This window comes from Oncorhynchus mykiss, chromosome 8 (assembly GCF_013265735.2).
Source record: "Oncorhynchus mykiss isolate Arlee chromosome 8, USDA_OmykA_1.1, whole genome shotgun sequence".
Taxonomy (NCBI): domain Eukaryota; kingdom Metazoa; phylum Chordata; class Actinopteri; order Salmoniformes; family Salmonidae; genus Oncorhynchus; species Oncorhynchus mykiss.
Window position 1 is genome coordinate 85,297,655 of NC_048572.1, and position 72,089 is coordinate 85,369,743.

A 72,089-nucleotide genomic window follows, 5' to 3' on the forward strand; every position below is an offset into this window, starting at 1 on the left:
GTGTCATAGCAAAGGGTTTGAAAACATATGTAAATAAGGTATTTCTGTTTTATTACTTTTATTAATTTGCTAAATTTTCCAAAAATCTGTTTTTAAACCGTATTTAAATTGTGTTTTTTTTGGTAAACAAAAAAACAAACAATTTAAATATTTTTCCAGCAATCATATTCCAAAAGCCTTGATAAAATGACCTTTCTCCTAGAGGTTTCATACATGTATTCAGTATCAAGGGAAATTAGAAACAGAAAAAGTGAAATTCATTCCAACATTCTATTATCAATAAACCTGGAAGAAGGCACAAGATGTTCTCATGTATGGGGAAAGCTGCATCTCCCAGGAAAACATGAGGACTTGACGTTGTGGTACCTGGCAGGACAGCCATCATCTGTTTTCTGAAGCAGTTTGGACTCAAAATAACTTTCTTGAAACACTCCACCATAGCTCTCTAGGCCATGTGCCCCTACCGCCACCATTGTGAACCTGTAGCGGGCATCTTCTCTGTCTCCTTATCTCACCTATTATACAATATGTGTTGCTAGGTACATCAAATCAAGTAGATACGTGGCAATACGCACAACTTCAATTTTCTCGCTATTTATCTCTCTGTGTACACTATTTTATTTTCCCGCGCGTGTCTTCCATGTTTGGGTGTGTCGTAATTTCCTTTGTTTGGCCGTAGATGGCTATTACCAGCTGATCACCCTCTACTGTCATGTTTCAAGCGAATGTCTTTTTTTTCTTTCGCTAGACTTTCGACTTTCGCTATTGAAGTTGTGCGTATTGCCACGTATCTACTCATGCTATATTCTGGCTGGTATTGTCGAAATTCATCATATTCAACGTGTCGATCGTCCTCTTCACGTGATGATTCAATGCTAATTTCGTTGGGTAGCTGAGATTGGCTTTGCTCTGTAGGTGTCACCGGCCCTTCTAACGTCAAGGCAGCCGCGTTAATGTCCCCAGAACAGGAAGTTATATTGTCGTCAAGGCTTTATATAGGAAGAGAGAGGAGGGCGTGTTTCATAGTTGAAAACCAATGTCTCTTCACGTGGGCGGGCCACTGAGTCGGGCCTAATTCACTCATGAAAACCCAATCCTCACATTTTTGAAGCTAAAATCACATTTCATCCCCTCAGAAATAATTTCATATCCAAACATTTAAATTACACAACAATTCCATGTGAATCTGATAACTATAATGTGTAGACTTTCCACTGTACAGTTTATGTCATCCTATCATTGATGAGAATGTCTCAGATGGCATCCAAACTGACATCATATTCATTAAGTACCAACGCATATGTTCAACTGGTTGAATTACCAAAATATGGTTCATTTCCCCCCACCTTCTGATGTTCCCAGAATCTCTATGTAAACCAAGGGATTTTCAATAGTCACATCAGTAGGGTAGAGAGAGGAAAAAAGGGGGAAATCTATTTATGACTGTCATAAGCCTACCCCCAGGCCAGCATCATGACAACAGTTAAAAACTCGAAGCCACTTCCTGGCCCGAGGCAAACCGCCTCTGGCCTGGACCCTTGTCCTTCATGCCTCGGGAAATGCCGAGGCTACCCCGTGAAGGAGAAAGTGTAGTGCATTCTGTTTCTGTTTCTCCTTGAAACAGGTCTGTAAGGACTCGATAGCCGAGCCAAACAATGTTATTTGGCGAAACTGGCTCATTCAAATACATCTGCCTGTCCCTCTCATGAATACGGGACAACGTCAACCGTTGCCCCCATATTTTTCAGCACAGCCAGGATAGTACAGCGGGACAGACCCACCACAACATCAACCGTAGCACGGACTTTATCGAGAAGCTCTTAAACTGGTTTTGTCGACTACACGGTCTCATTCAGCTACTGCAGTAAATCAAAATTATACATTTGTCGTATTGTGACCACATTCAACGACCGGTCCACCACATACTCAGCCTGGTACACTTTGTTCAGCTGATCCGCTGGGTAGTGTCACTGATTATTCGGAAGCACAGTGCTAGGAGCTCCAGAAAGAAGGTGCTTTGTCACAGAGAAGCCTTTATGCAAGATAAATTCATGTTTAACTCCTCTGTCCCACAGTCTTTCAGCAAACATGATTCAGCATGTGTGGAAACTTTACTTTTTAAGAAGAACAGTTTAAGAAGAACAAGGAATATAACCATCCTGCACCGTTTGATCCCTAGTTTTACAATGCAACAAACCCCCAATCTGAATGTTTTGCTGTGAAGTTCTTTACAAGATTAATATAGTTCAAATCCGTGACTTAGATACTGTCGGCCCAGTGTGTTGTATTTTTATTTAACTGTTATTTTACCAGCTAAGTTGACTGAGAATACATTCTCATTTACAGCAAAAAACCTGGGGAATAGTTACAGGGGACAGGAGAGGAGATGAATGAGCCAATTTTAAGTTGGGGATAATTAGGTGACTGTGATGGTATGAGGGCCAGATTGGGAATTTAGCCAGCACACCGGGGTTAACAACGCTACTCTAACAATAAGTGCCATGGGATCTTTAGTGATCACAGAGAGTCAGGACACCCGTTTAACGTCCCATCCGAAAGACGGCACCCTACACAGGGCAATGTCCCCAATCTCTGCCCCATGGACAAGTGGCGTTGAGAATTTAAATGTGAATTCCTGAACATGCGTAAGGTATAACTAGACATAAGGTGCCTGTCCAGAGTCCACTTTCATAGGTCAGTTACATACTAAAACTTGCATCGGTTGTGAGTGTCCAGGGCTGTAAGAGAAAGGTCCACTGGTCGTGGCCCAGTTGTTGGCATGCAGGGCAGAGGTTTCTGAGAGAACTCCTCACTCTGCCATTGCTTGATGAAGACTGGGAGGAGGATTAGAGACCCTAGATGACCTGCCTGTGATTGGCTGACTCCACGTGTGGTAAGGGCCCCTGGCAACAAGAAACCACTGGGTTTGGCTAGTGCCTTTACAACCCCTCTGTGTGCTAGGTACCAGCGGGGGAAGAGCACCTTCTACATGGGGTTAGAAGTCACAGAGTGTTTTGTGAGAGTGTCCCGGGGCCAGAGAGAGTGACTGTGATGGGGTTCTCCACAGTACGGCTGAGTAATGACATGTTGTTAGCAGTCGACTGATGATTCTTTACAGATACTATAAACCTCACTTATCTCTTGGCAGGTGTCTTCTTAGAAGTGTAGATTAATAAAGTGGGACATAAAGTCACCTCCATGTGATTGGCTTATTGTACAGTAGGAATGCCCTTTGGGTTTTATTCAGTCAGAAGAAAAAAAACATTATTGTGGAACAACAAGGATGATTTGGACCTCTGAATATAATCATGTTTAGTTTTAAATTGAAGTTAATGATCTGGGTAGTTGCTGAATGTAAGAAATGACATGACAAAGTTACGGGTTTATAAAAAATTTAAAAAAAGAAGAAGCTATTTCTTGTAAACAATATTGGCAACCCGACAAGTAGACAGTACGGCAATTTCATGTGACGTGTAGCAAATTTGAAAAAGTTATCTGAAACAATTTTGTTCAATAATAAATGGGTAGATTAGTGTAGTGTTTCTCAATCCTGGTCCTGGGGACCAAAAGGGGTACACATTTTGATTTGTTACCTTGGCATTACACAGCTGATTGAAATACCAACGCTTGATGATAAGATGACCAGCTCTGGGCAATCAGTGACTGGCAGACACTTCAGTGAGGCTTGAATGTGGCCTCTTGGGTCTGACGGGACTTCCCGTTTTTGGTTGGTTAAATCCTTCGTTTTGTCCCCCCTCCAATTTTTTACATTTATTTTGAATATGTTTATTTTTTTGTCACCAACCATTGTGAAAACAACTAAACTACTTGGGCTGGCCGACCAAGAAGTCAATCAGGAGCTGGCCCTGGATCCAGAGTTAGCTATCTCCTGGGGAACATGCATTCAACACCTGATCTGCAGACTTTTACTTCTCACATAAATGCACACATTCAATCAGGATATATATTATTTAGCCAGACCTATAGGACTCCTGGACACTGCGACAGTAAAGTTAGCAGTAGGCTGACTCGGTGGTTTCGTAACAATATTTACAGATTCATTGGGTAACATAGGTGATAGTCTGTTTTTGTATACAAATGTGAGTAACGGTGTATATATCATTAGATTCCTTGATACACTGCAAATGTATTTAAATTCAAATATAATAATAATATGTTAATTTAGTAGACACTTTTATCGTATGTTTCTGATCCATTTAGCTAGTGATGAGAGTTACAAAAAGAGTAAAGTAAACATTTTTTAATTCTATAAGCCAAAGTTAAAAACAGCAAGTTATGTGGCCCATCCAGGAATCAAATTCAAAACCTTGGTGTTACAACAACCATGCACCAGCCAACTGTCTTACTAACTAAGCCTTGAAAATAAATTTACCCAGAAAAAAGACTTACATAAACATGACTTTATAGTTTGGTAGATTTTTCAGAGTCGTAATCATCCACTTTGCAGCCTTTGTCTATCTTCATGGCGATAGTCACATTTCTACAGGAAAAATGAGATATCAATGACACCAAGCTTCAAAAGACAACAAAAAGTTATACATCCTTAAACAACTTCTTTGTAACTTATTTAGATTCTCCATCTGCCTCATATATGAATGAATGCCCTCTTATAGTTCCACAGCATTCCTACAAATGCAAAAACGATCAGCCAAGTCTTATGTATGTGCATCTTTCCTCACATATCCTCTGGTATCACCTACCTCTTCCCCTCGGCCTCGTCTGTAGAGTCAGGTAGTTCTGTCCTCCTGGTCTCAGGAAGCAGAAAGACCAGAGCCCCACCAACCAATGACAGGCTGCTGAACACGATCGTGGGGATAGACCAATGGTATGTGGCCAATATGTTGAGCATTGGTGACAGTATTCCAGCAATTCTGGTCGCTATTGAGCCCAAGCCTGTGGACGTTTGTCTGAATGAATGAAGGAGCAAAGGAAGTGATACATTAAGGGTTATTAAACCATGTAAAATAAGATATATTCATGGGCCTTATATGTACATGTATATATAAGATAAATATATTTATACACACAAAAACACACACACACACATACATGTGTATGCATTCGGAAAGTATTCAGACACCTTAACTTTTTCCACATGTTGTTACGTTACAGCTTTCTTCTAGAATGTATTAAACAGTTTTCCCCCTCATCAATCTACACACAATACCCCGTAATGAAAAAGGGAAAATAAGGTTTTTACAAAAAAATAAATAAATAGAAAATATCACATTTACATAAGTATTCAGACTGTTTACTCAGTACTTTGGCAGAGATTACAGCCTTGAGTCTTCTTGGCTATGATGCTAAAAGCTAGTATTTGGGGAGAGTCTGCAAATCCTCTCAAGCTCTGTCATGTAGGACGGGGAAAGTTGCTGCACACCTTTTGTCAGGTCTCTCCAGAGATGTTTGATAGGGTTCAAGTCCGGGCTCTGGCTGGGCCACTCAAGGACATTCAGAGACTTGTAACGAAGCCACTCCTGCGTTGTCTTGGCTGTGTGCTTAGGGTCATTGTCCTGGTGGAAAGTGAACCGTTGCGCCAGTATGAGGTCCTGAGTGCTCTGGAGCAGGTTTTCATCAAGGATCTCTCTGTACTTTTGTTGGTAAAATTATGATTAAATGACTGGACAAATCATTTTAAATGGAACTGTAACTAAGTAAACTTATACTCTGTTTTATTATATCTGATTAAAAATATGAGTTCATAAGATGTGATTGTGTGACACAGACAAGGAGTAATTAAAGTTAATGAACACCATTCCAACTAGGAAGAAAGAAGTGGACTGTGTAAACAGATAAGGTCGTTAACCTATGGTTGAACCGACGAAACTTAGCTCTGGGGTTTTTAGATAAGACAGTGAGTGCATTCCTAGGTTTTCTGTTAATTAGAACTGTCAGCCAAGTGGTGATCGATAATGTTGAGGGGTCAAAAGTTACCTGGGAGTGTGTTAGTAAGTTAGAATGAACTTTTCACCTCACTTTGTCCCTGTCGAGAGGAGGGGTTTCTGTTAAGCAATGAAATTACGTCATGTTTTGTATATAAACTGTTGCTCGTGGTGAAGTGGCAGCGCGCTCCAAGAATAATTTCTGCTACCTTTTATTGAAAAGACTGGTCTCCGTCTATTTTATGCAAACAAGAATCTTACAAATTCTCATAAAATAGATTAAGGGGTTTCAATTAATGAAAACACATTAGCATAATTAAATTACAGTAAATACTTTGCTCTGTTCATCTTTCCCTCAATCCTTCCTAGTCTCCCAGTACCTGCCTCTGAAAAACATCCCCACAGCATGATGCTGCCACCACCATGCTTCCCCGTAGGGATGGTATTGGCAAGATGATGAGAGGTGCCTGGTTTCCTCCAGATATGATGTTTGGCATTCAGACCAAAGAGGTCAATCTTGGTTTCAACAGATCAATGAATCTTGTTTCTCATGGTCTGATAGTCCTTTATGTTTCTTTTGGAAACCTCCAAGTGGGCTGTCATGTGCCTTTTACTGAGGAGTGTCTTCCATCTGGCCACAATACCATAAACACCTGATTGGTAGACTGCTGCAGAGATGGTTATCCTTCTGGAAGGTTCTCCCATCTCCACAGAGGAACTCTGGAGCTCTGTCAGAGTGACCAACGGGTTATTGGTAACCTCCCTGACCAAGGCCCTTCTCCCCCTATTGCTCAGTTTGGCCGGGCTGCCAACTCTAGGAAGAGTGGTGGTGCTTCCAAACTTCTTCCATTTAAGAATGATGAAAGCCACTGTGTTCATGGGGACATTCAATGTTGCATACATTTTTTTGGTACCCTTCCGCAGATCTCTGGCCCCAACACAATCCTGTCTCGGAGCTCTGCGTACAATTCTTTCAACCTCATGGCTTGATTTTTTCACTGTCGACCATATATAGACAGGTTTGTGCCTTTCCAAATCATGTCCAATCAATTGAATTTACCCCAGGTGGACTCCAGTCCAGATGTAGAAACATCTCAAGGATGATCAATGGAGACAGGATGCACCTAAGTTCAATGTTGACTCTCAAAGCAAAAGGGTCTGAATACTTATGTAAATACGGTGTATATATTAATGTTTTTGCCTTGTCATTATTGAGTATTGTGTTTAGATTGATGATTGATAAAAAAAAAAAAAAAAAGTTTAGAGTAAGGCTGACCCCTTCACAAAAAAAGTGAAGGGGTCTGTATACATGTATATGGTAATATATAGGTCTTACCTAACAGAGGTGGGAAACAGCTCCTGAACATAGACGTTACATACGGATCCAGCATTGTTCATGAAAAACCTCCCAGCAGTAGCAAGAGCAGTAATAGCAACGGCGTTGTCTAAAATAGAATTAACATACTAAACATCAACATGTTTTCTCATCTCTGTATGATCAGTCCACTGCCTCGGTAGATTTTATATCTACAGTACCAGTCAAAAGTTTGGACACACCTACTCATTCTAGGATTTTTCTTTATTTTTACTATTTTCTACTTAGTAGAATATTGTAATAGTATAATATTGTAATAGTGAAGACATAAAAACTATTAAATAACACATATGGAATCATGTAGTAAAAAGTGTTATACTAATGAAAATATATATTTTATATTTGAGAATCTTTAAAGTAGCCACCATTTGCTTTGATGACAGCTTTGCACACTCTTGGCATTCTCTCAACTAGCTTCATGAGGTAGTCAGCTGTAGTGTCACATGGAGTGTGCAAATCTGTCATCAAGGCAAAGGGTTGCTACTGTGTAGAATCTAAAATGTATTTTGATTTGTTTAACAATTTTTTGGGTTACTACTTGATTCCATATGTGTTATTTCATAGTTTTGATATCTTCACTATTATTCTACAATGTAGTGTCATGACTCTCTCCTTGATGAGGATTAAAAGTGCCAGATGGCACATGGCTGACAGATAGCCAGACTCCGGTTTAATGACTTAACAGCAGGTCATAAATAGTTAACAGAAACTTTCTCATTCTTGCCCTGCAGTATTATAAATCCCTTTGTTTACAGAAGATCTTCGCTGCCAAAAACTCTAATGGCCAAAGAATGACCTTTGGAACAATATTCATGAGGTAAGAATATTAAGAATGGTCTATGGAGATCTAAAGAATAATCCTGTCATGTGGATTATTATTTTGTGATGTCATTAGCCTATAGGGGCGCTATTTCATTAGTGGATAAAAAAACGTGCCCGTTTTAAGCGCAATATTTTGTCACGAAAAGATGCTCGACTATGCATAGAATTGACAGCTTTGGAAAGAACACAGTCTAACGTTTCCAAAACTGCAAAGATTTTATCTGTGAGTGCCACAGAACTCATTCTACAGGCGAAACCAAGATGAAACGTCTAACAGGAAATGAGCAGAATCTCTGAAGCTCTGTTTTCAAATGTCTCCTTATATGGCTGTGAACGCAGCAGGAACGACCATGTGCTTTCTGTGGTTTCTTCAAGATGTCTGCAGCATTGTGACGTATTTGTAGGCATATCATTGGAAGATTGGCCATAAGAGACTACATTTTCCAGGGGTCCGCCCGGTGGCCTTTATCTAAATTCGTGCGTAATCTCCAGTTGCGGTCATTTTGTCCTGGGATTCAGAACGAACGCACACTTCCACGAAGGATATATCATCGAAGAGATATGTGAAAAACACCTTGAGGATTGGTTCTAAACAACGTTTGCCATGTTTCAGTCGATATTATGGAGTTAATTTGGAAAAAAGTTTTTTTTGGTAGCCAAACGTGACGCACCAAACGGAGCGATTTCTCCTAAACAAATAATCTTTCAGGAAAAACTGAACAATGAGTCTCCTCATTGAAAACAGGTAAATGATTTTATTTGAATGCTTTTCTGGTTTTTGTGAAAGTGTTGCATGCTAAATGCTAACGATAATGCTAACGCTAAATGCTACGCTAGCTAGCTACTGTTACACAAATGATTGTGTTCCTATGGTTGAGAAGCATATTTTGAAAATCTGAGATGACAGTGTTGTTAACAAAAGGCTAAGCTTGAGAGCTAGCATATTTATTTCATTTCATTTGCGATTTTCATGAATAGTTAACGTTGCGTTATGCTAATGAGCTTGCCGGGATAAATACACTCCTGGATACAGGTTTTTTTGGTAGCCAAACGTGACGCACCAAACAGAGCGATTTCTCCTAAACAAATAATCTTTCAGGAAAAACTGAACATTTGCTATCTAACAGTCTCCTCATTGAAAACATCTGAAGTTCTTCAAAGGTAAATGATTTTATTTGAATGCTTTTCTGGTTTTTGTGAAAGTGTTGCATGCTAAATGCTAACGATAATGCTAACGCTAAATGCTACGCTAGCTAGCTACTGTTACACAAATGATTGTTTTCCTATGGTTGAGAAGCATATTTTGAAAATCTGAGATGACAGTGTTGTTAACAAAAGGCTAAGCTAGTTAACGTTGCGTAATGGTAATGAGCTTGAGTCTGTATTCACGATACCGGATCCGGGATGGGTAGATCAGAGAGGTTAAGAATGGTATGACAAATTAACTGTAACTCGGAAAGTGTATGCGTCCTTTGTATCAAGTTTACATCTAAATGTGGTATAAAATACATGATTAAATATGAGAATACTTTTGTGAAGGTAGCAATGTGATTTTAGCCTTCTAAATTAGATCATTGTTTTTCATATAAACTTGTGCCCAGTCAGTAGCCACGCCCAAGTGAGCTCAGAGTTCGTGTCAGCATGATGGAACGCACCCTTTGGTCAGAGTGCTTAAAAGGACTCTGTAATAAATAACACATAGACCTAAAAGATGTGAGGCCAAGGTCCACACCTTGAAATCGTTAGAAACGATGTACTGAGACCATACAGCGTGGAGTGGTTGCTACATGGCTGAAAATGGTTTTGAACTCTACAGACCAGCCTGACGTACAGCGTGAGCTGAATGTTACGAAATTATTTAAACTCTACAGACCAGAAACATGGGACGGTAGTCCAGACGTTTGAAATGGTGAAACTCACTCTAAATCTCTACAGAAGAAGATAACCTCATCTAGGAGACCAGAAATATTCAGTCTGCAGCTGTGCATGTGAAAAGTGTCCTAAAGACACGAGGTGGGAAAGAAGAATCCCTCTGACACAATCGTTGGTACTTCTGAAGAATTTACCGAACAAACACTCGAAGACTAGAGAAACTCTACAACTAAGAAGGACATTGTGATCTCTGGTGTACAACCAGAGCCTTACATCGAGCCACTACCCGTAGATGGATCGATTGGTTTCAATAGAGACGACAGAGAAAGACAGCTACGTGTAAATATATATTACATTTCTAATCCGAATGAGTGGTGATCAGGGTGCTAAGTATTATGGTTACTGTGAGCGTAGTTTCCAAATGTATGTATGATAAGTTTCTCCCTCGCTTTCTTTCCCCACCCCCTTTCCATTGTGTAACAAGCCGTCATATCGTGTCAGTCCACTAGGGACTTTTATCTCATGTATATGTATTCTGTGTTATTATTTAGTTAAATAAATAATTAAGCCAATTTGTGTATTGATGTTTCATCAATAAGGGCTAGGGTTCTTGCGACGTTCAGAACGAGACTGATATGGGGTAATAATGATTAATAAGTGACTGTTATTGATATCAGAGATATCTGTATATCTTAAGAGTTTAAGTCGAGAGATAACTCGTTAAACCTTTCCCGTGGTGCCCCAATTTCCTAATGAGTTAAAAATACAAAGAAAAATACTTATCTTTTCTGATAATTACTATATTGAGGGAATTACAACTCGCTCTGGATAAGAGCATCTACTAAATGATAAAACAATGTAAATCTATTCCAGTTGGAACTTTATTTACCTTGTGGAACAGCCAGGATTAGGAAGCATGTGAATCCGCCAGTCATAAGGGTGGCCATTAAGGATATCTTCCTCCCCAAATATTCCAGTATAAAGATGCAGAGTATATGACCTGGTATCTCTGTGAGTCCGAACAAGAGCAGTGTCAAGAAGATGTCCAGGCCAAAGTTTCCAACGTTAAAGGACAGACAGTAGTAGGAGAGGTTTAACGAGAACCTGGGATTTCAGAGAGACACACAAAAACAGACATCACATTTGTTTGTCATGATGAGATTTATTATGGGCTGAAAGTTGACCAATGTGAGATGTTAAGTTATTGAGAGTTATTAAAGAACTTACCATGCAAGAGTAATAGTTAAGAAGTATTTCCTAAGTACAGGAGATCTGATGAGAATGAGTATGCCTCCCTTCTGAACAACTTTCTCCTCAGCTATCTGGAATAGAGTTATCTTTTACAGAAATGAATAATTATAGACACTTGAATCTCTGCTTCCAAAGATTCAAGTGTCACACTTTGCCATAGAGATTATGGGATAAATTATGTACATATATGGAGGAACACAAGAGAGAGATACACTTATAGAGTGCATTTGCCATTCTGGTAAAATGCATTGTCTATTGTATAGGACAGGAAGCCAGAGTAAGGCCATGAGAGTATGGGACAGCTGGAAACACTAAAAATGGAGACACATAGTCTGCTGATATTAGACAACCACATGAAGAGAAGGCGACACATAGGCGCCAGGACAGCTGGACACACTAAAACTAGAGGAGACTGATCCGAGATAAAAGACACACATACAAAGGAACACATGGAGCTAATTACATGGTCAAAGCATATAGGATAGAGGGACGTATATTATCTTTAGGTCAAAGCAAGGGTCTTGTCACCATTATAATTTAACGGAAAGCAGATGTGGATGTTATCGAGCTGAACAAGCAGGATGCACAAATTGGGATATAATGGTGGCAGATGGACTGAGGGAAGTGACGTCATTTGCATGTGGGATGGACTCCTGTTGTATGTGTATAAATCAGAGCCAGAACTCTGAAAAAGTGTGTGTTCCGCGGACCACTCCGGCTTGCGATACTCTTGTATTAAAAGTCTATTATTGAATTCACAGGTTCTTGCAAGTGTCATATTTTGAAATGATTAGCCACGACATAACTTGGCGAGCTTTTGCCAGGAGTGACAGGGACGGAGGCGTCCTTGGCTGACGGCGGGTTCTTTGGACAATCTGGCAAACAAGGGTGGCCGCCCAACTATAACAAGGTAAGCAAGTACTTACAATAGTTGAAATGTTTGCGTAGATTGCTTCAGGACGTCAAGTAAGTCTCTCTCTCAAATTTCCTAAACTATAGAAACGAAATAACTTTTGAATTCAATGAATTGCATGCATGTGTGTAAGCTTGGGAATTGTATAGCAAATACGAATGTGCATGCATGTCTAGTGAGTAAGTAAGCGGGGGTTGTGAACTTTGCTGGTGTCGGGTGTGTGATTCGGCATGTGTGGGCGCAGGGCTACAGCTACCTGCTTATATGGTTAGAAAATAAATAAGTAGTTAGACAAATATTCATGGCTACCGCTTCAAAGAAGAGGACTGAACGGATGAGTATTTAGTAAATAAATACACATGGCTACCGCTCTGAAAGGGAGGACTGAACAGATGAATATTTAGAACGCAGGAAGAACGCTGGCCTGATTGTGCGACGTTCAACTGCAAAAAGAAATCCTGCGAATATATAACGCTCCGCCTAGCTAAACGGGGGTTTATAAATCAGTAGGTCACGCCACGATATTGCTCTAACGTAGAATAAAGATCAGTACGGGGTGGATGAATAAGATATGAAGACAAGCTGATCCGATTAGACAGTAGTCTCGTCATATCATAGAAATCCTATAATCTAGACTTATGTTGAGGAAGTGAATTAAGTCAATAAAGAAATTATAGGTCGTTTTTAGGTAAAAACGAAGGGTATTTGTGAAAAATCCTATAGGATAATACCAGCTTATGTTGAGGAAGTGTATTAAGCTCAGAGAAAGACTGTTGTTTTAGGTAAAAATAAAATGAATGAATGAAAATAAACGAATGAATGAGAAGAATGCTGTAATATAATTCTGTGTGAGGATAGAACAGTAGGAATGAGGACAGGTTGTGTGTGTTTAGACAGAAAGTCCAGAAGAGGGAGCGCGCAGCCCTCCTGTGACAGAGTATAAAGTTGAAGAAGGGTGCCTGTGACTTCTTCTGGCTGGCCAAAAGTGATCCTCTATCACAGTTTAATACATTTACAGTGATCCCTATCATAGTTTAACTACTATTAGGCAGAAGGAACGAAATTAAGGAACATCAAAGTAAAATAAGTTATAAGCAAAGATAAAAACACAGTGATATTTGAGGTGCTGTACTAGAATAAGACATTAAGGCTTTTGTAGTATTCAGTAATACAGTTGTAGACATTATAGAGTAGGTTTTAAAAGGAGGTATTAAGTGATGTGACTAATAAATTATTATTTGGGAAAGTAGGGTAGCTCTACCTTGGGAAATAGTAAATAAAGTGTAGAATGCGATGGGAGTGTTTAGGAAAAATAAATAGTGGCATGGAAACAAATGGACTGTTTCTCCCTGGAATATAGAGAGCGAAATTTAATAAAGCCATAGAGTCACTGAAAGAAACACACGTTAATTCTACCAATTCGGCTTGAATATGAAAGAGCAACCGTATAATGTAGGGCAACATTACCCGGTAAACAGGATAAATAAAATAATGAATTGGAACGATCACATAAAACCATAACAAGACGCTTAACTTACCAGCGTTTTAATGATAATTAACATTATATCATCAGAAATACATTACGATGGGGGACAGATATGATTCTGCTTGCCATCGCAGACGTGCGAATGGTTTGCAAAGCTATAGAAAATATCTAAGCGTAAGAAGTTGTAGATGTGGAGCTAACAAGTATGGGGGAAAATGAGTGTAAGATGACACTGGAACTTAGTGCGGTAGCAGAGAATGCCTCTATACAGGAGTTTGTACCCTTTTCAAAAGAGCAACAACTAATCGTTTTAAGGTTAGTACGAATGGAATTTTCACCAAGCGGTGTATAGTCTCTGATTGATCAATAAGTGGTTCATAGAGAGTACAATTTATATGTGATGAAATATGTACTAGATCACGTTTTACCTAACTTCTAGTAAGGTACCGATGTAATTTACAAATAGCCCCACTTGGAGTCGTTTTGCATTGAAACGGCGGTTTCAGTGGTGATAAAATGCGTGGAGAAGTTGTTATTAGCGTCAAAATACGGAAAATAAACGTATATGAAAAATCACAAACGTGGTAAAAATAGTTAGAAGAAAAGCAAATTGTAATATATGGGTGTTTTCAATTTCTAAGGGTAAGATACAGATAACCGAGCAGGAAGAAAATATGCGTTCTGTGCATGGCTAAAACTTTTATCGCATGCTCAGGAAAAGTAAGGGGATTTTAGTATATGTAATACTATTAGCTTGCTGATTTAAAAGGTAACATTGTGAATGTTAACGAAATGTATATTTCTTTTCCAGAAAAAAAGGGGTTACATTTTCTTTGGTCAAAATGTCATTGGAGACTGTAGTACTGAGGAAAGCAGTTAGAGATATTCGGTCACTTTAAAAGTCTTAGTATTTGGTTAAGGCTATAACTGGAGTTCCGGATAAGTGAGGCCAGCTCATGTGTGTTCTTGGCCTATATGCGATAGTGGATTTCCTTTGGAAGGGTTTTTTCAGTTCAGTTTCAGATTGGGTATGCAGAAGGATGGAAGTGTTTTTGGCCTATAGGAGATAGTGGGTTTCCTTTGGAAGGGTTTTTCAGTTCAGTTTCAGATTGGGTATGCAGAAGGATGGAAGTGTTTTTGAAAATGTATTTAAGTTGTTTCTAAAGAAAAGGGAGTGAAAACATTTTAATGGTGTCAAATGCCCTGAACCCTAAGAATTTCCCGTGAAGACTGATCAACTTCACTAGAAATTGTTGGAACAGGTGGGATTTAATTATAAAATGATTGAGAAACACCAGTCTCTATTCAAAGTGTACCAACACTTTGAAATTCTATTATGTCTTGAATTGACTAGTTATTCAAATAGGTTTATTTTTATTTAACATGGGTTCCTAGGAGAGAGTATCAGTTCCCTGGGGTTATGGTCTTTGGGTAAATACAAAATGTGCTTTGTTCATTCTACATATAACAAATAAAATGGAAATATATGTTAACAAGGGATAACAGTTACTCCAAATAGGTTATTGGAGTGGGGGTTTCTGCAAGGGTTATGTTGATAACTACATAATCTGTAACTCATCTGAGAGATCGCCAGTAGAATAAGGGAGTTGTCATGGAAATGTGATGTCAGAATGCATTAATGCTTGGGATAGATTATCACCACAACAAGTGTGTGTGAAACTCAAACCCACCCTACTGGCTGAATAGTGTGGGACAACTGTGTCTGATGACCTGTGAACTGTATCTGGAATGATATGTGCTGGGAGAAGAAAGACTAAAGGGGATTGGGATAATGACCTTTTATTAACCGGCCACTCATGACGGAAAAACAGAGGCAAAAGGGCGCATGGTAAAATAGATATTACTGGTACTAAAAGTTTTTAGTATAATGTTAATTATTAAAGGGATGAAGTATTGAATTGAGTAGGTCAAATGTGAGTTAAAGTAAACACTAAGGACTGTTATCCTGAATATTGGATTGGACAATGTATAAACAACATTTAGTTATGTTTTGAATATAGGACTGTTTAAATTTACTAGGCCTAGGGAAGCTCTGGAAACTAATCCTGAGACAGGGTGATTGACAGAACTTGCAGAATATCAGATTAAAGGTTTTTGTTTCTTTTATTTTACAATATCATAGTAATCGGAGTGATACATTGGAATGACATAAGTAATTGAATAAAAAGTATAGTCTGTTGTGTGATAACACCCAAGGATGAAGAAGAACGAAACGGATGGACGTTTTCCTCAGGTTTAATTACATTACAAATAGTGGTAATTTATGGCAAATATGCAGTTATTATAATTTACTTTACTATTTTTCTTGTTTGGTCAATTTATTTTTTGTTTTGAGGAAAATAAGTGCATATTGTTTCTGATATAAATTGACTAAAAATGATTTGAGAATGTTTAAGTATGTATCAAACTATGGAAGGAAATTAGGAGTAGTGACTTATGTGTTATGGGTTAGAAAAACTGTAACTACATTGGGGGCTCATATATGAAGGTTATGGTAGCGGAGGGGTGTTATTTCTAGAAACAATGTATATTAATAGACGAGATAATTCACAGAAAGGGAAGGACAGTTGGTCTTGTAAAAATATAGGAATATAAAATATAGGGACAATTCTAAAAGTAAATAGAACATTACACATACCTAGATTATGGTAAAAGTAATAAGTAGTGGCATTTTGTACACTAGAGCAAAAGTTTAAGAAGCTTAGGACTTAGTTTTGTTAGGATTGGATATTCTTCCAACTGGAAGACACTTGACTGATGACATGTTATTCTTACAGCAGTTGCTGTAGGGACCATCATTTGGCTATCATTATGAATATTTTTGTGGCTGGAGGCCAGGTATTTGAGACAGAATGTTTACATAGGGCTGTTATTTAAATTAAGATTTAGTGATCCTGCTATAAGAAGAAAGTCTGTTGTCAGGAAATAACCCATGTGTTAGTGTGTATGTCCCCAGGAAAAAACAGCACATAAGAGGCCAGATGGAAGGGCATGGGCTGAATTCTGGAGACTGAGGGTACATGAAGATACACCGGGCTGGGGATATACAGTGCCTTGCGAAAGTATTCGGCCCCCTTGAACTTTGCGACCTTTTGCCACATTTCAGGCTTCAAACAAAGATATAAAACTGTATTTTTTTGTGAAGAATCAACAACAAGTGGGACACAATCATGAAGTGGAACGACATGTATTGGATTTTTCAAACTTTTTTAACAAATCAAAAACTGAAAAATTGGGCGTGCAAAATTATTCAGCCCCCTTAAGTTAATACTTTGTAGCGCCACCTTTTGCTGCGATTACAGCTGTAAGTCGCTTGGGGTATGTCTCTCTCAGTTTTGCACATCGAGAGACTGACATTTTTTCCCATTCCTCCTTGCAAAACAGCTCGAGCTCAGTGAGGTTGGATGGAGAGCATTTGTGAAAAGCAGTTTTTAGTTCTTTCCACAGATTCTCGATTGGATTCAGGTCTGGACTTTGACTTGGCCATTCTAACACCTGGATATGTTTATTTTTGAACCATTCCATTGTAGATTTTGCTTTATGTTTTGGATCATTGTCTTGTTGGAAGACAAATCTCCGTCCCAGTCTCAGGTCTTTTGCAGACTCCATTAGGTTTTCTTCCAGAATGGTCCTGTATTTGGCTCCATCCATCTCCCCATCAATTTTAACCATCTTCCCTGTCCCTGCTGAAGAAAAGCAGGCCCAAACCATGATGCTGCCACCACCATGTTTGACAGTGGGGATGGTGTGTTCAGCTGTGTTGCTTTTACGCCAAACATAACGTTTTGCATTGTTGCCAAAAAGTTCAATTTTGGTTTCATCTGACCAGAGCACCTTCTTCCACATGTTTGGTGTGTCTCCCAGGTGGCTTGTGGCAAACTTTAAACAACACTTTTTATGGATATCTTTAAGAAATGGCTTTCTTCTTGCCACTCTTCCATAAAGGCCAGATTTGTGCAATATACGACTGATTGTTGTCCTATGGACAGAGTCTCCCACCTCAGCTGTAGATCTCTGCAGTTCATCCAGAGTGATCATGGGCCTCTTGGCTGCATCTCTGATCAGTCTTCTCCTTGTATGAGCTGAAAGTTTAGAGGGACGGCCAGGTCTTGGTAGATTTGCAGTGGTCTGATACTCCTTCCATTTCAATAGTATCGCTTGCACAGTGCTCCTTGGGATGTTTAAAGCTTGGGAAATCTTTTTGTATCCAAATCCGGCTTTAAACTTCTTCACAACAGTATCTCGGACCTGCCTGGTGTGTTCCTTGTTCTTCATGATGCTCTCTGCGCTTTTAACGGACCTCTGAGACTATCACAGGGCAGGTGCATTTATACGGAGACTTGATTACACACAGGTGGATTGTATTTATCATCATTAGTCATTTAGGTCAACATTGGATCATTCAGAGATCCTCACTGAACTTCTGGAGAGAGTTTGCTGCACTGAAAGTAAAGGGGCTGAATAATTTTGCACGCCCAATTTTTCAGTTTTTGATTTGTTAAAAAAGTTTGAAATATCCAATAAATGTCGTTCCACTTCATGATTGTGTCCCACTTGTTGTTGATTCTTCACAAAAAAATACAGTTTTATATCTTTATATTTGAAGCCTGAAATGTGGCAAAAGGTCGCAAAGTTCAAGGGGGCCGAATACTTTCGCAAGGCACTGTACTTCATACAGCACCTGCAGTGGTAAAGATCGTCATGTCTCTCTTTGGTGGGTGCATAAGTTTCACAAGAAGTAAGGTCCAGCTGAATAATGGGTGAGCTTGAAAACACCATGACAGAGGACGTGAAACAAAAGAGAGAGAAAGAGAGAGACTAGATTCCACTGTAGACATACTGGGTTGAGTTTGGGGGTTACTTGTTTTATTTGTTAATGTATCATGTGAAAAAGGATAGATGTTCGGGTAGTTGTACTCTAAACAACATGTTGAAGGCTCGATGTGAAAGCCCATACAGTGTTGAATTACTTCAAGAAGAAATAATGTTGACTAAGGTTATGCTTATCAGTTGAAATAGAGCAGATGGGGAACTAAGTAAAAAAATGACATGATTTGGGAACACCTCTCAGAACCTGCGGCCGAAAGGGGAAGACTGGATGAAAGCACGAGGAAGCCAATTAGGGCCTCCATTTTTGTGGAGTATCCTGGAGGCATAGAGTCAGGTGAAGAGAGAGTGGGAATTGTCATGGTCTCAGATTTCAGTATTCATGAATACAGTCATGCATAACACATAACATTGTCAATACTGTTATGTTTTGTCCTTTGTTTTCCAAGTCTTATGTATAGGAAACCAGATGGAGAAGGGTTCTCCAGCTTCAGCTGGAATGTCAGTTTGTGTGATGAGTGATGGAAGTAAGATAATGTATGGTGTAATCATAGAACAGAGGCCATAAGTCTCTAAGTATGAATGCCCCACAGAAAGAAGGCAGAAACCTGAACCAGGACGAGAGGTTCCACATCTGATGATCCTAGGGGACCAGAAGGACCTCTCCCAGTGATACCAGGAGATCTAGTCTACGTTCGAGTGTTCCGAAGGAAGTGGGATCAGCCGAGGAGAGAAGGACCCTACGAGGTGGCAATAGCCACAAACACGGCCGTCTAAGTGAAAGGAAGCAAGACGTGGTATCATCTAAACCACTGCACCCGAGTCCCGACGGAGAGAAGGACACAACCATACAGAGATGAGGACACAGAGGATGCTGATTCACCAGGCGGGACCCCGGAGGGAGCAGGAGCAGCGGAAACGATCAAAGCGCCGGGGAGGAATCAAGAAAATGGCAGACTAGATACAACGAGTGCATCAACTAAACGCACTCAGAAGAAGCACCAGGGGAAAAGAGCCTGAAAAGAAAAGAGACAAACAACCAAAGTTTCCTCCAGTATGGCCAGAAAGCCCAGAAGTGGGGGGGGGTAACATGTCTGCCACTCCTGATGATATACCTGTTGGGGCAGACCTCTTTGACAGAAGCCCTCTACAGTGGGACCCCGAGGTATCGCCTAAAGAATGGGAACATCTCTTCCCTGAAATGGACACCTTCCAGATGGAAGCCCAGTCCGGCCTGAGGAGGGAGCCGCAGGGGAAGAAAGAGGAGGAGAGGCCTCTCAAGGAACAGAAGGAGAGACCCCACAAAGAGGAGGAAATGTCCAGCAAGCTGAAGAAAATGGGGATTTCCTCAAAATTGACTTTTCAGCTCTTGAATTGTAATACTACATTCCATTGTGTAACATAGAATGCCGTTTGGCACTAGGTAACACTAAAGGCAGACGTGAATTAAATAAAAATATGTTGGGAGAACATGAATGTGCAACATTAGAACTGAATTGAATGATCCTCAGAATGATGGGTTTACTATTGTAAAAATAAAATAAAAAGGGGAATAAATGAATGTTTTTACAGCTATGGAGATAATGGGATGGATGTGGGAAACACTATAGTTAATTGGAGATAATGGGATGGATGTGGGAAACACTATAGTTAATTGGAGATAATGGGATGGATGTGGGAAACACTATAGTTAATTGGAGATAATGGGATGGATGTGGGAAACACTATAGTTAATTGGAGATAATGGGATGGATGTGGGAAACACTATAGTTAATTGGAGATAATGGGATGGATGTGGGAAACACTATAGTTAATTGGAGATACTGGGGTGGATGTGGGAAACACTATAGTTAATTGGAGATAATGGGATGGATGTGGGAAACACTATAGTTAATTGGAGATAATGGGATGGATGTGGGAAACACTATAGTTAATTGGAGATAATGGGATGGATGTGGGAAACACTATAGTTAATTGGAGATAATGGGATGGATGTGGGAAACACTATAGTTAATTGGAGATAATGGGATGGATGTGGGAAACACTATAGTTAATTGGAGATAATGGGATGGATGTGGGAAACACTATAGTTAATTGGAGATAACGGGATGGATGTGGGAAACACTATAGTTAATTGGAGATAACGGGATGGATGTGGGAAACACTATAGTTAATTGGAGATAACGGGATGGATGTGGGAAACACTATAGTTAATTGGAGATAACGGGATGGATGTGGGAAACACTATAGTTAATTGGAGATAACGGGATGGATGTGGGAAACACTATAGTTAATTGGAGATAACGGGATGGATGTGGGAAACACTATAGTTAATTGGAGATAACGGGATGGATGTGGGAAACACTATAGTTAATTGGAGATAATGGGATGGATGTGGGAAACACTATAGTTAATTGGAGATAATGGGATGGATGTGGGAAACACTATAGTTAATTGGAGATAATGGGATGGATGTGGGAAACACTATAGTTAATTGGAGATAATGGGATGGATGTGGGAAACACTATAGTTAATTGGAGATAATGGGATGGATGTGGGAAACACTATAGTTAATTGGAGATAATGGGATGGATGTGGGAAACACTATAGTTAATTGGAGATAATGGGATGGATGTGGGAAACACTATAGTTAATTGGAGATACTGGGATGGATGTGGGAAACACTATAGTTAATTGGAGATAATGGGATGGATGTGGGAAACACTATAGTTAATTGGAGATAATGGGATGGATGTGGGAAACACTATAGTTAATTGGAGATAATGGGTTGGATGTGGGAAACACTATAGTTAATTGGAGATAATGGGATGGATGTGGGAAACACTATAGTTAATTGGAGATAATGGGATGGATGTGGGAAACACTATAGTTAATTGGAGATACTGGGATGGATGTGGGAAACACTATAGTTAATTGGAGATAATGGGATGGATGTGGGAAACACTATAGTTAATTGGAGATAATGGGATGGATGTGGGAAACACTATAGTTAATTGGAGATAATGGGATGGATGTAGGAAACACTATAGTTAATTGAATAAACTATGTGGGTGTTAGAAACTGCAGGAGTTAGTCAATGTGATAAAGTAATGATTGTAAAACACAAAGGTAAAATGTGGTAATATCACACAAGTAACATTATATCTTGAAATGTTAAAGAATCAGGATTAAGGAATAGCTGATAGTTTCTGGATGTGTGGGCATACTTACATGCTCATGCTTCAACAAAATGTAATGTATTATTTTTATTGTTTCTATACCGAACTAGATATTTTACTCTTATGAAATACTAGAGATGTTTGGTATAGTTAGGGTTCTTTAAATGTTTTAATTGGATCCTATACTCCTATCTATGTTATTATTTGGAGATGTTTGGTGTAGGTGATTTGTAAGCTTTATTTTTGTTAATCAACTGTTGGAATTATGCTCCACCATATATGTCCTTTTAGTGTAATTTTTGGTGCTTAATAAAGCACCAGAGGAGGGTTATATGGGAGAAATTATGTACATATATGGACAGGACAGCTGGACACACTAAAACTAGAGGAGAGACACAGTCTGCTGATCCGAGATAAAAGACACACATACAAAGGAACACATGGAGCTAATTACAGGGTCAAAGCATATAGGATAGAGGGACGTATATTATCTTTAGGTCAAAGCAAGGGTCTTGTCACCATTATAATTTAACGGAAAGCAGATGTGGATGTTATCGAGCTGAACAAGCAGGATGCACAAATTGGGATATAATGGTGGCAGATGGACTGAGGGAAGTGACGTCATTTGCATGTGGGATGGACTCATGTTGTATGTGTATAAATCAGAGCCAGAACTCTGAAAAAGTGTGTGTGTTCCGCGGACCACTCCGGCTTGCGATACTCTTGTATTAAAAGTCTATTATTGAATTCACAGGTTCTTGCAAGTGTCATATTTTGAAATGATTAGCCACGACAAGATCCTATTAAATGACTAGAGGGCCTATGTCATAAACCTTCAAAGTTCCAGAATGGGTTGAAAACAGCATTCACAGGTCAATCAAACTCGAGCAAAACAATGGAATTGTCATCCCGAGTTGCCTCATTGACCACCAGCAAAATGTGCTTACATTTAGGCTATTGTTTATATGTACATTTCACACTATGTTGAGATAAAAATCTGAGTATAATTCTTGTACACATGTCAACCCCAACATGTTCATGTCATCCTTACCAAACAACTGCGTTACAGTTTAAAACGACTTGGACTACCACCACTGATTTCTGAATGCTAGCTATGCTAACCAGCTTATGCGAACGGGAGTTAGCATTTAGCGGTCACTTCTTCTAAACCTGAAAAGGGACAACTTCTACATGTTATGCAGCGAAAGCAGCCAAGTAAGGCATGTGATATCAAAAATTGTGTAATCTATTGTCAACCTAAAATATTGCCATATAATTGCAAATACAGTTTATACAAGTTTTATGACAATTGTCTGTATAAATAGCCTCTAAAATACATATATATAAACAGACCATGAATGTCACGTTCTGAACCTAGTTCTTGTGTTTGTTTTAGTTGGTCAGGACGTGAGTTGGGTGAGCATTCTATGTTTTGTGTTTCTATGTTGGTTTTCTGTGTTCGGCCTAGTATGGTTCTCAATCAGAGGCAGGTGTCGTTAGTTGTCTCTGATTGAGAATTATACTTAGGTAGCCTGGCTTTCAGTTGTTTTGTGGGTGATTGTTTCCGTGTCTGTGTTTGTCGCCACACGGTACTGGTTCAGTTTGATCACCTTTATTGTTGTTGTATTCATAGTGTTCAGTTTATGTTTTTTAAATAAACAACCATGGACACTTATCCACGCTGCGCATTGGTCCTCCGATCCTTCTCACTTCTCCTCCTTACCCTTACAATAAATGTCTAAATTTTAGTGTTCTTATAGTGTTCTGAGTGCTATTATCGGATCAAATATCAGTACTTGTTGCAACTGGTTTCAGCCAGTGAATGCTTGTGGATTCACTAAATTGTCTGAATGGAATAATGGCATATTGGCAGCTAAATTGAAAAATGTATGTGTTATTTCCTCTTAAACTGTCTGGCTAGCTAGCTAACTAACACATGCAGATAAATTCTTCAAATTCAGGATTTTACACTATCTTTTCACAGCACTGGCAAACAATGGCTGGCCAGCTCCCTGGCCTTTAAACAAATTCCTAAATCATGCACTTTACCTTCTCTAGAATTGTATCTGGAACTGTGCGTTTGTTGATGGCTGCTACCCTGAGTATCAACTTCTTAGCTTCCTCTGTTTTCCCCTGATCCAATAACCACCTGGCTGATTCAGGAATAAACCTGGAAACACAGAACAGGCAGACAATTTTACAATTATAATTAATATTGATAATCATTAATATTCAGTTTGGGTGCTGTAATGCTCGTAAGAATTGTGTCAATTTGTGGTGCTTCCGATTGGCTTTGTAATGCCCCTAAGGTCTTCATCAGTTTGACCGTGCTTCTACACCTGCATTGCTTGCTGTTTGGGGTTTTAGGCTGGGTTTCTGTACAGCACTTTGAGATATCAGCTGATGTACGAAGGGCTATATAAATAAATTTGATTTGATTTGATCAGTTTTAATAGTTTTAATATTGGTCCAAGATGACACGTGGACACACCATATGTACACTGCGACCACTGCTATTGGTACAGCCATGACAAACTGGGCAAGTCTCCAGTCTCGGATGAAGAAGATCATGCCAGCAAGGATGCACTGGCCAACTCCACTGAACGTCTGACTCAAACAAGACGCATAGGAACGTTTTGTCACTCCGACCCATTCAGTTGCTGTGTGGAAGGAACATGTGGTAATGTTAAACAACTTAATATGACCGGCTGACTGACAAATCATTGACTGAGTTCTGTTATCTCATGTTCTGTTTTACATTTTATTATAGAGCATAGTCTATTTGAAATGGACATCACTTTACCTAATACAATGCAGTTGATTCGAAATCCACCATATGCGATCCCTACTAAAAACTGGGATGCCATATACAAATAAAAGTTTGGAGACAAGCCTGTCGTTACAGTAAAAATGAGCATAATAACCATGGGTATTTGAGTTGCTCGTTGGCGACCAAATCTGGAAGAGAAAAGGGGAGAAAACCGTGTTGGTTAAAACTGTTTATGACCTCCTTTTGAAGGTCTGTTTAATGTTCCTCTGAAAAAACTTTTTGATGTTTGGTTGCATTTTTACAGAGTGACAGAAGACCAGAAGTAAAGGACATCATTCAAAATGTACAGTTATGAATATAACTACTGTTCCCTGAAGGAGGTATAACGTACTATATCTCTTTTTTTTTTTACAAAGAGAAAGAAAGAAACCAAGAAGTATAGGACATGTTATTCACAACTTCAAGTGTGCTTACGATTCAGCAAAAGGTCCAAACAAGAGTGAACCAAGAAGAATGCCAGCCATGAACACAGTTTGTGCAAGTCCGACAACGTAAGCTTTGCCACAGACAAGATCAAACTGCAACAAAATGAAATCAGATAACAAACAAGCTCATTAATGACATGACAATATATGTTTAGTAAAAAACACTCATCTATTCCTACTTACATCAGTGACTATGGTGGCTTCATACACTATATTGTTGTACACCCATCCATTCTGGCAGTCAGTGGTCTGATTGAGTCCATGCTCCCTGATGATGTCAATGTCCCAGTCTACAGGGGTAAACATCAGGCACCTACTGAAGGTTCCATCCTCCTGCCGGGGCACGGTCAGATTCAGCTGTTCCTCACTGCTCAGATTGGAACCAGCTCTAAGTATCCAGTCAGTGTTACAGTGGCGCTCAGGGTCTGACTGGATGAAAATCAAACTGGCCAGGTGGAAAGGCAGGACAAGATTCGGGAAGCATAGTCCCAATAGTATGAGCTTCTGGAATAATCCAAAGTCTCCAATGGATCTCAGGATCTCGCCAAAATCAGCCATGTTCAAGAAGCAAAGAATTTCTCTGCTTGAGGAGCTTCAGAAAGAAGGTGCTTTGTCAGAGAAGCCTTTATGCAAGATAAATTAATGTTTAACTCTACTATCCCACAGTCATTCAGCAAGCATGATTCAGCACGTGTAGAAACAGGATTTTTTAAAGAAGAACAGTTAGAAGGAATATAACCATTCTGCACTGTCCGTTCCCTAGTTATACAACTGTTGTTTTTAATATATCTAAACGTTGTGCCCCAAAATATTTTAGTTACACTGTAATCCCGCTTGGGAGTTTCAAAATGACGCAAGCAAATCAACATTATAAAATTTACCACAGGAGGTTGGTGGGACCTTAATTTGGGAGGACAGGCTCGTGGTAATGGCTGGAGTAGAATCAGTGGAATGGTATCAAATACATCAAACAAATTTACCACAGGAGGTTGGTGGGACCTTAATTTGGGAGGACAGGCTCGTGGTAATGGCTGGAGTGGAATCAGTGGAATGGTATCAAATACATCAAACAAATTTACCACAGGAGGTTGGTGGGACCTTAATTTGGGAGGACAGCAGGAGGTTGGTGACATTTCTTTGTTATGATGAGATGTAAAGTTTGCCAATTTAAGACATTAAGTTATTAACCTATCACCACTGAGCTCAGCGTTCAACACTATAGTGCTCTCAAAGCTCATCACTAAGCTAAGGACCCTGGGACGAAACAGCTCCCTCTGCAACTGGATCCTGGACTTCCTGACGGGCCGCTCCCAGGCAGTAAGGGTAGGGAGCAACACATCCGCCACGCTGATCCTCAACACGGGGGGCCCCTCAGGAGTGCTTGCTCAGTCCCCTCCTGTACTCCCTGTTCACTCATGACTGCACGGCCAGGCACGACTCCAACACCATCATTAAGTTTGCTGATGACACAACAATGGTAGGCCTGATCTCCGACAACGACGAGACAGCCTATAGAGAGGAGGTCAGAGTCCTGACCGTGTGGTGCAAGGACAACAACCTCTCCCTCAATGTGATCAAGACAAAGGAGATGATTGTTGACTACAGGAAAAGGAGGACCGAGCACGCCCCCATTCTCATCGACGTGGCTGTAGTGGAACAGGATGAGAGCTTCAAGATCCTTGGCGTCCTCAACACCAACAAACTAACATGGTACAAGCACACCAAGACAGTCGTGAAGAGGGCACGACAAAACCTATTCCCCATCAGGTGACTGAAGAGATGTGGCATGGGTCCTCAGATCCTCAAAATCTTCTACAGCTGCACCATCGAGAGCATCCTGACGGGTTGCATCACAGCCTGGTATGGCAACTGCTCGGCCACCGACCGCAAGGCACTACAGAGGGTAGTGTGTATTGTACATCATTGGGGTCAAGCTTCCTGCCATCCAGGACCTCTATACTAGGCGATGTCAGAGGAAGGCCCAAGAAATTGTCAAAGACTCCAGTCACCAAAGTCATTGACTGTTCTCTCTGCTACCTCACAGGAAGCGGTACCGAGCACCAGGTCTAGGTTCAAAAGGCTCCTTAATTAACAGCTTTTACATCCAAGCCATAAGACTGCTGAACAATTAATCAAACCTGGATTATTTGCATTTATAACCACACACCTTTATATTTACACTGCTGCTACACACCGTTAATTATCTATGCGGTCACTTTACCGCTACCTATATGTACAAATTATCTCGACTAACCTGTACCACTGCACATTGACTCGGTATCGATACCCCCTGTATACACCCTGTATATATCCAGACTGCATCTCATCCGGCAGTGATTGGGAGTCCCATAGGGCGGCGCACAATTGCCCCAGCATCGTCCGGTTTTGGCCGGTCATTGTAAAATAAGATTTTTTTCTTAACTGACTTGCTAGTTACATAAAGGTAAAAAAGAAAATGGTATATATATATATTGTTATTTTATTGTGTTACTTTTAAATGTTTTACTTTAGTTCATTTTAGGTTCATATTTTCTTAACTCTATTTTTTTTTTAAACTGCATTGTTGGTTAAGGGCTTGTAAGTAAGCATTTCAAGGTAAGGTGTTGTATTCAGTGTATGTGACAAAAAAATATGATTTGATTTGTATGGTCTGATTTGAAGTTAACTTTTACACTATGCTATTAATCAACAACACAGATTTGAATTCAACCCTAGGTGTCCTTTCAACATTTCAAGACATTGTGAAACTTAACAGGTGGGTGCTGAATAGACCAGTACATAACATACATTTAACATAACATTTTATTGACTTACTTCAATAAACACTTTGCAGCCTTTGGGCCCTGTTCATGGGATAAGTAAAGAAAAACATGCAAAGGTTAAAATGTTGTGGAATTACTGGTCAGGCTCTAGATTGGTTTATAAATTACCTATCAAATCGTTCACAATGTGTAATGGCGGATGGTTGTAAATCTGAGTCCGTAGAGGTGTGCTCAGGTGTTCCGCAAGGTTCTATTTTGGGCCCACTGTTGTTCATTTTGTATATCAACAACATTTGGGATCTTATTGAAAAAGCGGGTGTTCATTTTTATGCAGATGATACTGTTCTTTATTCAAGTGGTTGTAGTTTATCTTTCACTTTTGAAAATGCCCAAAGAGCATTTAACATCATACAACAGAATCTGTATGATTTAAAGCTGGTACTAAATTCAGGTAAAACAAAAGGCATGGTATTTTCAAATGCCAGGCATGTTACTGGACATACTATAGAGCAAGTTAAAGTGTGTGGGTTGATGATAAACTGAGCTTCACCGTGCATGTAGAGAACTTGATAAGGAAGCTCAAGCTGAGAATAGGTTTTTATTACCAGCATAAGGCTTGTTTTTCTTTTGTGGCCAGGAAGGAGCTGGCGGTTTTAGATTTTAGTGATGTTATATATATGCAGGCCTCAACCACTATCCTGAGAGCACCCGATTCAGTGTATCATGCAGCCCTCAGGTTCATTACAAATCAAAAACGTCTAACACATCATTGTGATCTCTACAGCGCTGTTGGCTGGTCGTCATTGACCTTGCGTAAAGCTTAAACACGGATATACACTGATTTATAAGGCCATACTGGGTAAAATGCCATTTTCTCTCTGTTCTTTTTAGTCAGGTCGGTAAATAAATATAATTTACGGTCCCATTCTCCTTTGCTTCTGACAGCACCAAAAATTACAACAGGTCATGGTAGAAATAGTTTAGTTACTTAACTTCGTAGTCTTGGAATTCTCTCCTGAACATTTCAAAATGTGATGATCTAGTTTCGTTGGTGGAGTCCCTCTTGGGGCTAGGGGGCAGAATTTTCACTTTTGGATAAATAGCCTGCCCAATTTCAACTTCCTGCTACTCATGCCAAGAATATAAGATATGCATATTATTCATAGATTTGGATAGAAAACACTCTGACATTTCTAAAACTGTTCGAATCATCTCTGTGAGTATAACAGAATTTATGTAGCAGGCAAAACCCCGAGGACTAACCGTTCAGCTTTTTTTTTTTTTTTGAGGTCTGTCTGTTCAGGAACTGGTTTTCAGTTCCTACCGCTTCCACTGGATGTCACCAGTCTTTGGAATTTGGTTGAGGTTATTCCTTTGTGCAATGAAGAAGTAGGCCAACTAGGAACTGGGTAACACTGTTGAGAGTTGCGCAAGACATGAAAAGTAGCGCTGGTTTGTTTTCATTCCTGTATTGAACACAAATAGACCCGTCTAACACTTTTTTGGTTACTACATGATTCCATGTGTTATTTCATAGTTTTGATGTCTTCACAACTATTCTACAATGTAGAAAAATAAAGAAAAAAAACATTGAGTAGGTCTGTCCAAACTCTTGACTGGTTATGTAAATTCCCACAGTTGACATTGCATGTCAGAGCAAAAACCAAGCCATGAGGTCAAAAGGAATTGTCCGTAGAGCTCCGAGACAGGATTGTGTCGAGGCACAGAACTGGGGAATGGTACCGAAATATTTCTGTAGCATTGAAGGTCCCGAAGAACACAGTGGCCTCCATCATTCTTAAATGGAAGAAGTTTAGAACAACCAAGACTCTTCCTAGAGTTGGCCGCCCAGCCAAACTGAGCAAGTGGGGGAGAAGGGCGTTGGTCAGGGAGGTGAACAAGAACCTGGTGGTCACTCTAACAGTTCTCCAGAGTTCCTCTGTGGAGATGGGAGAACCTTCCACAAGGACAACCATCTCTGCAGCACTCCACCAATCAGGCCTTTATGGTAAAGTGGCCAGATGGAAGCCCCTCCTCATTAAGGCACGATAGCCCACTTGGAGTTTGCCAAAAGGCACCTAAAGGACTCTGACCATGAGAAACAAGATTCTCTGGTCTGATGAAACCAATATGGAACTCTTTGTCCAGAATGCCAAGTGTCACGTCTGGAAGAACCCTGACACAATCCCTACGGTGAAGCATGGTAGTGGCAGCATCATGCTGTGGCAGTTTTTCAGCAGCAGGGACTAGGAGACTAGTAAGGATCGAGGAAAAGAAGAACAGAGCAAAGTACAGAAAGACCCTTGATGAAAACCTGCTCCAGAGCGCTGAAGACCTCAGACTGGGGAGAAGGTTCACCTTCCAACAGGACAATGACATTAGGCACACCGCCAAGACAATGCAGGAGTGTCTTAGGAACAAATCTCTCAATGTCCTTGAGTGGCCCAGCCAGAGCCCAGACTTGAACCCGAATGTCCTTGAGCCCGGACTTGAACATCGGGTTCAGCGACGCTCCCCATCCAACTTGAGGCTCTGCAGAAAAGACTGGGAGAAACTCCCCAAATACAGGTGTGCCAAGCATGTAGTGTCATAACCAAGAAGACTCGAGGCTATAATCGCTGCCAAAGTTGTGATATTAAAAGCCTCCACACGGTTTGAAGTTTGGATGATACTGTGGGAGTTCAACCACTTTCAGATCGCTTGCATTGTTCAAGATGACCACATTCCTACAGGGAAATAGATACGAACACATAAGAACACCAACAATGAATTAAAAGCATAATAACATCTTATGGTTTCAAATCTCACTTCTCATAAAAAAAAAAATATTCTCATTCCTTTTTGTTTGTTAGAAATATAATTGTCATTGTCTATCATTCTGTTTGAGGAACAAGTCGTTAACTAGTGTACTAAGTCTCCTCTCCAACAGTTTGACTCATACCATCAAATGATCCTTTCCCCTCCTGACCTGCGTAGTACACCATCTGTAGTCTTCTCCTGGTCAAGAAAGACACACAAATCCTTACATTTAACCCTTCAAATATTTTGTTCATGCAAGTTGCGTGTTCGTCCCTTTCATAGTGAACGCACTTACAAATTTGTAACACATGATACAAAATGGATGACATTCTACACGATCGTGGTTTAGCTAGACTACTTTCAAAACTACTGGCTGAAACTTTACAAAACCTCTGTAGCATCAATGTAACTGAAACTGTTATCTGGCTATGCTTGCAAGGGCCAGTAGATCTTCCTGCACTTGTGACCAGACTGAAAACCAGTTACAGCGTGTAACTGTACAAACTTATCCACAGTTTGAAATGTTGCCAATTAATTGGATCCTTTGCGCAAACCGGTTTATATGTAGTCAAGCGGGCGGTCACGTGTTTATAGTGCAAAGGAAAGCGCAGGGAAGGAAGCGTTAGGTTAGCAACAGAGGGACGCAGGCTACCGTTGTGCCTTGACCCAGAGTCACATTGTTTTATGCAGATTCTTGGCAATGCATTTATATAAAAACATTTTTAAAAAACTCTTGGGACTTGATTCAAATAATGTGATTTTATTTACCTATTCACCAGTTTTTAGAAATAATAGTTGACAATAATTTTTTTTCTTTTCATGTTTGTGTGTGATGGCAATTTTCTTTTAACCACACATTTGCAACATTGATTCTGCAAAGGGCTTTTAATTCATGACATCAAGTTTTGGAATTTAATTTCTAAAAGGTTTCACAAATAACATTCGTCAAATAATCAACACACTTGATTTTGATCACGTGCACGTTTTGTGACGATACACAACATTGAAAATATATGCATTGGTTTCAAGTAAAACCAACTTCCCCCAAAAAAATAAAAAAAAAAAAAATCATAAAGTTCATTAATTTCCAAGTGAGTGTTATAATAAATACTCATCATTCAAAAAGAGTTTGCCTTGTGACAGTGACCTGACAACAGTGGCTTTCCAATTGGTGTCACAATACAGAGGGGAAAAGAGACATTTTGCTATCAGCTCACACTTTCTTCTAGCCCGGGTGTCGCAAATCTGTTTATTCTCCTGCCAATTGCATTGTTTTCCATGACAATGAGTGACAGGGACTTTGGGATGATGGCACAGAGAAACTGGCACCCAGGCTAACTTTCTTCAACATTATTGCTCAGTCTGAAAGCAGCATATCACACACTAGTGGGAAAGGTGTCAGTTGTCATTTTGTTGTGTTTGTTAGCTAGACCTACATTTACATTTGTTGAGGAACATCCTTCCAGTTTGTGAGACTTACTACAGGAAACCAACTCTAAATTGGAACGGTTTCAGTGATTCGAAAAATACAAATTGCATATTAAAATATCACCATGACAACAAAATCATAGAATGTCAGCCAGATCACAAGCCGTTTGAAATAAAATACGCAGCTATGTTAATAATAATATATATATATTTTTTTAAAAGGGTGCCAATTTAGCAAATCAGATGTGGCATGATTAGGAACATAACTTGGAATTAGTGATGAATATCTAACAGAAGGCCAACAGTGGGAAAAGTCGATACAAAAGGAAAAAAAACCAACAAAAAAAACCAACCAACTCGCTGTAGTTTAATTATTTTAACTTATAGACTGGGTGAGCTGATCAAGTATACCAGTTATTTTTCTGACGTAATCATATGTACAATAAGAGCCTTTCTTCCGTCTTAGAAACGTACTCCAGAAACAGTCAGTGTTTTTGCTTTGCCTCCTACTCACAAACATACCTTTGGGAGGGTGTGTGACTGACAGTGCATGGTGGGGTCATCCATCATCAGTTCCCATTATAAAAATGTACGTACCTTTTTGAAATACATCATCTGCTAAATAGATCAAATTACAAACAGTACCTGAACCAGCAAATGCACATCACACACACCAACCAACCGTGTCAGGGAGTTGAGAACTACATTTCAAATTTTTAGTTCAACTAGTCATTTAATTACATTTTGCAGTAGCTCGCCGGTAGTTTAATTAAATTCAAATCTTGGTAGTGTTTTCAGTAGCGTTGTAGCTAACTACTGGAACTACACACTACTGTTTTTCTTTTGTTGCAACAAGTTAAAATGTGTTAAGTAGGCATGAACATGCTTTCTTTTTCAGAATCAGACCTGCCCAATTCTTAAAAGCTTTTGTTTAATTTGTAGTTTGCCATTTCAGATTCAGATATTTTTCACAAAGTTTGTAGTAAACTACTTTCTCCTAAGTAACTTTTGTTAAGCTGTGTTTTCCTTAAGGGTAACTTTAGCATAGCTTAACTTCTTCCAGCGTGAAGTAATTGGTAAACTATACTTTCATAGTAGCTTGTCCAACACTACCAACCAACCAACATACAATGTAAAGTGGGAGTGGCAACAGTCGGTGACTTTCAGGTGAGTGGATGGATTGGACGACACAAATTATTTTGTCCATCTACGATGACGGAACGGACATTAATGTCTATAGAGACATAATGATGACAGCTAGCTAGTGAGATAAAGAGACATAATGATGACAGATAGTTAGCTATTGATAAGAGACATAATGACAAATAGCTAGCTATTGATAGAAGAGACATAATGATGACAGCTAGCTAGCGAGAGAACAGCGGTCCAGTGGCCATAGTGATGACAGCTAGCTAGCGAGGGAACAGCGGTCCAGTGGCCATAGTGATGGCAGCTAGCTAGCGAGGGAACAGCGGTCCAGTGGCCATAGTGATGGCAGCTAGCTAGCGAGAGAACAGCGGTCGAGTGGCCATAGTGATGGCAGCTAGCTAGCGAGGGAACAGCGGTCCAGTGGCCATAGTGATGGCAGCTAGCTAGCGAGGGAACAGCGGTCCAGTGGCCATAGTGATGGCAGCTAGCTAGCGAGAGAACAGCGGTCGAGTGGCTAGTGATGGCAGCTAGCTAGCGAGGGAACAGCGGTCCAGTGGCTAGTGATGGCAGCTAGCTAGCGAGAGAACAGCGGTCGAGTGGCTAGTGATGGCAGCTAGCTAGCGAGGGAACAGCGGTCGAGTGGCTAGTGATGGCAGCTAGCTAGCGAGAGAACAGCGGTCCAGTGGCCATAGTGATGGCAGCTAGCTAGCGAGAGAACAGCGATCCAGTGGCCATAGTGATGGCAGCTAGCTAGCGAGGGAACAGCGGTCCAGTGGCTAGTGAACCGCTGGTACTGGACATTACAGAGACAAAGTTGCAGTCACTCCCAAGACCATAATTATCAAGGTCTCAGTAAGGTATTGTTTTACCTTCACGTATTAAAACACTGGATTCACGGTCCAGAAGGTTTGCACGTAGAAATGTAATGAATAGAGCAGACACTGACTCCTGAATCTATATGACAGGCAATCCTATCTGTTCTACACTATACATATATTTTTTTTTTTTTTACATCTGAACTTTTCACTATGTCCTGTAACATTTCTCCCTCCTGAACAGACCACCTTCCACGTTAGAGCAACGAGGTGTCTGTCCTGTCTGTCTGGGGTGACCTGAACTAATGATACAGCAATGAGAGGTTATAACAGCTGATGTCAACAGTTAACTTATGACAGCTAATGTCAACTTATGATACCCCTATGAGAGGTTATAACCAACAGATACACTCAAGAAAGCGTATGAGACAGCTAAGAAAGCTTACGTCAACTTATGTTATGATATACACGAAGAGAAAAGAAATACAACTGGCTAGTCATGGTGTAGTAAGGGGTTTAAACTGTGTGTGACTAAGGGCCCCTAGAGTTTAATATCAATCATATTATCAAGTGAACTCAAGCCATTCAATCCTTTTACTACATAGATCCACACTGTAATAGATCCTTACTAAGACCCCCCCCCCCCCCGCTCCTTTACACTGCCTAATATACCATGTCCACGTCCCAAATGCCCCCCCCCCCCTCGTTCCCTACATAGTGCACTACTTTTGACCGAGGCCCATAAATAGTGCACGATGTAGGTAATAGGTGTCCATTTGAGAGGCAGTATACAGTATGTCATCCAATAGTGGAGGCCTCTACACACACACACACACACACAACACTCAGTTGGTTCAGTGGCACGGTCGATAAAAAGGCATTTATGTTGTTGCTACCACTTCCAGAACTGGCAGCAGTTACATTGTATTATATAATGCTTTTGGATTGTACAACACTAACTAAGAAAATGGTTTGTTGTTTGTTTATTAATTAAAAAAAAAAAAAAATTATAAGTCGATGATGACATCGTTGATTGCGACGTCGTCCTCCCTCCCAGATACACGTTGTGGATCGGTCCTGCTATAAACTCTTTCATAATGTGATTTCCTGTTCTAACTTGTTGTTGTTTTACTGTTGCGCTGGTCCCGTTCTCATAGCCCGTCCATTTTAACTAACACAGCAGAGTTCAGTAAAGAAAATAACCCTAAAGGTTGACAAACGCAGCTCTTCTCCTTGGCAGTAGTGGCGTCTTGGAAATTAGAACTACGCTGCTCCACAATACTGTTGTTGTTGTTGTTGTTCTTTGATGAAAGACCGTTGAGTTAACTGATGCTGAGTTGAGCGAAACCCATCAGCTTGACGTCATCGGGGATCTCGGACTCATCTATGCCAGATGCCTGAGAGGAGAAAAGGAGAACGGAAAAAAAAACATTATTTTATTCTCAGTGCATCTGTCCTCATAGGCTGTTGCACAGGGCATAGAGTTATTGCAATAGGAACATGGAGGGTTTAGCAAACTTACGAGTTTGAAAGTGACATTTTTATTGTTGAGAGGATCATCAACAATCTTCTGCAAATTGGCAGCAACTGGAAAGAACCCAGAGATGAAAGCAGGAGTTACTGAGGAGTCATTGAGAAAAAACGGCATCATTTCAGCCATCTCTGCCAGAAACTCTGAACAATGGTGGCCTTTGTATGACTTATCCTAGGTTTCTCACTCACCGACCACTAAGTCTTTCCCATCCACCAGTCCTGCTGAAACTAACTCCTGAGAAACTCCATCAGCTGAGTCTGAGAGAGAGAGAGAGAGAGAGAGAGAGAGAGAGAGAGAGAGAGAGAGAGAGAGAGAGAGAGAGAGAGAGAGAGAGAGAGAGAGAGAGAGAGAGAGAGAGAGAGAGAGAGAGAGAGAGAGAGAGAGAGAGAGAGAGAGAGAGAGAGAGAGAGAGAGAGAGAGAGAGAGAGAGAGAGAGAGAGAGAGAGAGAGAGAGAGAGAGAGAGAGAGAGAGAGAGAGAGAGAGAGAGAGAGAGAGAGAGAGAGAGAGGAGAGAGAGAGAGAGAGAGAGAGAGAGAGAGAGAGAGAGAGAGAGAGAGAGAGAGAGAGAGAGAGAGAGAGAGAGAGAGAGAGAGAGAGAGAGAGAGAGAGAGAGAGAGAGAGAGAGAGAGAGAGAGAGAGAGAGAGAGAGAGAGAGAGAGAGAGAGAGAGAGAGAGAGAGAGAGAGAGAGAGAGAGAGAGAGAGAGAGAGAGAGAGAGAGAGAGAGAGAGAGAGAGAGAGAGAGAGAGAGAGAGAGAGAGAGAGAGAGAGAGAGAGAGAGAGAGAGAGAGAGAGAGAGAGAGAGAGAGAGAGAGAGAGATGTTTACAGTTCATTTTTTGTTTATTTAACTTTGGCTTTATCATCCATTTCACTTGCTTTGGCAATGTAAACATATGTTTCCCATGCCAATAAAGCGCCTAGAATTGAATCGAGAGAGACAGAAGCGAGAGAAAGCAAGAGAGAGGATTGTTGACACAAGCGTACAATAAAAAAAGACAACGTCCCCCTCTTGACTCCGGTTCAACATAAGAACAGAATAAAACCTTGTGATGTTTTAAAAAAAACTTTAAAAAAAACAAACACACAAAACACCTACCTCTTCCAGGCATAAACTCAAAACGGATGTCATTCAGTTCTTTCTTCAAGTTTCTGGGAGAGGAAAGTTAGAATTGGTTATTAGAACGTTAAGGTATGTGACATATAATAATAATATAATAATAATAATAATAATAAATATAATAGAAAAAGCATGGGAAACATCCACTAGGTCCGTTTTCTCTAAAAACAATGCGTTCCAGGGACAGACAAGCTACGGCCCTCCCTCCAATGCGTTCCAGGGACAGACAAGCTACGGCCCTCCTTCCAATGCGTTCCAGGGACAGACAAGCTACGGCCCTCCCTCCAATGCGTTCCAGGGACAGACAAGCTACGGCCCTCCCTCCAATGTGTTCCAGGGACAGACAAGCTACGGCCCTCCCTCCAATGCGTTCCAGGGACAGACAAGCTACGGCCCTCCCTACAATGCGTTCCAGGGACAGACAAGCTACGGCCCTCCCTCCAATGCGTTCCAGGGACAGACAAGCTACGGCCCTCCCTCCAATGCGTTCCAGGGACAGACACCCTGGAGGACCACAAATTAAAACTAGCACTTGGGGACTGAATCACTGTCATATCAGTGAAGCATCGGAGGAACTGGTCAGTAAACATCCCCATGGACCAGCATCGGTCCATAGACCAGGGGTTGAAGACCCCTGCACCAAATGATACATACCTCAACCTCAACACCAGGCTGATGGGGACTTTGGTGGTGGAGGCGGCAGCGGGGTCCTGGGCTGGAACGTCCCCCTGGATCAGGGTGGCCTCGTCTGGCTTGTCCTTGTCCTGCCCTGCCCCTCCTGGACGGAGCAGACTGGGCGAACCGTCCTCTGGAGGGAAAATCTGAGGAGAACCAGAGAAAGATAAACTCCTACTGTATCGGGAAGAGATTCAATAACCATTTAAATGCGAATGTGGTTGTCTTACCTAGTTACCTTAAGATGAATGCTCTGGATAAGAGCATCAGCTAAATAATTTAAAATGGAAAAGGCCTTTTCACACTGCATTCACTTAACCCAAGGAGTAAGGAGACTGTCAGCTCAGTGCAGGGTGAACGTGGCTGTAGATACTTATGACAAGTCTTATAATGCATTATGAACGCGCCATAGTGCATTATACCTGTATGCCTTCAGTAAAGTGTTACGTCATCAACTACATTTAACACACAGTTTTTTTTTTTTGGGGGGGGGGGGGGGGGGGTAGATAAAAGAGAGACTTCGATCAAAGCATTTGGCAATAATTCTTCTAATTCAAATTTCATGCAAATTTCATGCACAACTAAAAGCCCCTATTGTTTCAGCAATGAAGATAGAAAACAAGTTTGAGGTGTTCTGATTTCATACCAACACCAGGGCTTACCTCGATGCAGCCATCTTTCACTCTGGGAGACTAGAATGGAATACGACAAAGATTAACAGACATCAGAAGAACACACAATTCATTATATCCCCCCCCCCCCCCCCCCCCCCCCACACACACACACAGTAACAGGTTTGATTGAACATCTGATTGATTGATTTAGTTGATTGAGTCCCAGGTGGTATTGAACCACTACAGGGCTATAGTAAGGCTACAGCTAGGAGACCTGGGTTCAAATACGACTTCAAATCATTTTGAAATACTTAACCTGGGCTTGATTGAGCTTGCCAAGGAACAATGACACCAATAGAATAGTAGCAAAAGCACAACCCACTCCGGGCAGGCTAGAGAAAACCCTAAGGGCCGGTTCCCCGGACACAGATTAACCCTAGTCCTAGACTAAAAAAAAAAAAAAAACACTTCAGATACAGAATCTCCATTGAGGAAACTTTGTAGCCCAGGACTAGGCTGAACAATCAGTGTCCGGGGGTAAACATCCCTGTAAGCATTTGAGCTAGTATTTAAAAGCCAGGTCAGGCTAGCGAGGGGTGAGGTAGTCTCACCCGTAGAGCTGCCACAGCAGCCTGGCCCTCTTCACTCTCCATGTCCAACTCGTCATCACTCCACTCCCACTCCCCGTCCTCGGTCTTATGGAGACGACCACTGGAACCAGGCACGCGACGCACCTGCATTAAATGTCACCACACACGCACGGTAACACACTAAGTCTTCAGCATGGCATTTTGAGGGAAAAAAAAACGAAACAAAACAGGCGACCATTCCCATGATCTCACCACATAAAAACAGGCAAACCAAACAAACCCATTGTGGACCATTTTCCTCCTCCTATACAGGAAGCCTCATTTGCACACACTGTACATAGGAGGGAAAAAAAAAAAAGTATACTATATTATTGACTGTATGTTTGTTTATTCCAATGTGTAACTCTGTGTTGTTTGTGTCGCACTGCTTTGCTTTATCTTGGCCAGGTTGCGGTTGTAAATGAGAAACTTGTTCTCAACTAGCCTACCTGGTTAAATAAAGGTGTTCTCAACTAGCCTACCTGGTTAAATAAAGGTGTTCTCAACTAGCCTACCTGGTTAAATAAAGGTGTTCTCAACTAGCCTACCTGGTTAAATAATAGGTGAAATAAAATATAAAAGCAGAGACTACTAAACGCAAACCCTAGTCATAGTTTGTGATGTAATGCTCATCGTCTGCATGACTGCCCGCGTTTCAGGTCCCGTGTGTTAGCTAGTGCTGCTGAAACATTAAGATGTGCTCTACGTTACAGCACACACTTCCTTATTCTGAAACTACACAGGCCTGCCCAGCCGCAGCACAAGCACTGAGCAGATTGGACACAGACTGGTTGTCGGGTTAAGCTCCTGCACACAGAGACTAATGCTTTTTTAGATACATTTATAGGCTACAAGGATATTATAAATGGCTAAGCACTCAGCTGACAAACTGTTTTTCTGGTTAGGATCATACAGTGAAACAAACACTATATAGATACACAAGGGGCGGCAGGTAGTGGTTAGAGCGTTGGGTCAGCAACCGAAAGGTTGCTGGATCGAATCCCCGAGCTGACAAGGTAAAGAAACTGTTGTTCTGCTCCTGAACAACCCACTGTTCCTAGACTGTCATTGTAAACTGACTTGCCTAGTTAAATAAAAGGTTAAATATTTATTTATAATTTTTAAATCCATCTAAAACGTAAACATGTATCTTTTAGCTCACACTAATATTAATCCCTGGAAACTTGAATAACTAATATATTTCACCCTGTAGCGTCTATGTGGTGCATGATAGCGTCTATGTAGTGCATGATAGCGTCTATGTGGTGCATGATAGCGTCTATGTGGTGCATGATAGCGTCTATGTAGTGTATGATAGCGTCTATGTGGTGCATGATAGCGTCTATGTAGTGCATGATAGCGTCTATGTGGTGTATGATAGCGTCTATGTGGTGCATGATAGCGTCTATGTGGTGCATGATAGCGTCTATGTAGTGCATGATAGCGTCTATGTGGTGCATGATAGCGTCTATGTGGTGCATGATAGCGTCTATGTAGTGTATGATAGCGTCTATGTGGTGCATGATAGCGTCTATGTAGTGCATGATAGCGTCTATGTGGTGTATGATAGCGTCTATGTGGTGTATGATAGCGTCTATGTGGTGCATGATAGCGTCTATGTGGTGTATGATAGCGTCTATGTGGTGCATGATAGCGTCTATGTGGTGCATGATAGCGTCTATGTGGTGTATGATAGCGTCTATGTAGTGTATGATAGCGTCTATGTAGTGTATGATAGCGTCTATGTGGTGCATGATAGCGTCTATGTGGTGCATGATAGCGTCTATGTAGTGCATGATAGCGTCTATGTAGTGCATGATAGCGTCTATGTAGTGCATGATAGCGTCTATGTAGTGCATGATAGCGTCTATGTAGTGCATGATAGCGTCTATGTAGTGTATGATAGCGTCTGTGGTGCATGATAGCGTCTATGTGGTGCATGATAGCGTCTATGTGGTGTATGATAGCGTCTATGTAGTGCATGATAGCGTCTATGTAGTGCATGATAGCGTCTATGTAGTGCATGATAGCGTCTATGTAGTGTATGATAGCGTCTATGTGGTGCATGATAGCGTCTATGTAGTGCATGATAGCGTCTATGTAGTGTATGATAGCGTCTATGTAGTGTATGATAGCGTCTATGTAGTGTATGATAGCGTCTATGTAGTGCATGATAGCGTCTATGTAGTGTATGATAGCGTCTATGTGGTGCATGATAGCGTCTATGTGGTGCATGATAGCGTCTATGTGGTGCATGATAGCGTCTATGTGGTGTATGATAGCGTCTATGTGGTGCATGATAGCGTCTATGTAGTGCATGATAGCGTCTATGTAGTGCATGATAGCGTCTATGTGGTGTTTGATAGCGTCTATGTAGTGTTTGATAGCGTCTATGTAGTGTATGATAGCGTCTATGTAGTGTATGATAGCGTCTATGTAGTGTCTATGTAGTGTTTGATAGTGTCCAGGGGGATGCAAAAATTACACAACGTTAATATAGAACAGCAATAGAGTACAGCAGATCTGAGCGTCATGTGGAGTCCACTGTACACATCAAGGGGTTGTCGTCGTACCCGTTTGGATCGGTCTCCTATCGATGGACCCTTCTGAAGCAGCTTCTCTTCCAAGTATTCATTATTCTGCGAGACAGAGGCAGACAGAGAGATTAAAAAGCACATGGACGACAACATAACATGGTTTTGTATTATTTTCCCCCCCCTGTTAACAGCATGCATCTTGTAAATGTTCTTGTCCCCTACAGATGTATACGTGGGCTTTACCTTTGCTTTCGTGAAGAATTTGTGTTTCAGCAGCTCAGCAGCAGTTGGTCTGAAAGACAACACACACAACGTAGTTTACTACTGCAGGACATTAACAGCACACAATGTGCTTTAATACTGCAGGACATTAACAGCACACAACGTGCTTTACCACTGCAGGACAGGAAGGACATCAGATTAGGTAAGAGAACCCACTCAACTAGAAAATGGGATTGAGAATGGTTGAGACCCAGAATAAGACTGGATGACTAATAGGAGTATCGTCTTTCTGGTGCACCACACAAAGGACAAATGGTAACTTGGGAGAAATGGTGTCACGGTGGAATTAGTTTACTAATAGCAGGAGGCACCAAACCTGTTGTTAACACATCTGATTAGTAGAATCACATTGGTTAGATTAGCTTTGGAGCAAAAGTCTGAACTGGGAAAGCTCTCCAGGAATACCCCCTGATAGAATGTAGATACGGTACTGCCAGTTGATTTGATAGAATGTAGATACCGTACTGCCAGTTGATTTGATAGAATGTAGATACGGTACTGCCAAGTCAGTGGTCCTTTGTGGGCTCAGTTGGTTAGACTTGAGCCAGCAACGTCGGGTTTTGTGGGTTTAATTCCCACTGGGGTTACATACAAAAAAAAAATGTATAAACTGACTGTGCAATGTCATGACTTTTCCATTACTTTGAACTAAATTTCCATTGCCAACAATTGACGGCATCTCTACGTACATATAAATAATGTGTGCGATGTGGTATCGACACTGGGAGGCTTCTCTCTGATACCATGTACCATCCATCACATGTTGTTGAGCAAGAGACTTAATAACCCCCACAAAGTCCCAGAGCCGTCATTGAAATGTTTTTTTTTTTTTTAACCTTTATTTAACTAGGCAAGTCAGTTAAGAACAAATTATTATTTTCCATGACGGTCTAGGAACAGTGGGTTAACTGCCTGTTCAGGGGCAGAACGACAGATTTGTACCTTGTCAGCTCGGGGATTTGAACTTGCAACCTTCCGGTTACTAGTCCAAATCAACTAGGCTACCCTGCCGTCCCAAATTAGAATTTGTTCTTAACTGACTTGCCTAGTTAAATAAAAGGTCAAAAAAACAAAACAATGTAGAATACCTGTTAGACAACTGTATAAAACACATGGTCAACCCTCAGTCTGGAGAGTTACTGGATGTGCAGGCTTTTGATCAAGCCCTGCTCAAACACATCAGAGACAGTTTATCAAGGTGCAGTTGAACAGATCATTTCTGGGTAACGGAATACAAGCCTGCACCCATTAGCTCTCCCGGAGGATGGTTGACCACTCTTGATGTAAAACATTTCAACCAAATATACCTTTTATACCTTTTGAAACAATTGGCCCATTCAAAATATCAAAGATCAAGTGGCTATGGCAGGCTACAAGTATTTTTAATTCAGCTGAAGCAAACCCACACATTTTCTTCAGGAAATATTTATCTTAGCTACCTTGGAAGTGTTTACTTTGCAGGCTGACTAGCCCAAATCAACTGGCAGTACCGTATCTACATTCTATCAAATCAACTGGCAGTACCGTATATACATTCTATCAAATCAACTGGCAGTACGGTATCTACATTCTATCAAATCAACTGGCAGTACCGTATCTACATTCTATCAAATCAACTGGCAGTACCGTATCTGCATTCTATCAAATCAACTGGCAGTACCGAATCTACATTCTATCAAATCAACTGGTAGTACCGAATCTACATTCTATCAAATCAACTGTCAGTACCGTATCTATCAAATCAACTGGCAGTACCGTATCTACATTCTATCAAATCAACTGGCAGTACCGTATCTACATTCTATCAAATCAACTGGCAGTACCGTATCTACATTCTATCAAATCAACTGGCAGTACCGTATCTACATTCTATCAAATCAACTGGCAGTACCGTATCTGCATTCTATCAAATCAACTGGCAGTACCGTATCTGCATTCTATCAAATCAACTGGCAGTACGGTATCTACATTCTATCAAATCAACTGGCAGTAACGTATCTACATTCTATCAAATCAACTGGCAGTACCGTATCTACATTCAATCAAATCAACTGGCAGTACCGTATCTACATTCTATCAAATCAACTGGCAGTACCGTATCTACATTCTATCAAATCAACTGGCAGTACGGTATCTACATTCTATCAAATCAACTGGCAGTACCGTATCTACATTCTATCAAATCAACTGGCAGTACCGTATCTACATTCTATCAAATCAACTGGCAGTACGGTATCTACATTCTATCAAATCAACTGGCAGTACCGTATCTACATTCTATCAAATCAACTGGCAGTACCGTATCTGCATTCTATCAAATCAACTGGCAGTACGGTATCTACATTCTATCAAATCAACTGGCAGTACCGTATCTACATTCTATCAAATCAACTGGCAGTACGGTATCTACATTCTATCAAATCAACTGGCAGTACCGTTAATCAACTTTGTATAACCTTATCCGCAATTTTTATTTAACCTTTATTTAAACTAGGCAGTTAAGAACAAATTCTTATTGACACTGACAGCCTAGGAACAGTGGGTTAACTGCCTTGTTCAGGGGCAGAACGACAGATTGTCAGCTCGGGGATTCGATCTAGAAACCTTTCGGTTACTGGCCCAACGCTCTAACCACTAGACTCCCTGCCGCCTCCACGCTCTAACCACTAGACTCCCTGCCGCCTCCACGCTCTAACCACTAGACTCCCTGCCGCCTCCACGCTCTAACCACTAGACTCCCTGCCGCCTCCACGCTCTAACCACTAGACTCCCTGCCGCCTCCACGCTCTAACCACTAGACTCCCTGCCGCCTCCACGCTCTAACCACTAGACTCCCTGCCGCCTCCACGCTCTAACCACTAGACTCCCTGCCGCCTCCACGCTCTAACCACTAGACTCCCAGCCGCCTCCACGCTCTAACCACTAGACTCCCTGCCGCCTCCACGCTCTAACCACTAGACTCCCTGCCGCCTCCACGCTCTAACCACTAGACTCCCTGCCGCCTCCACGCTCTAACCACTAGACTCCCTGCCGCCTCTACGCTTAATAATAGCTAAACAGTTACCTAGGAGGGTACAAGATATGTTTTGAATTGGCTATCTAGTCAGTCTTCTCTACCATAGTTTATAGGCTAGGCCTACATCACGCTGTAATGTCTGACTGTCCTCTCCTTGAGAAACAGACCACTCCTTTAGCATACATGCAGGTGAAGAGGGGGGGGGGGTATAAATAAATTACATTAACAGAAATTATTAAATACATTTATGACTTTTCCTAAACTTTTTCTAGGATTTGATCCTTTTTCCTCCACTTTTCCAGGCATGGAAAACACCACCATTTAAAAATTCCATGAATTTTCATGACGTAGTACACAGGTACCCCATGTTCTGTAAGTCACTTTGGATAAAAGCGTCTGTTAAATGGGATACATTGTATTGTTGAGTGTTTGGGAGAGTCACCTTTTCTCAGGCTCTTTCTGTAGACAGAGTGAGATCATCTTCCTGAAGGACTTGCCATACTTCTTCACCATCTCCTTGTCCTGGATGCCCGTCTCCAAGCAGGGAGGGTCATTCTGCAGGGTCAGCATCAGTACCTACAGATATACAGACACACAACATCAGGTTACTATTAGCAACAGTACCCAAACATCCATACACACCAACAGCTTGATGGTAACCAGCCTCAGCACCTACAACATCAGGTTACTATCAGCCTCAGCACCTACAACACAACATCAGGTTACTATCAGCCTCAGCACCTTCAACACAACATCAGGTTACTATCAGCCTCAGCACCAACAACATCAGGTTACTATCAGCCTCAGCACCAACAACATCAGGTTACTATCAGCCTCAGCACCAACAACATCAGGTTACTATCAGCCTCAGCACCAACAACATCAGGTTACTATCAGCCTCAGCACCAACAACATCAGGTTACTATCAGCCTCAGCACCAACAACATCAGGTTACTATCAGCCTCAGCACCAACAACATCAGGTTACTATCAGCCTCAGCACCAACAACATCAGGTTACTATCAGCCTCAGCACCAACAACACAACATCAGGTTACTATCAGCCTCAGCACCTACAACACAACATCAGGTTACTATCAGCCTCAGCACCTACAACACAACATCAGGTTACTATCAGCCTCAGCACCTTCAACACAACATCAGGTTACTATCAGCCTCAGCACCAACAACATCAGGTTACTATCAGCCTCAGCACCTACAACATCAGGTTACTATCAGCCTCAGCACCAACAACATCAGGTTACTATCAGCCTCAGCACCAACAACACAACATCAGGTTACTATCAGCCTCAGCACCAACAACACAACATCAGGTTACTATCAGCCTCAGCACCTACAACACAACATCAGGTTACTATCAGCCTCAGCACCTACAACATCAGGTTACTATCAGCCTCAGCACCAACAACATCAGGTTACTATCAGCCTCAGCACCTACAACACAACATCAGGTTACTATCAGCCTCAGCACCAACAACATCAGGTTACTATCAGCCTCAGCACCAACAACATCAGGTTACTATCAGCCTCAGCACCAACAACACATCAGGTTACTATCAGCCTCAGCACCAACAACACATCAGGTTACTATCAGCCTCAGCACCTACAACACAACATCAGGTTACTATCAGCCTCAGCACCAACAACATCAGGTTACTATCAGCCTCAGCACCAACAACATCAGGTTACTATCAGCCTCAGCACCAACAACATCAGGTTACTATCAGCCTCAGCACCAACAACACAACATCAGGTTACTATCAGCCTCAGCACCTACAACACAACATCAGGTTACTATCAGCCTCAGCACCAACAACACATCAGGTTACTATCAGCCTCAGCACCTACAACACAACATCAGGTTACTATCAGCCTCAGCACCAAGAACATCAGGTTACTATCAGCCTCAGCACCAACAACACAACATCAGGTTACTATCAGCCTCAGCACCTTCAACACAACATCAGGTTACTATCAGCCTCAGCACCAACAGCATCAGGTTACTATCAGCCTCAGCACCAACAACATCAGGTTACTATCAGCCTCAGCACCAACAACATCAGGTTACTATCAGCCTCAGCACCAACAACATCAGGTTACTATCAGCCTCAGCACCAACAACATCAGGTTACTATCAGCCTCAGCACCAACAACATCAGGTTACTATCAGCCTCAGCACCAACAACATCAGGTTACTATCAGCCTCAGCACCAACAACATCAGGTTACTATCAGCCTCAGCACCTACAACACAACATCAGGTTACTATCAGCCTCAGCACCTACAACATCAGGTTACTATCAGCCTCAGCACCAACAACATCAGGTTACTATCAGCCTCAGCACCAACAACACAACATCAGGTTACTATCAGCCTCAGCACCAACAACACAACATCAGGTTACTATCAGCCTCAGCACCAACAACACAACATCAGGTTACTATCAGCCTCAGCACCAACAACACATCAGGTTACTATCAGCCTCAGCACCAACAACACATCAGGTTACTATCAGCCTCAGCACCTACAACACAACATCAGGTTACTATCAGCCTCAGCACCAACAACATCAGGTTACTATCAGCCTCAGCACCAACAACATCAGGTTACTATCAGCCTCAGCACCAACATCAGGTTACTATCAGCCTCAGCACCAACAACATCAGGTTACTATCAGCCTCAGCACCAACAACACAACATCAGGTTACTATCAGCCTCAGCACCTACAACACAACATCAGGTTACTATCAGCCTCAGCACCAACAACACATCAGGTTACTATCAGCCTCAGCACCTACAACACAACATCAGGTTACTATCAGCCTCAGCACCAAGAACATCAGGTTACTATCAGCCTCAGCACCAACAACATCAGGTTACTATCAGCCTCAGCACCAACAACACAACATCAGGTTACTATCAGCCTCAGCACCTACAACACAACATCAGGTTACTACCAGCCTCAGCACCTACAACACAACATCAGGTTACTATCAGCCTCAAAACGTACAAAGCCTATTTATTTAGCCAGGATAGTCTGCTTAGCAACTGGTTGACAGGAAGTCAGAGGATAAAGATCACACTCCTTCCATCTCTCCAAGTAGAAAATCACCTTCATGGGTGGATATTTGTGATATGGTGCAGCTCCTGTAGCCAGCTCAATGGCTGTGATCCCAAAACTCCAGATATCTGCTTTGTAGTCATAACCTCTGACCTGAGGAGACATGAAGGATAATGGTAAGATATCTTAGAGAGACCGAGAGAGACCGAGAGAGACAAAGTGAGAGAAAGAGGATAGCCCCCCCCCACCTGCTCCATGACCTCTGGGGCCATCCAACATGGTGTCCCAACAAACGTCTTCCTGACCTTGGTCCTGGTCATGTCTCCTCCAGCCGCTAAGAAGGCACTCACACCAAAGTCTGGGAGAGACAGACAGACAGGGGGGGTGGGTGAAGAGCGGTGAGAGAGAACCTCAGTCCTCGGGACCTCAAGGGGTCCACGTTTTGTTTTTTTTGCCCTAACACTACACAGCTAATCGAAGCTTGATGATTAGTAGTTGAATCGGCGGTGTAGTGCTAGGGGGAAACTAAACTAAAGCATGCACCTCTTGGGGTCCAGAGGAACGAGTTCGGGAGAAACCCCGGCACAAATTTTATAGAATTTGCAGTGGCAAAAAAAAAAACACACACGACAAAAAAACATTCAATACTTTAACAGCATAAATATATAAGAAAAAGTCAGTTAAGGTTTTAGGACATGTGACTATACCTGCGATTTGCACTGAGCCATCGTCACCGAGAAGAATATTTCCGGCCTTTAGATCCCTGTGAATGGAAGAAACCAGACAAACCAGTATTTATCTGGAGTAACCTGTAAATTGAAACCAAACTACACGCAAATGCCAGGGAATGACAAGTAGTAGCTTAGTGGATATAAAAGTTTTTTTTTCCCCTAGTAGACGGCTACTGCTACAAACACAGGCATGTTGGTGACACGACCAAAGAGGACTCATTATCCAGTGTGTATGTGGCTTGTTTTTAGCTGTGAACCGTTAGCTCTTTTTAATAGCTCACAATAAGTGCCCTGTAGTTTAGTGCTTACTGTTTCAACAACTCAAGCCCCACCCCTTTTTTTACTTATCAGGACTTAACGGTTGTAAATCTGAGCCAAACATGCTGAGCAGCGTAAATATTAGTGAAGAGGAGTCAATATTCTGTGTGTCTGTGGCTTGTTGTTTAGACGTACAACACTGTAGTGCTTCCTGGCGAGAGAAGCTGTGACATAAAACAAACCTCTTTAACAATGCATAAAGCCCTCTATAAAATATTGATCAATATGGGACAATGTGAAAGCCCATGAAGCCGAAACAATGTGGCTTCGCCAGAGTAGATCTTTAAAAAAAAAAAAAAATTAAAAAAGGAGTTAGTAGTTTGGTTCATAAATTAATGACAATGAATGAATGAGAGTTAAAATAAGGAAATGTGCCAATTTTTGAAATTGACAACTCCAACATGCACACCTATAATTTGACTGTGGTCAGTGGAAGAAAAACATAATTCAAAAGAATAAATCAATGCTAAATATTTCAAGTACAAGTTGAATTTAAGTTGAAGGTAAAATAAAATAAAATAAAAAATGTGTCCTGACCTGTGGATCTGCCCGTTCTTATGCAGGTACTCCAGTCCTTCTAGAACCTCTTTGAGGATGGTGGCTATGGACGACTCATCCAGAACCCCGGACTTATGTTCCCCACGAGATATGATGTGTTTAATGATGTCCAGTACTGAGCCTGACAGAGTGACAAAAGGACAAGGCTACTATTAGTTAGCTGAAGTATCTCTTGAATAGCTGAAGACCAGGCTACTATTAGTTAGCTGAAGTATCTCTTGAATAGCTGAAGACCAGGCTACTATTAGTTAGCTGAAGTATCTCTTGAATAGCTGAAGACCAGGCTACTATTAGTTAGTTGAAGTATCTCTTGAATAACTGAAGACCAGGCTACTATTAATTAGCTGAAGTATCTCTTGAATAGCTGAAGACCAGGCTACTATTAGTTAGCTGAAGTAGATCTTGAATAACTGAAGACCAGGCTACTATTAATTAGCTGAAGTATCTCTTGAATAGCTGAAGACCAGGCTACTATTAGTTAGCTGAAGTATCTCTTGAATAACTGAAGACCAGGCTACTATTAGTTAGCTGAAGTATCTCTTGAATAGCTGAAGACCAGGCTACTATTAGTTAGCTGAAGTATCTCTTGAATAACTGAAGACCAGGCTACTATTAATTAGCTGAAGTAGATCTTGAATAGCTGAAGACCAGGCTACTATTAATTAGCTGAAGTAGATCTTGAATAGCTGAAGACCAGGCTACTATTAGTTAGTGACATGTTTTAGTTCGGTGCAGCGATAGGTGTTTGAACTAGGGCTCTGAACTTTATTACTGCTATGTTTTACCTTGGCTTGTAATGAAATGTGTGTGACAGCTTAGAGCCCTATCCCTCGATCTCTTGACATTGTTAATGCATGCCAGGAGGATGGAGAATACCGCAGCAGGCTGAGAGCCAAGGGCACAGCTGGAGAGAAGCTGCTGCTGCTCAGGGCCGTGCTTCCTCCAGACAGGGACCTGTAGTGCCTGGTAGTCAGGAAGCTGGGATGGAGATGAACCAAGCTAACCATCCTCCTAGAGAGCTACTAGACGTGCAGGGATTTGCTTCAGCCCTGTATTAACTGCTGGAGGACTAACAGCTGGGGCTTATAGAGTCTGGTAGGGCTGAAGTGTCTGTTTCGATGTGGGCAGGCGCAGGGGTGGCCAACCAGCTCCTGGAGAGCAGGGTTTTGCTCTAGCCCTGCTCAATGATTTGTTGAATCAGGTGATTACAGTAGGGATGGAGGACAACCAACAACCACCTCTGTTATAGTATTGCTAAGCAGACTGCAGCGTTTCCTCTAATCAACGCTTTATGCAAGGCGTGCCGCCTCCAAGTAAAGAGCTACATAAGTGGTATTTATGCTCCACTACTTCCTAGCCTGGTACCGTCCCTACAGCAATACCCACCACCACTGAGGAGTCGCATCACCAGCCACAGCTCGTCCTTCACTACAAAAGACGTATAGTAGGACACAATGTTGGGGTGGTGGCACTGGGACATGGCCTGGATCTCTTTCTGCAAGGAGAGAGAGAGAGAAAGAAACAGAATGAATGAGCTTCAACGGCTCAGCACATTGCACAGTAAAGAGTTTGAGTCTTGACTCCAACAGCGCAGTAACATATTTCCATTCTGGACAGGCCAAGTGGAAATTTCTCCATATTGCTTATGCTTAACCAATCCTAGTCAGATTTACACAAGAGTGTAAGGGGTTGATTTGTTGATTGAATATCAATCTCTAGAGGAAGGCTTTTTCGACACAGCTGTTCTGCTTGTTCTGAACCTGACTGATCACATGACAGAGCAGGCCCCCCCCCCCCAATAGGGAAGACTGAGTGAGGAGTGACCTAGGTTGTCACTACCATAGAATATACTTGGACAAACATATTCAAGTCAATGTGCCATGATGGCTGAAGTCAAATCACTGTGCCTTTTTCCCGTTCTAGTTATGCTATGTCACTATTGGCATAATCCCCAAGACAAACTTGATGGAGTTGCCAAGAAAGGGCAGAGTAGATCCGGGGGCTACTGGCTGTTATGCAAAAAGGGCTGAAAATGCTGTGTTGGTGTCTGTCCAGCTGCTGGCCTGAGCTCATCTGATTTACACTGACAGCCTGTGTGTGTACGTGCATTTGCGTACGTGCGTTTGTGTACGTGGATGTGCGTGTGTGTGTGTGTGTTCCTGCTGCTGTACTCTCATCTTTCACAGGCCCACATTACAGCTAAGCTATACCAGAGACCATAATAGGCCATGTCAAATGATTAGCTAGTATTGATTAGACAGTATTGATTGCTATATTGTCAACTCCTGAAATAAATGGTGCTCTCTGCAGTTTGGTTACCAGGAGCTCATCCATGCTGGTCTGACACTTCTCCAGGTTAATGCGTTTAATGGCCACCCTCTCCTTCCTGGGCTCACAGTAGGCCGCCTGCACCACGGCCGTGGCACCACTCCCTGAAGAGGAAACGAAAGGGGAAGAATTACAATGTAACACACATCCAAGAGGGAAGCCAAGTGGCACCACTCCCTGAAGATGAAACAAAGGGGGTAAGAATTACAATGTAGCACACATCCAAAAGGGAAGCCAGGGCACCACTTGCAGGGAGGGACAAACCAAGAGGAAGACAAAGACATAAGATTATTATTATAATAAGATTTATTAAAAAGTATGAATTTCAGCAAACAAAGAAAGACATGCTGTACACATTAAGGGTTTAAGAATGTACTTTTTTTTTCTTTTTTTTTTTTTTTAAGTATTGAGACAATGATCTGAAATAGTTGGAGGTTCATTCAAAAACCACTAGATCATTGGCAGATCATTCCTGGAGGAGTTGAGGTACTTGGCAAGGTACCAGAAAACTACAACAAAAAGGAACTATTCTTCTGTATTTACCACAAACAAATATTGCTGGAAGGTTGTTTGACATGTGTCTTTTTGCCATTTGTATCAAAAGTGATTAGCTAGTGAGATACTTAAAAAAGGACAAAATGTATTAAGTGTGAGGTCTCAAACGTCAACTACTAAACTATATTATGCATATAACGTTAGCTAGCTACATGTCTTATGCATTGTACAGGAAGAATAACAAACAAAACGCGGTCCATATCACAAAAAGAAAAGCCTGAATAATACCAACTCCTTGCTACCACAAAGGTATGAGTGACTCACTAAGCCCCATCATGTCTTCTTTCAGCGAAGGCACCACCCACCTCCATACTTCAACTATGCTGCCCGACTTAGCTAGCTACTGTAGCTAACGACGTTAGCTACTAGGCTAGTGATTCAAGTTAGCATCTGGGGGAGAAAAAAAAAGAAGCTAACATGGTAGCTAATTAGCTAGCTAGCAACCTATGAACGAAAATAGAAACAGATGCTTAAGTTAGTTATATATAATAGCATAGTTAGCTGTCAAAAATAAGGTTGGTTAGCTGTAGCTAGGTTTAACGTTAGTTAACCAGCTTTAAGTTAAGGTTAGCCAAATAGCTGTCTTGCGTGAAAGCTAGCTAAGAGGTTAGCACGCTAGCTAACCTAGCGACATACTCACCAATCACCTCGTTGAGTACATAGTCGTCCTTGTTGATGGACCAAGTTTGAACACTCGAGTCCTCTGCCATGGCTTCGTTGGAGGTTTACGGTGTTTATAAGGAATGTGGTGGGGGTTTGGTTTTCTTGAAATATAACGAGATAATTACTCCATTCGGCTCGTGATGTTAGCTACCTCGCCCTGACAGTTCCTGCTGCTGCTACTACTGTCAACACAACTTTGACACTTGCGAGGCTCCTCACGTCCTTGCGTAGCCAACATTGGAATGAAAAAGCCGCCATCTTGAGTGTGGCACTTAAACAATACCTATGTATTTATTTGTATTTAACCTTTATGGCAAGTCAGTTAAGAACAAATCTAATTCTTATTTACAATGACGGCCTACCAAAAGGCAAAAGACCTCATGTGGGGACGGGAGCTGGGATAAAATTAAAAAATGTAAAATTAAAATTTGAATTTAGGCTAAAACACACATCACAACAACAGAGACTCCTCATAAAGAGAGACCTAACACAACAACATATCATGGCAGCAACACATGACAACACAACATGGTAGCAGCACAACACGGTACAAACATTATTGGTCATAGACAACAGCACAAAGGGCAAGAAGGTAGAGACAACAATACATCATGCAAAGCAGCCACAACTAAGAGTGTCCATGATTGAGTCTTTGAATGAAGAGATTGCGATAAAACTGTCCAGTTTGAGTGTTTTTTTGCAGCTTGTGTAGACAAAAAAAAAGAAGGAAGAGCAGATCAGAAATCAGTTCAATGTAATTGAATAATCCATATAATCTAACCACTTCTGGGAAAATTGGAAAACACTAAACAAACAACTAAATTAGTAAAATATCCAAAGCAGAGATAATCTACTTCTACAATCTTTTGGGCTCTATAACAAAGAACAAACACCAAAAACATATACATGATCAATTACAAATATTAGAATCAGCTATCAGCTATCACCTCCACTCCGCTAATCCTGCTCGGCTACAGTGTGTAGCTTCCTGCCATCCAAGACCTACAGTGCCTTGCGAAAGTATTCGGCCCCCTTGAACTTTGCGACCTTTTGCCACATTTCAGGCTTCAAACATAAATATATAAAACTGTATTTTTTTGTGAAGAATCAACAACAAGTGGGACACAATCATGAAGTGGAACGACATTTATTGGATATTTCAAACTTTTTTAACAAATCAAAAACTGAAAAATTGGGCGTGCAAAATTATTCAGCCCCCTTAAGTTAATACTTTGTAGCGTCACCTTTTGCTGCGATTACAGCTGTAAGTCACTTGGGGTATGTCTCTAACAGTTTTGCACATCGAGAGACTGACATTTTTTCCCATTCCTCCTTGCAAAACAGCTCGAGCTCAGTGAGGTTGGATGGAGAGCATTTGTGAACAGCAGTTTTCAGTTCTTTCCACAGATTCTCGATTGGATTCAGGTCTGGACTTTGACTTGGCCATTCTAACACCTGGATATGTTTATTTTTGAACCATTCCATTGTAGATTTTGCTTTATGTTTTGGATCATTGTCTTGTTGGAAGACAAATCTCCGTCCCAGTCTCAGGTCTTTTGCAGACTCCATCAGGTTTTCTTCCAGAATGGTCCTGTATTTGGCTCCATCCATCTTCCCATCAATTTTAACCACCTTCCCTGTCCCTGCTGAAGAAAAGCAGGCCCAAACCATGATGCTGCCACCACCATGTTTGACAGTGGGGATGGTGTGTTCAGCTGTGTTGCTTTTACGCCAAACATAACGTTTTGCATTGTTGCCAAAAAGTTCAATTTTGGTTTCATCTGACCAGAGCACCTTCTTCCACATGTTTGGTGTGTCTCCCAGGTGGCTTGTGGCAAACTTTAAACAACACTTTTTATGGATATCTTTAAGAAATGGCTTTCTTCTTGCCACTCTTCCATAAAGGCCAGATTTGTGCAATATACGACTGATTGTTGTCCTATGGACAGAGTCTCCCACCTCAGCTGTAGATCTCTGCAGTTCATCCAGAGTGATCATGGGCCTCTTGGCTGCATCTCTGATCAGTCTTCTCCTTGTATGAGCTGAAAGTTTAGAGGGACGGCCAGGTCTTGGTAGATTTGCAGTGGTCTGATACTCCTTCCATTTCAATATTATCGCTTGCACAGTGCTCCTTGGGATGTTTAAAGCTTGGGAAATCTTTTTGTATCCAAATCCGGCTATAAACTTCTTCACAACAGTATCTCGGACCTGCCTGGTGTGTTCCTTGTTCTTCATGATGCTCTCTGCGCTTTTAACAGACCTCTGAGACTATCACAGTGCAGGTGCATTTATACGGAGACTTGATTACACACAGGTGGATTGTATTTATCATCATTAGTCATTTAGGTCAACATTGGATCATTCAGAGATCCTCACTGAACTTCTGGAGAGAGTTTGCTGCACTGAAAGTAAAGGGGCTGAATAATTTTGCAAGTCCAATTTTTCAGTTTTTGATTTGTTAAAAAAGTTTGAAATATCCAATAAATGTCGTTCCACTTCATGATTGTGTCCCACTTGTTGTTGATTCTTCACAAAAAAATACAGTTTTATATCTTTATGTTGGAAGCCTGAAATGTGGCAAAAGGTCGCAAAGTTCAAGGGGGCTGAATACTTTCGCAAGGCACTGTATATACGAGGTGGTGTCAGAGGAAGACCCAAAAAATGGTCTCTGCTTACTGCACGGCAAGCGGTACTGGAGCCCAAGTCTAGGTCAAAAAAAGCAGCCATAAGACTGCTCAAGAATGAATCAAATGGCCACATGGACTATTTACATTGACACTGCAACTACTCGCTGTTTATTATCTATGCATAGTCACTTTACCCCTACCATTATCATAGTCACTTTACCCCTACCTACATGTACAAATTACCTCGACTAACCGATACCGACTCAGTATCGGTACCCCCTGTATATAGCTTCATTATTGTTATTTTATTGTGTTACTTTTTATTTTATTTAGTTAATATTTAGTTAACTCTATTTATTGAACTGCATTGTTGGTTAAGGGCTTGTAAGTTAGCATATCATAGATAAAATGTGATTTTATTTGAATTACATTGAATGAACTACAGGACAAAATACAAACCCTCCAACCCAAAAAAAAGGCATGTGGTGTTGATGGTATCCTAAATTAAATGATCAAATATACAGACCACAAATTCCAATTGGCTATACCTAAACTCTTTAACATCATCCTCAGCTCTGGCATCTTCCACAATATTTGGAACCAAGGACTGATCACCGCAATACAAAATATACATTTTACCCAATACCTACTATGGGATATGCGTCAACAGCAACCTTGGGAAAATCCCCTAAATTATCATTAACAGCAGACTCGTACCACCGCTAACTAGCTAGCCGTTTCACATCCGTTACATATGCATAGTTTCTAAGCATAGCGCAACATCGCAAAACTTTCGGGAACGCTTGTGAAACAGACCAAGCAGGCCAGGCCAGGGTTTGAGAAGTCAGAGAGAGAGGTGAATTTTTTCCCCATAGTTGTTAATTTTCTCGAAATCTAAAGGCACAACCTAGATTCGAGATATGTCTTAATTAGGTGAACATGTTATTACTGCAACCTCGTGAAAGTGACAAACTGAAACTTTTTTATTTTCGTAAAAAAAATGGCTTTATATCGAAGGAGTGCCATTCATTTGACGGCCTACACATGCGCTGTTCGGCTTGAGATTACCTGATTATTAGACTTGATTATATATTTCTGCGCATGAGTTTAGCTTGCCAACGTCGCCAGGACATCGCCTACACTCTACAAAGGATGGAGTATCCTTAAGGGTTTCTTCAAATTGAAACTGTGGGGGAACCCCTGTAAATTCTTCGAAGAACCCTTTAAAAGGGTTTCTCAAATGTGCTCTGCATAACATACACTACTAATTGACATACCTTTGTATGCCTCCTGGTCAGTATATTTGCAGACACAGACAGAAGAGAGCAGTTCAGTCATCTGAACCCAATTACAGCAAGCCTTCAACATGTTCTTATAGCCTACATATTCTTACCTCTTTGTTGATTGATATCCATTGAATTGTGTCCATTTTCTGTTTTTAGAAAGATTTGCACAAATATGAAAAGACAGATGGTTTCATTATAATACCAGTGGTGTAAAGTACTAAAGTAAAAAATACTTTAAAGTACTACTTAAGTAGTTTTTTGGGGGGTATCTGTACTTTACTTTACTATTTATATGTTTGACAACTAAGGAGGTTCCTCATTTAATTAACCCCCACCTCCTATGAGGTTCTTGGAAGAACCTTTTGGGGGCAATTTTCAGTGACAAGAACCCTAAGGTTCTTCAAAGAACTTTGAGGATCTCAGAAGAACCCTTGTTGAACCCCTAATTGTTTTTGAGTTACACGTGTGATTGAAGCTATTCCTTTCTGTCTTCGTACTGTTAGGTCTTTGGTCCAAGGATCTAAACGTGGCCCCCAGGCCTTGAATTTACAACGTTTCCCCACAAGAGGGCGCACCGCACTCAATATCTGGCTCTAGGGAAGGGGGGGTTTCACTAGTTACCACAGCCACAAAGTATAATTGAAAATGTATGGAAACAAAGATGTGCTTTTTGATCTTCATTCAAGGTTCGGGTTAGGCATAAGGCTAGCCGTGTGAGTTAAGGTTCGGTTTAAAATCTGGAGAAAAAAATATATATTTTAGAAATAGGCGAGGGTTAACCATAATTATGACTTTGTGACTGTGATAACTAGTGAATACCCTGGGGAACGTGATTATTATATACATGTCCAGTTTAATGAGGTTGTTGTGTAAACAATGTCCGACAGTTCTTTTTATACAAGCAACAGTTCCAGAACACAATGGCCTTGTGTTAGGGGTGCAGTCATAACAGGAGTCTATGAAATGCATTACATCACAGTTCAACACAGAACAGAGCATAACACTTGACATGACAACAGCTAAGCCAAATTCTGCAACAACATGGTGAAGCATGATGCTAATTCTAAGGAAAAGACTACAGATAACGTGGCTAAACAGAATATTCCCAGGCATCAGCGCAAGACTTTCAGACAAACTTCACAGGTGGCATAAAGTCCTAATGTGTAAAACGTTTTTTTCCCCCGTTAGTTTCATGTAGGAATAAATGAATGTATGAGGAAGTAGGAGAGAACACCTATTTTTAAAATAGGAGTACACTTAACACATTGGGTAAGCCTAAATGACGAGTCAATTACCCTTGAGTCTGAGTTTTCCCCAAGTATTCAAAACCTAAAATATTATGAGGATGATCTTGAAAACAAGATCTATGAGTGAGAGGATCTTGGAGAGCAGCAACGTTCCTGGGGGTTGTGGGTAAAGCCACGTGAGGTCACATGTTTCTATGGCGCAACCAGTCCGTAAGGAAGAAACCACATTAAAAAAGTGGTAAGCACATAAGTATTTATTTTTTTTAAATCACAAATTCAAATGAATTTATGGTGTTATAGGTTTCATGATGCTTGTATCGAAACCAAAGGAGATAGTTATACATGAACGCGCATCCTTCTAGCTGTGCAGGCTGCTATAGTCAAAATGTTTGCCTAGGTAAGTTGAGCCGATGACCACAATGCCCCATACAATGAGGATTAGATTTCGTCCGTTTTATGAGTAACATGGATAGTATTTTTGTGAGGCGTATGAACTCAAGGACAACAACCACCCGAGCCACTGCCTGTTCACCCTGCTTACCATCCAGACGGCGAGGTCAGTACAGGTGCATCACAGCAGGGATCGAGAGACTGAAAAAAAAAACAGCTTCTATCTCAAGGCCATCAGACTGTTAAACAGAAAGGCTGCTGCCTACACACAGACTTGATATCGGCCACTTTAATAAATGGATCACTAGTCACTTTAATAATGATGTTTACACATCTTGCATTCCTCATCTCATATGCATGTGCTATATTTTATACCATCTATTGCATCTTGCCTGTGCCGCTCTGTCATTGCTCAACCATATATTTATATGTATATATTCTTATTCCCTTCCTTTACTTAGATTTGGTCCTAGGTAGAGCCCTTTTGGGTTCGATGTAAAACCCTCTGTGGAAAGGGAAAGAGATCAAGGGATCTCGTTTTTTGGGACAGCCGAAGAACCCTTTTAGGTTCTAGATAGCACCATTTTTTTTTACTAAGACATGGAGTCTGAGCTTGCTAAACATATCAATAATCTCACAGTTTCATAGGCTTAGTAGCCTCAAACCCAGAGAACTTATGGGTTATGGGCCTACAAATTGGCACATGGAAATAACATCCCCGTCCCAGACAGCTGGTCAACAAATGGAAGGGTAAGTGATAATGAACAGACAGATTTATATCTGAATGTAGGCATACATTGAAGTTATACAATGTACCACATCCCCATTCCATGAATGAATCTTTGGCCTACAAGCACCAACACCCACTGTCACAAGACACCATCACCCACTTACCCCAAGGCTGCTCAACTTACCCCATACCGGGGGGTATGCTGAATGTAAAACACCTCAACTTACCCCATACCGGGGGGTATGCTGAATGTAAAACACCTCAACTTACCCCATACCGTAGGCTGAATGTAAAAACACCTCAACTTACCCCATACCGTAGGCTGAATGCAAAATGACCTCAACTTACCCCATACCGTAGGCTGAATGTAAAACACCTCAACTTACCCCATACCGGGGGGTATGCTGAATGTAAAACACTTCAACTTACCCCATACCGGGGGGTAGGCTGAGTGCAAAAACACTCAACTTACCCCATACTGGGGGGTAGGCTGAATGTAAAACACCTCAACTTACCCCATACCGGGGGGTATGCTGAATGTTAAACACCTCAACTTACCCCATACCGGGGGGTAGGCTGAATGCAAACACCTCAACTTACCCCACTCTCCCCTATTTGATCTAATATTCTATATAACAAATGTTTTAGGGAAATGGTATCTTCACGGTTGTGGGATGAGTATCTTGGATGTTTTTCATATGAACGATTCAGTTAAATGCATAACAAAGAAGACAGACAGTATATTACTGTAGCACTGCTTTCTGAACAATGTTAAACATGTGGTAACCCTTAACTTGAAGGGTATCTAGGCTACATAAGGACTTCATAACCCATACATAACACATTCATAACCATACATAACCCATACGTAACCCATACATAACTCATTCATAACCCATACATAACACATTCATAACCCATACATAACGCATTCATAACCATACATAACCCATACGTAACCCATACATAACTCATTCATAACCCATACATAACACATTCATAACCCATATGTAATGCATACATAACACATTCATAACCATACATAACCCATACGTAACCCATACATAACTCATTCATAACCCATACATAACACATACATAACCCATATGTAACCCATATATAACACATTCATAACCCATACATAACCTATACATAACCCACACATAACACATTCATAACCGATATGTAACCCATACATAACTCATACGCAACCCATACATAACCCATACATAACACATTTATAACCCATACATAACGCATTCATAGCCCATACATAACACATTCATAACCCATACATAACACATTCATAACCCATACATAACACATGCATAACCCATACATAACACATTCATAACCCATACATAACACATTCATAACCCATACATAACACATTCATAACCCATACATAACCCATACATAACACATGCATAAGCAGTCCATAAGTATTTCATTAATGCATTGTACGTATTCCGCTGATATAGTTTAACTGAGTATTATTCTTTAAAAAAAACAAACATTTTATTTAACCTTTTATTTCTTAACCTTTATTTAGCTACCCTGGCCTAAATCCTAACCTGACGATGACCTACTGTAGACAGAGGAAACACCGGAGGAGATGAAACCCAACTCTGATAAACACGAGAGCTAATAGAAGGCCATGTCTGGAGATGATTGGTTGAAAGATGTACTATGAATGGTATGAATGCGGTTGTTATCGTTTCATCTTGCCATAAGGCGGTCTTGAAAAGCACAGACTTTTAACGAAATACAATTTGACATGGCAAACTTAAGCAATACGGTACAACAATAATGCTACAGAGCCTTCAGAAAGTATTCACACCCCTTCACGTTTTTTCCACATTTTGTTGTGTTACAGCCGGAATTTAAAATGTATTAAATTGAGATTTTGTGTCACTGGCCTACACACAATACCCCATCGTGACATCACAATACCCCATCGTGACATCACAATACCCCATCATGTCAAAGTGGAATTATGTTTGTTGACATTTTTGTTCCAAAGTATAAGTATTCAACCCCTTTGATTATGGCAAGCCTAAATAAGTTCGGGAGTAAAACTGTGCTTAACACATCACACAATAAGTTGCATGGACTCACTCTGTGTGCAATAATGATGTTGAACTAGTCTCTGTATCCCACACATACAATTATCTGTAAGATCCCTCAGTCGAGTAGTGGATTTCAAACACAGATTCAACCACAGAGACCAGGGAGGTTTTCCAATGCCTTGTAAAGAATGGCACATATTGGTAGATGGGGAAGTTATTAATTACACTTTGGATGGTGTATCAATACACACACTCACTACAAAGATACTGGTTTCCTTCCTAACTCAGTTGCTAGAGAGGAAAGAAACCGCTCATGGATTTCACCATGATGCCAATGGTGACTTTAAAACAGTTACAGAGTTTAATAGCTGTGAAAGGAAAAAACTGAGCATGGATCAACAACATTGTAGTTACTCCACAATACTAACCTAATTGACAGAGTGAAAAGAAGGAAGCCTGTACAGAATAAAAATATTCCAAAACATGCATTATGTTTGCAATAAGTCACACAAAAGTAAAACTGCAAAAAAATGTGGCAAAGAAATTAACGTTATGTTTGGGGCAAATTCAACACAACACATCACTGAGTACCAGTCTTCATATTTTTAAGCATGGTGGTAGCTGCATCATGTTATCAGTATGCTTGTCATTGTTAAGGACTTGGGATTTGTTTTATGATAAAATAAATACAATAGAGTTAAGCACAGGCAGAATCCTAGAGGAAACACTGGTTCAGTCTGATTTTAAACAGACACTGTTATGAGACAAATTCATTCAGCAGGACAATAACCTAAATCACAAGGCCAAATATGGAGTTGCTTACCGAGATGACATCAAATTTTCCTGAGTTGCCTAGTCAATCAATCAATCAAATGTATTTATAAAGCCCTTTTGACATCAGCCGATGTCGCAAAGTGCTGTACAGAAACCCAGCCTAAAACCCCAAACAGCAAGCAATGCAGGTGTAGAAGCACGGTGGCTAGGAAAAACTCCCTAGAAAGGCTGGAATCTAGGAAGAAACCTAGAGAGGAACCAGTCTATGAGGGGTGGCCAGTCCTCTTCTGGGTGCAGATTATAACAGAACATGGCCAAGATGTTCAAACGTTCATAGATGACCAGCAGGGTCAGATAATAATAATCACAGTGGTTGTAGAGGGTGCAACAAGTCAGCACCTCAGGAGTAAATGTCAGTTGGCTTTTCATAGCTGATCATTCAGAGTTAGAGACAGCAGATGTGGTAGAGAGAGAGTCCAAAACAGCAGGTCCGGGACAAGGAAGCACGTCCAGTGAGCAGGTCAGTGTTCCATAGCCGCAGGCAGAACAGTTGAAACTGGAGCAGCAGAATGACCAGGTGGACTGGGGACAGCAAGGAGTCATCAGGCCAGGTAATCCTGAGGCATGGTCTTAGGGCTCAGGTCCTCTGAGAGAAGAGAGAAAGAGAGCGAGAAGGAAAAAGAGAAAGAGAGAGAGAATTAGAGGGAGCATACTTAAATTCACACAGGACACCGGATAAGACAGGAGAAGTACTCCAGATATAAAAAACGGACCCTAGCCCCCCGACACATAAACTACTGCAGCATAAATACTGGAGGCTGAGACAGGAGGGGTCAGGAGACACTGTGGCCCCATTCGATGATACCCCCGGACAGGGCCAAACAGGCAGGATATAACCCCACCCACTTTGTCAAAGCACAGCCCCCACACCACTAGAGGGATATCAACAGACCACCAACCTACCACCCTGAGACAAGGCCGAGTATAGCCCACAAAGTTCTCCCCAACTGCACAAACCCGAGGGTGGCGCCAACCCATACAGGAAGATCATGTCAGTGACTCAACCCACTCAAGTGACGCACCCCTCCAAGGGACGGCATGGAAGAGCACCAGTAAGCCAGTGACTCAGCACCGTAATAGGTTTAGAAGCAGAGAATCCCAGTGGAGAGAGGGGAACCGGCCAGGCAGAGACAGCAAGGGCGGTTCGTTGCTCCAGTGCCTTTCCTTTCACCTTCACACTCCTGGGCCAGACTACACTTAGTCATATGAACCACTGAAGAGATGAGTCTTCAGTAAAGACTTAAAGGTTGAGACCGAGTCTGCGTCTCTCACATAGGCAGACCATTCCATAACAATGGAGCTCTATAGGAGAAAGCCCTGCCTCCAGCTGTTTGCTTAGAAATTCAAGGGACAGTAAGCGTCTTGTGACCGTAGCGTACGTGTAGGTATGTACGGCAGGACCAAATTGGAAAGATAGGAAGGAGCAAGCCCATGTTATGCTTTGTAGGTTATCAGTAAAACCTTGAAATCAGCCCTTGCCTTAACAGGAAGCCAGTGTAGAGAGGCACTGGAGTAATATGATCACATGTTTTGGTTCTAGTCAAGATTCTAGCAGCCGTATTTAGCACTAACTGAAGTTGATTTAGTGCTTTATCCAGGTAGCCGGAAAGTAGAGCATTGCAGTAGTCTAATCTAGAAGTGACAAAAGCATGGATTCATTTTTCTGATATCATTTTTGGACAGAAAGTTTCAGATTTTTTGCAATGTTACGAAGAGAGAAAATAAGCTGTCCTTGAAATATTATTGATATGTTCATCAAGAGACATCAGGGTGGTGATTCTAAGATTTATTCACTCAGGGGGTTGAATAATTATCTAATCAAGATATGTTTGTGTTTTATTTATTTATATATATATATATATATATATATGTCACGAATATTACCGAAGGTGGCTCCCCTTCTTGTTCGGGTGGCGCTCGGCGGTCGTCGTCGCCGGTCTACTAGCTGCCACCGATCCTTTGTTCTGTGTTCGTTTGGTTTTGTCTAATTGGTTTCACCTGTTCATTGTTTGGTTGTTAGGGTGGGGTTATTTAAGTTTGTTCAGTCCGCTTCTGTTTGTGCGGGCTTGTTCTTCTGTATTTGTGAGAGGTGTTAGTGTTTTGTTGGGGTTTTCTCGCTGTCCTAGTATTTCACAATAGGGGACTATTTTGTTTTTATAGTTACACCTGTGTTGGATAATACTATTTTGTTCCTTTGATTTTGGACATTAAAGCGTGTTTTTTCCCGCATCCTTTGCTCTCTGCGCCTGACTCCACACCCATTCACTCATTGAGCGTTACAATATATGTGTGTGTTTTTTATACAAATGTTTGAATTTTTCTTCCACTTTGACATTGAGTATTTTGTGTAGATCACTGACCAAAAATTACAATTAAATCCAGTTTAATCCCACTTTGTAACACAACAAAATGTGGAAAAAGTCCAAGGGGTGTGAATACTTTCTGAAGGCACATGTATCAAATATATATTTGTAATTTATTGAATAGTCCGTTCAGTTAATGGTAGGTGGTATGTTGTTATTGATACACATCACAGGGAAGTCAGGCAACCATTTTCATGCACCCTCAAAGAACTTTGTTGTATCACAAACAACTAGTCTCGTTTGCATAAAGACCAGTTGTTCAGAGAGCTGTATTGGTGCTGTACCAATAGTTTACTGTGTAGCACTACATTAATCTCAGGGCTTAAAGGGATGAACAAACATCGGGCAATTGTGGTGCACTTTTCAATTGTGAACCCTGTTGTGCCTCGAAATGAGTCTGTAACCAATTACGTGCACGCTCAAATCCAATGCAACACATTACTACTCTGGTTCTCTTCCTGGATGTTGGATTTGTCTCCCCCAGTTTTTCTAATAATGTGATGGCTTTGGAGAGGGTTGAGCATGCCTTTCCATCGACCTCTATAGCTTGGGAGAGAGGGATGCCCACAGACCATTCATCAGAAGATGGGAATTCTAGGGTTCCATATCTACAGATGTGGGATCTTAATTTGAGCCAGTTTGCTACAGCAGGAAAATAGCCCTGCAGCAACAGGAAATGCGAATTATTAAGTGTATTTTAATTCATTTATATTTTTGATACATTTTTTTAAGGGAAAATCAAGTCCGAAATTTCTACATAAAAATTATAAACTTCAGAAGCCTTTTTAAACCTCAAATACACTCCTGCAACAGGGTGATCAAATTATGATCCTACATTTGTATGGGGATGCCTCTTCCCTCTTCCCAGAAGTGAGGCCCTGTCCCTGTGTAAAAGCACACTAATCCCTGTGTGTTAATGATCCCTGTGCCCTGCTGTGCTGACTGAGCGCCGCCCAGAGGTAAGCCTGGCCTGAAAGGGAAGTGCTGAGGGCCACAAGCTCCCCCGGCATCCAGCCGGCAACTTGCCTCTCCATCACTATTGTCTGGGGGAACTGGGTTGGGGGCAGGGCCCGGCTCTAAAATAACTTTTTTATTGGTAGCAGTGCATGGTGCTCCACTAGTACTCTAACCTTTAGTTAGGAGCACCACCAGTACTCTAACCTTTAGTTAGGAGCACCACCAGTGCTATAACCTTTAGTTAGGAGCACCACCAGTACTCTAACCTTTAGTTAGGAGCACCACCAGTGCCATAACCTTTAGTTAGGAGCACCACCAGTACTCTAACCTTTAGTTAGGAGCACCACCAGTACTCTAACCTTTAGTTAGGAGCACCACCAGTACTCTAACCTTTAGTTAGGAGCACCACCAGTACTCTAACCTTTAGTTAGGAGCACCACCAGTACTCTAACCTTTAGTTAGGAGCACCACCAGTACTCTAACCTTTAGTTAGGAGCACCACCAGTACTCTAACCTTTAGTTAGGAGCACCACCAGTGCTATAACCTTTAGTTAGGAGCACCACCAGTACTCTAACCTTTAGTTAGGAGCACCACCAGTACTCTAACCTTTAGTTAGGAGCACCACCAGTACTCTAACCTTTAGTTAGGAGCACCACCAGTACTCTAACCTTTAGTTAGGAGCACCACCAGTACTCTAACCTTTAGTTAGGAGCACCACCAGTACTCTAACCTTTAGTTAGGAGCACCACCAGTGCTATAACCTTTAGTTAGGAGCACCACCAGTGCTATAACCTTTAGTTAGGAGCACCACCAGTGCTATAACCTTTAGTTAGGAGCACCACCAGTGCAGGAACACCAGTAAAAGAGAGTAGGCCCATATGAATCAACCTTTAAAGCACATCTCCTGGAGTTGCTCTTTACTTTCGTCCAGTGCCATCTTTAAACATACTGGCCGAGTTGTTCTCCAGATGGATAACTTGACCAGGTGTCAGGGGTCAATGGTCCAAATCAAGTTAAGTGTGATGCGGGTGCACTGTCATTTTTGGTTAACCATCTGCCAACATCCATGATGGCAGCAGGTAGCCTAGTGGTTAAGGGTGTTGGACCAGTCACCGAAAGGTTGCTAGTTCGAATCCCCGAGCTGACTAGGTGGAAAAAGCTGTCGACGTGCCCTTGAGCAAGGCACTTAACACTAATTGCGCATGTTAATCGCTCTGGATAAGAGCATCTGCAAAATGACAAAAAATGTAAATATATATATATATATACAGTATATGGGCCAGGCTTTGAATGCACAGAGTATAGTTGAAGATAAGTACATGAAAACGGTTTGTCCTGCAGGTTGCTTTACATTCCCATGCTTTTACCACAGACCGTCTGGATTAACCACAGACCAATAAACATGACATCATTACATACCCATTGGTTAAAATATGTACTGTCTGGACCAAAAAAAATGTATGCATGAAAACATAACAACTTAGCTGACCTCTATTCTTTAAACTGGACAATAACAACACACAGTAGATCCTTATGAAATACTTTACTAGGCTGTCACCTGCTCCACCTTTCCTATTGTTTAAACATTCTTTCAAACGGTTGCCAGCCACTGTAACCAAGGGAAGATATTAGCCTCAGGTTATGCTTTGAGACCGGTCTGGCTTCTTTCAGGTCAAGATGTCTGTGATTGGTGAGAGAACGCGCGAGTCATTCCAATTATGAGCCTCCAATAATTCCCATTGGAAATGGGGCAGAGGGCCAGCTGTCTTAGAGATCGCTAGTGATTCTGCGAACGGAGAATCATTGATCAATCACTTGTCATCTGTGACATTCTGAGTGGGAAGGCTACATTTACAGTTACACTGACTGCCCAACCGAACCTATAGCTCAGCTGACTTAAGTCATTATTTTACTGATCTATCTACATTTGATACATTCTGAATATAAATAGGACGGTTGACACTACAGAATTGTTTCACAATGAAGTCACTCTGAAAGTATGTTTTGCATTTAGCGTTGACTTCACACGAAAATGGTATCGTAAGGAGTAACCCAAAACTGGTCCACGATGCCAGGGACATCACTCGTTGACAACAGACGGGGAGGAGGAGTGGCATTTCAATCTTCCACAGGAAAAGTACCTGCCCTCAGAACTAACCTTACTTTGATCATGTTTTTGAGGATGTTATATTGTACTATTTGAATAAGAAAAACAATGATTTTAGGCTATCCGAGGCACGCGTAACTACGCACACGGCAGAGAGCAGGGGGGGGGGAGTGGCCTTCGGAGGATGGAGGACGGATAGAGAGGACGGACAACTTTCCCCGGTACTATCATAGGCACAAGATAATTTGACATAATGGAAACAAATGGGATAAACGACAAACACGGTAAAAGCTACAGACTTTGTTCTTTTTTAATGATGAATTAAATCATTTATTGATCTATACGTTTTAAAAAAGGTTACATTTTGTCATCTGAAGCAACTTGAATAGGATATGTTTTGATTTGTTTTCGTTGTTTTACTCATTTAAATGTACAACTGTTGATTGTGATGTTCTTGACCAACAACATTCCAAATAGTTTACGGCAGGTGTATAATTACAGGAAGCTGTTATTCTGTTAGTCATAATGGTTACTCATAGGGTAATATAATACACAGCCATAACCTACATGAATCAACACCCATTATTTCTCAATAACTCGCGTCAGTATGTATGTATGTATGTATGTACTGTATCTCAGTCAATCCCACTGCTCTCATCTAAATCAAATAGATAAATATGTTCCATGGGGATATGTTCCATGGGGATAAGTTCCATGGGGATATGTTCCATGGTGATAAGTTCCATGTGGATAAGTTCCATGGTGATAAATTCCATGGTGATAAGTTCCATGTGGATAAATTCCATGGTGATAAGTTCCATGTGGATATGTTCCATGGGGATAAGTTCCATGGGGATAAGTTCCATGGTGATAAGTTCCATGTGGATAAATTCCATGGTGATAAGTTCCATGTGGATAAATTCCATGGTGATAAGTTCCATGTGGATAAATTCCATGGGGATAAGTTCCATGGGGATATGTTCCATGTGGATAAGTTCCATGGGGATATGTTCCATGGGGATAAGTTCCATGTGGATATGTTCCATGGGGATATGTTCCATGGGGATAAGTTCCATGGGGATATGTACCATGGGGATAAGTTCCATGGTGATAAGTTCCATGGGGATAAGTTCCATGGGGATATGTTCCATGGGGATAAGTTCCATGGGGATAAGTTCCATGGGGATATGTTCCATGGGGATAAGTTCCATGGGGATATGTTCCATGGGGATAAGTTCCATGGGGATATGTTCCATGGGGATAAATTCCATGGGGATAAGTTCCATGGGGATAAGTTCCATGGGGATAAGTTCCATGGGGATATGTTCCATGGGGATATGTTCCATGGTGATAAGTTCCATGGGGATAAGTTCCATGGGGATAAGTTCCATGGGGATATGTTCCATGGGGATATGTTCCATGGGGATAAGTTCCATGGGGATAAGTTCCATGGGGATAAGTTCCATGGGGATAAGTTCCATGGGGATAAGTTCCATGGGGATAAGTTCCATGGCGTGGGTATGAAATGTGAACGTCATCATCCCCCATATTCTTTACCAACTGCCCACACAACAACACTAACACAACTTTTGTCTGAGGGCACACTTGGATTTGAAAAAAGATATGTCTGAGGGCACACTTGAATTTGAAAAAATATATGTGTGAGGTTTTGGTTTAATTGCATTCCACCTGTAGGCAAAAGGCACACTTGGATTTGAAAAAAGATATGTCTGAGGGCACACTTGGATTTGAAAAAATATATGTGTGAGGTTTTGGTTTAATTGAATAAGAAAAACAATGATTTTAGGCTATCCGAGGCACGCGTAACTACGCACACGGCAGAGAGCAGGGGGGGAGTGGCCTTCGGAGGATGGATAGAGAGGACGGACAACTTTCCCCGGTACTATCATAGGCACAAGATAATTAATAATAATTGGTCTGGACCGTCTAGACTCTATGCCCTATATTCAATACAGCCCATGGACCCTCAGCCCCTATCCCATACTACTGGGCACCTCTGTTTAATACCTACCCCCTACTGCTGGGCACCTCTGTTTAATACCTACCCCCTACTGCTGGGCACCTCTGTTTAATACCTACCCCCTACTGCTGGGCACCTCTGTTTAATACCTACCCCCTACTACTGGGCACCTCTGTTTAATACCTACCCCATACTACTGGGCACCTCTGTTTAATACCTACCCCCTACTGCTGGGCACCTCTGTTTAATACCTACCCCCTACTACTGGGCACCTCTGTTTAATACCTACCCCATACTACTGGGCACCTCTGTTTAATACCTACCCCCTACTACTGGGCACCTCTGTTTAATACCTACCCCATACTACTGGGCACCTCTGTTTAATACCTACCCCCTACTGCTGGGCACCTCTGTTTAATACCTACCCCCTACTACTGGGCACCTCTGTTTAATACCTACCCCATACTACTGGGCACCTCTGTTTAATACCTACCCCCTACTGCTGGGCTCTTCTGTCGGTCTGACACAATTGGATAGGTGTATCCATAGCCTTATCTAAATATAAGGATAGAACAGTGGCTATAGGACAGCGGCTATAGGACAGTGGCTATTGGACAGCGGCTATAGGACAGCGGCTATAGGACAGCGGCTATAGTACAGGGGCTATAGGACAGTGGCTATTGGACAGCGGCTATAGGACAGCGACTATAGGACAGGGGCTATAGGACAGTGGCTATTGGACAGATGCTATAGGACAGCGGCTATTGGACAGAGGCTATAGGACCGCGGCTATAGGACAGAGGCTATAGGACAGCGGCTATAGGACAGAGGCTATTGGACAGCGGCTATAGGACAACGGCTATGGGACAGGGGCTATAGGACAGCGGCTATAGGACAGGGGCTATAGGACAGTGGCTATTGGACAGAGGCTATTGGACAGCGGCTATAGGACAACGGCTATGGGACAGGGGCTATAGGACAGCGGTTAGAGGATAGCAGCTATGGGATAGATAGTTTTATAGGTTTTATAGCGTGTGTTCAATCTTCACTCTGTTGCGTGTAGAATATCCTAGCCTATTCATGGCACCAATGTCTTTTAGGGCCAGTCTTGTGTGCACACAGGGTAGCCTACTCTTCGTTTTGGCCTCATGTGAAATTACAGAAGGTTACCGGTAGCCTGTATTGATTACGCTTTTCAAACATATTGGGATGTGGCCCCTTGAAAGCGCCTCGGCTACGGCATCTTTGTTTGTCTGTGAGTGTAGGCTACACTACGGTTTTTCAAAAAACCTTGTCTGGTGATATGAACGGACATTTAATAACTTGTTTGTAAAGCGGGACTAAAATCCATCACTCGGCAACCAGAACTGTCAATCATATAATATTAAACTGCGCGCATACCACTCTCCTAAAACAGCACTTTAATGTTTGTCAAATACCGTGATTTACCAAGACATTTAGTATAAATAAAACACATCTAGCTACCATACAATAAAAAAACTGCATTAAAAAAACATAGCAGCACATCAATCAGCGACGTTTATTGTTGTCAGGGAATAAATACATAACATTTTGACGCCGGAGCAGAATTCTACTGTCTGACAAGGTACAGACCTGATGCGGCACTTTTTTTGCATTTATTATTGTCTGAAAAGTTATCAATTGTCGCTAAAGACATGTTACTGTAGCTGCGTTCTATGTCAGTACGGGGTGGAAGTAACGTTAGATAACTTAATTTCCCGGCTCCTGCGGTCAAACATACGTAATATGTTCTTCATTGTAAATTAAACGTGACATTTTATGAATTGTTCCTATCGTTTTAGCGGAAAACCGAGAAAAAAAATGGCCTTTTAAACGTTAAGAAAAATGGTCCGTTTGACACATCCCTAGTACAGGATAGTGGCTATGGGATAGTGGTTAGTGGTCCATTTTGAATTCAGCTGAGCTAGGAAATGGCAGGCAGTTGAGAGTGAAGCGAACCAATCCTCTTCTAGCTAAATATCTAGCCTAATTCTTGTTTGTCTCAGTCTGAATCATTATGTGGCTCACTTTCTGGTTTCCATATGATACTCACCATACTCCCCATTCAATGGTATGATGTTTACAGTAGCTGCTGGCAGGGTTATAACTTCATTCTGCACAACAAAACAATAAGACATTTCATAATTGTAAGGAGATGACAAAATAACCTGCAATGATGGCGGTTATATCCTTTTCATACAATCTAGCCTTTTGGGGGCCCAACGTGAAATTTGGTTGGGAGGCCTCCCCACCTCGCGGCAAAATATTTTACCGCTGCAAATCTAACTGGTAAATTGAGACCCAACTGAGTCCGCAAATGCCTGGAACCGCAAGAGGGCAACCTAGTCTTATTATCAATACCATCTAAGTACAGCTGTCTCAGGCAAAGTAAGGTAAGGTAAGGCCATAATGAAAATAATCACATTTGGCAGATGCCATCTCTTATAGTATGACTCCTATACATAGTACGCCATCATTCATGATATTGATCATAAACATCTGTCCAATAGCCACTGTCCTTATGAATGATGGCATAGGGCTACTTAGTATACTAGACACTTTGGTTAAAATGATGCTGATTTAAACCGAGCATAACCATCTAATAGCATATGCAGCCAGTATCAGGACAGTAACACAGTGGCATTTTTTAATTGTGTGTTTTTAAAAAAAATGATAGTGTACTGTACACGCAGTGAAACCGCGAAAACACGTAACAGATGCTTTCTCCTTACCGTAACCAGTATTTGCCTATCGCTTTACTGAGGAGTGGAGTTGACTGTAAAATGATTAGTGAACTTTTACCCTTGAGTAGTACACGCCCTTTAAGAAATATCCTTTCAAAACGCCAAGCACGAATAGGATTCTCGCTGACAAGACACTTTTGTTTTGTAACAACGGATACTATTTGTAACAACGGATACTATTTGTAAGGAATTGAAGTCACAATGCAATGCATACAAAGGCAGCCCAAACGCACCAGATCC

The 72,089-nt window shown here is 41.3% G+C and overlaps 3 protein-coding genes and 1 long non-coding RNA gene across 5 annotated transcripts in view; 2 read left to right on the plus strand and 2 right to left on the minus strand.

Annotated features, from left to right (window-relative positions):
* Positions 1 to 3,378: 3,378 nt before the first annotated feature.
* On the minus strand, positions 3,379 to 25,799 carry slc22a13a (solute carrier family 22 member 13a). The gene is made up of 10 exons (XM_036986599.1): positions 25,088 to 25,799; positions 24,894 to 24,997; positions 24,453 to 24,607; positions 24,141 to 24,309; positions 23,699 to 23,819; positions 11,200 to 11,294; positions 10,862 to 11,076; positions 7,240 to 7,348; positions 4,722 to 4,928; positions 3,379 to 4,501 (listed from the first exon to the last, which is right to left on the minus strand). The coding sequence occupies exons 1-10, from the start codon at positions 25,460 to 25,462 to the stop codon at positions 4,423 to 4,425; spliced, it is 1,629 nt and encodes a 542-aa protein (XP_036842494.1). The 5' UTR covers positions 25,463 to 25,799; the 3' UTR covers positions 3,379 to 4,422.
* LOC118965574 lies at positions 18,255 to 19,485 on the plus strand. The gene is made up of 2 exons (XR_005052985.1): positions 18,255 to 18,403; positions 19,064 to 19,485. It is a non-coding gene; the product is annotated as an uncharacterized LOC118965574 (long non-coding RNA).
* An 8,911-nt stretch (positions 25,800 to 34,710) lies between the features above and the next one.
* Positions 34,711 to 52,708, minus strand: LOC110530836 (serine/threonine-protein kinase OSR1). The gene is made up of 17 exons (XM_036986603.1): positions 52,470 to 52,708; positions 51,266 to 51,378; positions 50,333 to 50,441; positions 48,926 to 49,067; positions 48,047 to 48,102; positions 47,588 to 47,697; positions 47,391 to 47,492; positions 44,703 to 44,836; positions 41,206 to 41,254; positions 40,999 to 41,064; positions 38,408 to 38,530; positions 37,845 to 37,874; positions 37,162 to 37,328; positions 36,487 to 36,539; positions 35,580 to 35,648; positions 35,380 to 35,444; positions 34,711 to 35,254 (listed from the first exon to the last, which is right to left on the minus strand). The coding sequence occupies exons 1-17, from the start codon at positions 52,537 to 52,539 to the stop codon at positions 35,180 to 35,182; spliced, it is 1,533 nt and encodes a 510-aa protein (XP_036842498.1). The 5' UTR covers positions 52,540 to 52,708; the 3' UTR covers positions 34,711 to 35,179.
* Positions 52,709 to 67,078: 14,370 nt separating this feature from the next.
* The window catches only part of LOC110530835 (1-phosphatidylinositol 4,5-bisphosphate phosphodiesterase delta-1), a 45,607-nt gene continuing 40,596 nt past the window's right edge, over positions 67,079 to 72,089 (plus strand). The window contains exon 1 of one of the 2 annotated variants that reach the window (XM_036986605.1): positions 67,079 to 67,387. In XM_036986605.1, coding sequence (XP_036842500.1) covers positions 67,357 to 67,387 — 31 coding nt within the window. In that variant the 5' untranslated portion in view covers positions 67,079 to 67,356. Of the gene's footprint in view, positions 67,388 to 71,896 lie in introns of those variants that run through there. The other variant, XM_036986604.1, reaches the window with a different exon arrangement.

Bases quoted from the DNA above. Each gene is read 5' to 3' on its own strand.
- LOC110530836 (XM_036986603.1), bottom strand. From the start codon at position 52,539: ATGGCAGAGGACTCGAGTGTTCAAACTTGGTCCATCAACAAGGACGAC. The intron at 47,698-48,046 runs GTATAGTCACAT...TGTCTCTCCCAG, and splicing joins TGGCTCAGTGCAAATCGCAG to ACTTTGGTGTGAGTGCCTTC. The intron at 37,329-37,844 runs GTAAGCCCTGGT...GGTTCTCCTCAG, and splicing joins TGAAAGATGGCTGCATCGAG to ATTTTCCCTCCAGAGGACGG.
- slc22a13a (XM_036986599.1), bottom strand. From the start codon at position 25,462: ATGGCTGATTTTGGCGAGATCCTGAGATCCATTGGAGACTTTGGATTA. The intron at 23,820-24,140 runs GTGTGTCCACGT...CTGTGTTTCCAG, and splicing joins GTGGTCGCAGTGTACATATG to GTTTATTCCTGAATCAGCCA. The intron at 7,349-10,861 runs GTAAATAAAGTT...ATTCTATTTTAG, and splicing joins AATCCTGGCTGTTCCACAAG to ACAACGCCGTTGCTATTACT.